At 39.8% G+C, this 65,646-nt stretch overlaps 2 protein-coding genes across 3 annotated transcripts; one reads left to right on the top strand and one right to left on the bottom strand.

Annotated features, from left to right (window-relative positions):
* Positions 1–13,178: 13,178 nt before the first annotated feature.
* On the bottom strand, positions 13,179–32,566 carry rpl7 (ribosomal protein L7). 2 transcript variants are annotated; one of them, XM_039754453.1, is made up of 7 exons: positions 32,553–32,566; positions 31,255–31,357; positions 30,909–31,075; positions 29,510–29,647; positions 14,754–14,863; positions 14,154–14,364; positions 13,179–13,611 (listed from the first exon to the last, which is right to left on the bottom strand). In XM_039754453.1, the coding sequence occupies exons 1-6, from the start codon at positions 32,564–32,566 to the stop codon at positions 14,156–14,158; spliced, it is 741 nt and encodes a 246-aa protein (XP_039610387.1). In that variant the 3' UTR covers positions 13,179–13,611; positions 14,154–14,155. The 2 variants fall into 2 exon arrangements, with proteins under 2 accessions (XP_039610387.1, XP_039610386.1); XM_039754452.1 differs by having other exon boundaries at positions 13,183–13,614.
* A 310-nt stretch (positions 32,567–32,876) lies between these two features.
* Positions 32,877–59,068, top strand: rdh10a (retinol dehydrogenase 10a). Its single transcript, XM_039754437.1, has 6 exons — positions 32,877–33,904; positions 39,072–39,298; positions 51,758–51,856; positions 53,804–53,949; positions 54,771–54,902; positions 57,257–59,068. The coding sequence occupies exons 1-6, from the start codon at positions 33,625–33,627 to the stop codon at positions 57,378–57,380; spliced, it is 1,008 nt and encodes a 335-aa protein (XP_039610371.1). The 5' UTR covers positions 32,877–33,624; the 3' UTR covers positions 57,381–59,068.
* The last annotated feature ends 6,578 nt before the right edge of the window (positions 59,069–65,646 follow it).

Here is a 65,646-nt window from a genome sequence, read left to right as displayed (position 1 = left end):
TCAATCGGCATTGATAACAACAGTGAAAAACGATGCTTTCGAAACTTTCCAAGGATGATTGGCATTACAAGCGTTTACTGTTCCGAAGGGCTTGAATTGCCGTCTTTTAGCGACATCTACAGATACACTGAAGCAATGGCAGCCGTTATTTAGTTTTCGAAATCTAGAAAGCAAACGACACGAGCGTCAGGTTAACTTGATGTTTAAGCCAAGCAGCAGGGGCACTAAGAAAATAAAAAAGGATCGCGTAATATCAGCGCCAGGCAACAAACGACTCAGCCGAACGAAGGCTTTCAGGTCATAGTTTTATATTGTCAGGAGCAATTGGTCTGTAGGAACACACGATCGGGCTTATTAGATAGATAGATACTTTAGTAATCCCCAAGGGGAAATTCACATACTCCAGCAGCAGCATACTGATAAAAAAACAAAATTAATTAAATAAAAATACAGTGCAAGTTAAAAAATGCAAGGTGGAGAGTGCGAGGCAGGTATAACAGTCAATATCAATGTACTGATAATGTTAACGTTTATCCCCCAACCCGAGGAACGATCTCCTCAGTCTGTCAGTGGAGCAGGACGGTGACAGCAGTCTGTCGCTGAAGCTGCTCCTCTGTCTTTAGATGATCCTGTTCAGTGGATGCAGTGGATTCTCCATGATTGACAGGAGCTGCTCAGTGCCCGTCACTCTGCCACGGATGTCAAACTGTCCAACTCCGTGTCCACAATAGAGCCTGCCTTCCTCACCAGTTTTTCCAGGAGTGAGGCGTCCCTCTTCTTTATGCTGCCTCCCCAGCACACCACCCCGTAGAAGAGGGCGCTCACCACAACCGTCTGATAGAACATCTGCAGCATCTTATTGCAGATGTTGAAGGACTCCAGCCTTCTAAGGAAGTATAGCCGGCTCTGACCTTTCTTACACAGAGCATCAGTATTGGCAGTCTAGTACAATTTATCATCCAGCTGCGCTCCCAGGTATTTAAAGGTCTGCACCCTCTGCAGGGCCGGATTAAGGTGGGTGCTATTGATGCTGCAGCATTAGGCCCATTCCTGAAATACGCCCAGATGAAAACAGACGAAAATTGTCCAGAAGCTGAACGGTTTCCTTTGCTATATTAACCTCAAAATAATTCTTAGAATGTAATTTGGAGTCTGACTTTCGGACGCCTAGACACAGCGTTACTTATTATACAGTTACTATTGTTCTTTGCGCTGTGACGTAACTATAACGTCGTTGTGTTTATTGTTAACCGAAGATTTCAAGTTAATGCTATTAATTTTAGGTTAAACAGTTTACTTAGTAATTTAGCTGCGTTTTTGCAATATCTTGGGGATTCTTGCCACTTTATTATTGTACGGTAAGTGCCACGTAGTATATTTTTTTGCCTTAGTTGTAAAAATCGATGGTAATTTAAATGGTTATCTGTAAAGATAAAACTAAAAGCCGGCCCGCGGGCCCGGCGTGAATGTTTAGAATTTTTAAAATCCTCGACAGGATTCTGGTCTATTATGAAATTTAAATCGTGGAGAATTTGAACTGGCTGAACTGAGACACTTTGACCCAATGTCTCTGCAAATTCATTTTTTCTTACTCTGTTTCGTAAGAGAATTGCGAAATTTTGTGTATTTCATTGTTAGGTTTTCTGCATTAAGTGCACTTTTCAGACAATTGCTATTGAATGTTGACGTTACATAGTTTGATTTTAATCTCGAGTTGTTACGATACTACGTCGTTATTATTATTATTAATGTTCAATAAATGCTGGCTGGTTGCGTCGCAAGCAATTAAGGCTCCTTGGTCGGTCTGAGTGCGCATGTACGGTGAGTGTCGAATGCACCAATGGCGAGAAAATACTGTATAGGCCTTTTTTACGCTGCAGCATCAGGCCCAGTTTCATCTTAATCCAGCCCTGACCCTCTGCACACAGTCAGTCGCCTCTGATGATCACGGGGTCCACGGGGACTGGTCCCCCTAAAATCCACCACCAGTTCCTTGGTTTTGCTGGTGTTCAGGTGTAAGTGGTTTGAGTCGCACCATTTAACAAAGTCCTTGATTAGGTTCCTATAGTCCTCCTCCTGCCCACTCCTGATGCAGCCCACCATAGCAGTGTCGTCAGTGAACGTTTGCACGTGGCAGGACTCCGAGTTGTATTTTCGACCACTGAGACCTTAGAATAGGACATGAAATAAAAGCCAGCGAAGGAGCTTAAAACAACAGTGACGGCAGTGTGTCAGGGGCTTTTTTTATTAATTTATTGTGTTTTTTCTCTTTTCTTCATCGTGTAAAGCACTTTGAGCTCCATTGTTTGTATGAAAATGTGCTATATAAGTAAATGTTGTTGTTGTTGGAGCGGGCCGATGTCTACCGGTGCCTCCAGTTTTTAGCGGTTGTGCGCCGGCGGTGTATTCGAGTGCTCCGGTATTCAGACGATTTGTTCTGCCTTGTCGTGATACGCTACACAAGCCCATATTTACACGTTTAAAGGGCAAAACGTCGACACTCACGTGAGGTTTTTATGGTGATACTCGCCAGCAGCCAACGTTTTTTTCTAAGGTTTCACAAAGCCGTCGTATGCGGCGCACAATCACAAAAGTACTGGACAAAAAAAACGGATTCAAATGGGAAAGGCATTGGATTGAGGCGTTGGATACCTTTGCTCCTAAATGGCTTAAACACCAGTTAGTAGAGTCTTTTTAATTCATTTCATTTATTTATTATTATAACTTATTTATAGACTGTTGTTTTAGACTGAATGTAACTTGCGCATGCGCAGAACTGCTATGGCGCCCATTTTGATGGGTCGCATGAGGCCGGGTGTTCAATCGAACCAGACAACCTATGGAGGTGTGCTCCGAAGCTGTTCCCTGTCATGTTACTCTACTCGGAGAGTCGTCAAAAAACAAAAGTCCTACTCCTTGTATTGCGCAGACTTGGATAAGAAATGCAATTCTGAAGAGAAGATCCTGAGCTGCTTGGTGATCCTCCCTGCTTGTGGTTTGTCATTCAGGGAGGGCTGTGGAGTGACATGTGGACACCATTGTCCACCCGTTTATTAGCAGAACCCAAACCAGCGGCATTATGCGTAAGGAAGGAGCTGGCACTGGATGTTGTGCCAGCAGATAAGCCGAAGGCATTGGGATTACAAAACAGAGCGGGCACAGAAGACCCCAGGGTAACATGTGCCCACTCTTAACACAATAGGATTTGAACTTAAGAGTGCTAGTCATTAGTAGCCAGTCTGCCCTTGACTGTGCCCTTTACAGCACTGGTGCCCGCTGCTTACTGGCCATGTTTAGAATCCCAGGACCCAATAATGTAAGGAGTCGATTTCCATAAAGAAGGGAGCTTTTAATGTCAGGCCCTGCAGTGACACCTCATGGACAATGTCAGCAGTGCAGCCTTAGTCTCCCCAGATTTCCAAGACGCCATTTTTTAATCAAACCTCTTGTGACATTACAGGGCCATAGAAGACCATTCCACTGCCGAGCTCCTTTGCTCCCTCGCACACACGTCAGCAGAGTCATCCGAGGACAATATGATGGTGGGGACGTTTAGTCGCCCGAAGAAAGGCCAGGTAGACAGGTAGGGAACATGCAGAGACCACCCAGACAGTGCCAAGCATTTGAACCCAGGACTCTGCAGCCGTGATGCGGCATCAGCGTTGCTCATCTGGTGCCCCCCTCAGATGCACATCCTAACCGCTCAAATCACTGGACTTGGAGTCTGAGGGCCACGTGAGTGACTGGCAGTGGGCACAGCAACAATAAACAACTTGACCCCCGGCGTAATCATTACAACTGCTATGACTGGGAGTCCCAAAAGTGCAGAAGTAACCCCATCTAGTAATGAGGGCGCATTTTACTGGAGCTCTGAAAGAGCACAAAAGGCACAAAGGAGCTGAGCAGAGCCCACCATGGAAACCATCCATCCATTATCCAACCCACTATATCCTAACTACAGGGTCACGGGGGTCTGCTGGAGCCAACACAGGGTGCAAGGCAGGAAACAAACCCCGGGCAGGGTGCCAGCCCACCGCAGGGCACACACACCCACACATCAAGCACACACTAGGGACAATTTAGGATCGCCAGCGCACCTGACCTGCATGTCTTTGGACTGAGGGAGGAAACCCACGCAGACACGGGGAGAACATGCAAACTCCTCACAGGGAAGACCCAGGGTCTCCTAACTGCGAGGCAGCAGCGCTACCCACTGCGCCACTGTGCCACCCACCATCACAACCAAAGAAAGGTAAGAAAACAAAACAGAGCAGGTGGTCAAAAATTCAGGAAAGAATAACAAAAAAAACCCCAAAAATACTCACCGACTCCCTAAGGCCTTCACAATGAACCACTGGGAACTGTTGGAGATCTGCTGGGCACAGAGTGGTTCTTGGTGGTGATATTCAGCTGGTCCCGCATAAACCCACCAAACACACGGAACGTAACATAGACATAGAAAACAAATCAGACAGCAAACCAGCTCAACGGCTCAAAATCAAACAAAAGGAGACGCCAGGCTGAGATACAACAGCACACCGGTGATGAACAGTCGCTAGTAACTTCAACAATGAACTCAATCACATCAAAACTGAAACAAAGAGATTCATCACGGGCACGACGAGCAGGACAGCAGATTACACCGCGTATCGCACGTGACACAGTGCGGCCATCACTTGCTGCCAACAGCCGGAGCCGACACGTTCTCTTTGCACTTGGCTGCAGTTTTCTTTAGTCCATCAAATAATTGTGGAGCAAGAAGGGCTCGTCATAACACAAAAAAATCAGGCGCACTTTTGAAATATTTGTTGCTTGAACCGATGGTCCTTATCCTTCTGCTGACTGGACGTTCTCGTGTTCCAATCCTGTCCTTTATGTTGAGGAGCGACACGACCCTTTAGTCAGCATGCGTGACGAGAACTGTAAATAAAAAGGGATGGAGGGCCTCACACAGCACCACCTATCAGGCTGTGCTGGAACTGCACTGGGCTTATGGCAGCTTAAAATGGGAAGCTCACGGACCTGGGGCCTCATGTATAACGCCGTGCGTAGAACTCGCACTATAACATGACGTGAGCACAAAAGCCGAAATGTGCTTACACACAGAAAAATCCAGATGCAGGAATCTGTGCGTACTTCAACTTCCACGTTCTTCCGCTCCATAAATCCCGATGAGTGTGAAAAGTAACAAACATGCACGCACCTGCTGTCCCGCCCCGTCTCCTCCCAGAATTACGCCTCTTTGAATATGCAAATCAATACAAATAGCTCTTAAGCTCAGCTTTCTGTGAAAAGACAATGGGAAAATCACGGGGGAAAATAGAAGAATTTCAGTGAATACCAAGTGGAGGCAAAGAAAAACGTACTAATTGTTGGTTTAAACAGTGGGATAAACAAGAAAAGGAAGTTGATCGAGTGACATTGAGTGTCGGAGAAACTTGAAAGCTCACGTTCACAAAGTCGCACAGTGCCCGATATAAAAAAGAAGTTGGCAGTTACCGTGAAGAGGCGAGTTGTAGCCCACTGTCTGAGTGTCATAAGAAAGCTTATTAGGGTACAGAGAAAAAAAAGGCACACAGTGGGGAAAAAGCACGAAATGTCAACTTCAATCTCGAAATTTCCACTTTAATCACATAGTTTATTTTGTCATTAAAGTAGAACATCATAAACTTCATCTTAAAATTGTTTAATTTACTAGTTTCTCAAATCCCATCGTAACTAAAGTAGCACGTTTAATGCTTTGTTTTGTATTTATCTTCAATGTGTCTATGTGTGTGAATCACTACGTATGTGCTTCTTAAACGAGCTTTCTCTTCCTCCAACAGGACGCTGAATCCATTACATTCGTGATATTACAGCTCTCTGAATAATTAAAATACTGAGATGTATACGTGATATCATTTTCATGATGATAGGAGTTAAAGCACGTTATTAAACATGGGAACACGGTGCGTAACTGTGTGCGACCTTCGATGAAATAATTTATTGTAGCAGTACTGTCTCTTTCAAACGTACGAACCTCCAATTCCTGTCCTTACTTTTTTCCCCAAATCCCCAATCGCCACACAATCAGCTCTGTAATAGACGTTAAGCCATCTGTAAGCTTACGACGATTCTTCAAAACTTTTAAGGGACATTGAAATATCTTCATAGTATGTGTTTAAATATTCTATCCATCTATCCTTCCAGTGTCGCGCCAGCCTCAGCAAATATACAGAGCAAGGCAGGAACAATACGTGAACATGCAAGCGCTGCGGCACCGTATCCTCACATGTTTAATTATTAACAATACAGATTATTTAAATGAAGTTAAAGTTTTATCTGTATAATATAATCAGCATATTTTGCTGCATTTCATCTTACAAATGATATCGTCATAATATGTAAATACGCGCTTTATAAAGTGGCGCAGGTTGTGAGATATTATAACTGTAGTGCAAGTTTACAGTGGGGTGATTGTACTTATAAGTACAAACAGTTCTACAAGGAGCAATTGATTGAGTGCATTTAAAGTTCTTGGGATGAAACTGTTTCTGAACCGCAAGGTCTGTACAGGAAAGGCTTTAAAACGTTTTGCAGTGGCTGAGACAGCGTGTCCTTGAAGCTGTATACCGATAATTCTCTTTCCGATCAGCTGCTGCTGTGACTCACACTCAGATACAGTGATATTAATACTCCGAGTGGTGCAGTGAGAGTAATATGGAAAAAGATGATCCGCTGTGGCAACTCCTAACGGGAGCAGCTGAAAGAAGGTGCAGTGAGAGTAACAACGCTAAAACAGTTATGGTATTTGGTATACTATGGCTGTTCCCTGGACCATTATATTGTTACGAGTTAATTACAATCAGATGTGTTACACTAATAAACAATATGCGGTTAGTTTCAGTGTATTTATAAAGCCGTGTCAGGAAAATAAGGAGTAATCACACAAGAACAGTACCATTGCTTTGACGCTGGGTGCCGCCAGTCTGCAAAACTGAGTGCAGAACTTGCGTACGACAAGGCATGAGGTACCGTGGAAAAGTGCGTGGCTTTACGCCAAGTGTAGGTTTTATACATCGCGATTTGAACGTGGAAAAGTTCTTACGTAACATTTCTGTGCGTACGCACCGTTCATACATGAGGCCCCAGAAGGCACAGCCTGATAGGGGCTGCTGTGTAGGACACCACATCCCTTTTTATTTACAATTTCTGTACCCCAATATTTACTTTAATTTTACATCAACTTGCTTATTTTGATTTACTTTATTATTTCTCAAGATGTTACTATCAATCTTGTTGACAAGAGTTACATTTTAAAGACAACAAAATGAAAGCAATGGGATGAAAGCGCTTAGTAATGTCACTGGTGGTCACTTGGAATCAGAAGACTTTCCGTGATGTTGGCTGTCCGCTTCATGGATAATAAACACAAGCGCAGTATAAAACAATTGTGTTGTGACTTTCTTTGTCACTTGTCCTCTGTTGTGGTCCTGCCTGTCCCACGACATTAGACCTCATCACTCTGATCATTAGTGGTGCTGGTCGCCACCTGCTGGACACAAACCTGTTTTTTAATGGAAAGAGATGCTCATTGGCCACTGAATGGAGAAATATGGTGGCTGTCACACCTCTATGAGCTTGTTGGCCATCCCAAAAATTTCCTTCTGGGGACAAAAAAATAGATATTCCAAAAACCAAGGGCATTAATATGGAGTTAGCTGCCATTTATGGCCATACCATCCTCCTCCACTCTTCTTCCCACAAGATTCTTGAGGGCTCTCTAGGAATCTGGAGCACTCGAGAGGTCAGGCGCTGATGTTCGGCTCACAGTTGCCATTCCGGTTTATCCCAAAGGTGTGGGCTCTCCCTTTGCAGGCCATTCGAGTTCCTCCATGTCTTTATACACCTGGCTTTATGCACAGTCATGGTGGTGTCACTGTCACCATAAAGTTGGGAGTGCACAGTTTAAAATGTCATTGTATGCTGTAGTATTAAGAGTACCCTTCACTGAAACCACGAGGCCTAATCGAAACCCTGAAAAGCAGCCCCCAGACCATGATCACTCATCCACCAGCCTTTACAGTAGGCACCGTGCAGTCCAGAGGGTAGCCTTCTCCTGGCATCTGTAACACCCCAGACTGATCCATCACAATGGCAGATAGTGAAGCGTCTTTTATCTCTACAGGAGACGCTTTCCACTGCTCTGGAGTTGCCTTACAGCACTCCGGCTGATTCTTGGCATTGCACATCGTGATCTTAGGCTTGTGTGCCATGGAAACCCATCTTATTAAGTTGATGCTATGCTGATGTGGCTTCCAGAGGAAGTTAGCAGTGCTGTTCATGAGTGATGCCACACAGGATGGGCGATTTTTATGTCCTTCGGCAGTCGACACTATAACTTTGTGTGGTCTCCCACCTCATGGATGAGTTGTTGTTGCTCCTTCAACTTACTTCAGAATAACAGCACATCTAGCAGAGCAAAAAGTTCACATACCGCGTTGTGACAAAGGGGACATCCAGTGACATGTTTAAAGTCATGGGGCTCTTCAATAGAAGCCACTCTGCTGGCAGTGTTTGCCAATGGAGATCGCATGGCTAGGTTCTTGATTTTATGCACCAGAACTCCATTTTTTGGAGAGGTGTCCACATCCTTCTGGCCACTTAGTGTAATATAAAAGACTCGCTGCTGCCCTCTAGTGGTTTAGGGTCCTTCTATTGACTGTGCCCTCCACTCCCCTGCAGTACTGATTTATATGGCATTCACGGATATCATATGAACCAGCATCCTTGAATTAGAAATCTACTGCTAGTTCACTCGGGCTCCTTTTGCATAATATGGCATTTTGTTTAAATATCTGAGGCCAGTAATCATGACAAATATTCACTTTATGATTAATGTAAAAAATATCAAATAAAAACATTAGTCAGGAACATGTGAGCCGACTTTTTAAATACCATCTTTACAAATCAGTGGCCCACTTTCAAACTGCCGTTTTATGTGTGTGTTGGAGTACGGAGGGCTCTGCTCTGCCAGGCCAAATGACAGAGGAGGAACTGGAGACATGGCATTACTGAAGAAAGGGCACCACTAGGGTGGGCAATGCTTGTAAAATGCATCAAGCCCCATTTATACTTAAATGTGTCAAAGACCAAAACTCATTTCTGCTTGATCAGTGCGGCACTATTACTATTAGTCAGTAGGTTGCAGAATGATGTACGATGTCACATACCTTACAATAGCGCAGCGGAGGACGTAAACAATTCACAGGATTGTTCAGTAAAAGTTGGTTACAGCAAGTCAGAGCACTAAAGGAAGACGACTTGTGACAGTCACTTTTGGCTTAAAGAGGAAAGGACAGACGACGAATTCTTACTGCTTTGTTTTGTCCAGTGCTGTTTGCAATTTCCTTCCATGCATTTACTACGTGTGCATCTTGGTGGTTTTGGGAAAAGGAATCCTACAGGTGCCTACATTGCCTTACTTTTGGCACCAACCTCTCCTTGAAATTCTCCACTTTGTATACATGGCAAAGGTAACATCGGGAGAAACGACGTGCACAGTGAAGATCCATCCAGCCCAACTCTGCATATGATATCATTTTTGTCACACAACCCTAGCTAGACGTGCCAAAAACAAACCTGGCTTCAGGAAGACTATGGAGGACACCTGGGATTACCCCAAGATGCTACAGCAGGGGTGTCCAATGCGTCCATCACAAAGGTGGTGCAGGTAGATCGCGTTGCATTCAAAAAACTTTTTTTTTTTTTAAAACGTTAGTCTATCATATATCCTCCCTATGGCATTTGCCACTTGATTGACATGGCCAGTCCGAGATCTCTTTTCTTCTTCTTTTCTGGTCATCCCACACGCACGAGCTACTGCAAAACTCTGGCCATCTAAGTGATCTAGTTAGCCTTCCAATTTATATCGACTAAAGAAGGGATTTAAAAATTTGTTTGGGGAGGATATGGGCTTTATGTGGAATTGGAAGAGGATTTTTTTTTTCTCACAATGTCACTATCACAGTGCGTTTGTCTGATCTGTCAATCTATCATTAACATTCCAAAGAAGGAAAATGTGAAAAGGCCCTTTCGAACTGCTCATAAAAACTACAAAACTGACTTCCTTCTGAAAAGCGATCTGAGAACTAGAAAAGAGAGGAAACTAAAATCGCAGTTAATCGGACAGCCGTCATTTTTCACCCGGCTGTATTCAAAAGCTCCTTGACTGCGCTATTCGGCTCGACTTATTTATGCGAGTCAGCCTTTTCCCACATGACGATTATTAGATCCAAATACTGTAGTGACCATAAATGTATTAGCTGAAAAAGTGTGGGCACCCCTGATCTAGAGGGTCACTGACTCAACATCCGCTACAGAAAGAGGACCCTCTTTATAGACAGGTGAGCGAGGCCAGGGCAGGAGTAGAAAGATCTCCAGCCAAAGCAACGTCTGTACATGGCCACAGGCTGACGACAAGGACTGGGCAACCATTTTAAAAGAACATTCAGCTGAGCACGGCCTTGGAGAGGAGGTGGTTAAGGCAACTTAAGACTTGAGAGTACAAGAACACTATGGGTGCTATTAGAAGCCATGAACAGACGTCCTTCCACCCTGGCCATGGGTTGTAATTCTCACACCCTGTCAGCCTGGATGGGATTTTATTTTGGCCTTTCTGTCTCCCAAACACACAATAGCAAAAACTAGGGAGTGATTCCAAACATTTAGTCCCAGGCTTTAAAAAAATTCAAAATGGGCGTTTCTCCATAAACAATTAAGAGGCTTCAACCTACAAAGGCACAAAACAATCCAAATAACTAACCAAAGCTCATAAAGGAACCCACTACAATCCTCAGTGACACCCGAGAGAACCTGATCCACGGGAACTTTGTGAAACCTGTAGTCCATGAAAACACGGCAGGTTTATTCAGCCATCACTACAATGTAAATAATGGTAATTAAATAAATAATGGTAAATAACTGATTCACATAACCAGCCATTTTTGCATAAACTCCCGTGTGTCACACGTCAGTGGCTTGTACGCCTGCTCACCACGGTGACAGCTTAGGGCTCTCACTTTCTTGGCTCCCATTACTCTCTCCAGATTCAGTTGACTACAGAATTTCAATAGCATTTTCAGTTGGCTCTACCTGCCAACAATAAGACCATTAACAAGTCCGAGCTCCAAACCCAATCTTCTCCATTACACTGGGCACCAGGGCTTCCAACAGTTCTTTCAGTCATCCTCTGTGGCAGACCCTCACTAAACTCACAGTCTCGAACGCAGGTTTCTGCCATAGCAATAAGTGCTCACCACCCCTGCCCATCAGTTGCTTCCTAGGAATTTCAAACAGGCAGACAAACTCCTTTATCACGTCAAGCTGCCAAGCCCAGGTGATGTATTGCTGGCTGCTCTTCTGCAGCGTTATTTTTCTTAGTATACATTCTTATAATCATTCCCTGATGTTACTCAATAAAGCAGGCTGATGCAAGTTACATGTCTGTATTTTTTAGGATTAGTCGGTGATATTTCTTCTCTACATTCCGCCCAAGAAACAATATTTACCTAATTTAAGCAGACTAAAGTATGTGTTCTTAATAATGAAATCAGTGAAACAGGGTTTAGGTTCAGACTCTCCCAAGATCCCAAAAGGGATTTAGCAAGTCTGGAAAACGGACGGATGATTGAAACCCCCATTAATCAAACCCATGTGTGTAGTTCAGGGAAGCCCAACAGAAACCCCTCCACAAGTGTGAAAGTGAATTTACACATTGCAGCCTTTCTGTCAGCCGGTAACTGCTGTTCTCTTTGACCAGCGTGTCACCAGTACAAGAATCACCCGAGGCCTTGTCTTTCGGTTTCACATCTTCACCGAGGCACTAGCAGTGAACCTGGCATGTCTCAAGTCAGAAGTGAATGAAATCCAATGGCCTGCTGCTACCCACTGAGGGAGGCCTAGTGACAGACAAGCGTAACAGAGGTTGAGAGAGAGGATCCCATGCAGTTAGACATCCTGAATGGCCAATGGACTGATGGAGTTCTCTTTGTTAAGCTGGACAGGCACTCGCTCAAAGACTCCAGGTTCACAGCTAGACACTGAGAATGTGAAGCAGAGAAGACCCACAATGACTCCTGAGGTCACAGGCAACCTCCCACCCAAATCCTAACCCGGCCTGATCTCCCTTATGAGACGGGGAGCACAGCCGCCATATTTCCTCCAGTGACCTAGGATGGCCTCCTATCTGTAAATTGCATGGAGATGTGTGTGTACAGTAACCTGTGGGCGTCATCTGAATGTCAGATGCAAGAGTTCACAGGACAAGAAAGGACTTGATGTTAAAGTACAGCATACAAGTATTTAGCATTTCAAAATCATAGAATATGTATTGATATAGGGGTCGTTATATTTGACAGCACTGCCAGCCATTTCGTAAGACGTTGAACACTTGCCACTCGCATCCCTCAAACAGTTCAACTAACAACAAAAAACAAAAACTAGCCAACAGTCAACCAAGGTAACAAATTCACTCAGATCATCAGTTTTTATGATCTGCTAACTCCGGGTCTGGGTGCAAAATACAGCAGCAGATGGGTCTTTTATCCAAATCTCAGTACACTCCTGATTTTACTTCATTACAGCACTTCTTTCAAGCCTTGGCTTCAATTTTAACAGCTTTTGATTCATTTTTAGTTTAAGGGTTTGTCAGATTCTGCATTTGTCCTTCCACTCAGTTTTCTTCATCTCACTTAAATTACAACATACTCAACACAATTCTTGGGTAAAAAAGGAATAAAATGCGATTGGAAAACCATTTCTGACAAGTTTTATTTTAGGTCATGCACAGTCTCGATCAGTAGCTGGCTGCATCTGTGCAGGCCACTGTTTCCCCTTTCTGCGCAGGTTACACTACATGAAGGTTTGCACTGCAAAGGGTCTTTGAATTAGAAACTGGTCATCATCAATGGGCAAACTTGAAATGAACTGAACAAGTATCTACCATTATACAGTGAATTTAAACGAATATAATCAGCTAACCAATTACTTTTGGTAAAAGTGGAGAAATTTTCTGAATATGGCATTTACTTTCTCCATTAAAATAAGCCATTTTTATGATTAGAAAAAAAAAAATTAGAATCAAGTATTCTGCATAGAACGTAAATATTTGTGAATGCGAACAGACTGCATGCTTGATGGGAATTTAATCATTTCCTTGGGGAACAATTTTATTTGTTGCATTAATTTATCAGATTTCTTAGTTCACAATATTGTAAAACTGAAATGCAAGTTTTTCTGAACACCCCCCGATTTGAGTATAAAATAAAAAAATCTGATTTTTAAAGGAAGCACAGAAAATATGATGTACAATAACCGAGCAATCAGGACACCTGACATAGCAAAACAGTCTGGGCTTTATATGTGCTTCCTTGAAAACACCCGCTTCTAACTTCTTGGTTGTTTCATAAACTAACACTATTGCTCTAATTATCTTCACATCATGATATCATTCATTTTGTACAAATATTTCTTTCAAATTGGTTACAAAACAAGAACAGTACTAGGCATAACAATACACATTTTTTTAACTGTTTTATTTAGAAATGAGAGATCATACATCCCAAGGGATAGCTGCTGGGGAAAAAAAAAAGAAAAGGGAAATTAAATTGATAGTAAGAGTAAAACTAAAATTATCTCATCAGTAAGTAATGCAACACAGTAGCCATTAAATTTTGTTTATTTTGTGCTACCAGCAACAAGTATTTGTAACAACCTTACCCAAAACTGCATTAAAGCAAACATTATCCTTCCCTGAAATTCAGAACATTTCCTTTCTCAATTAATTATCTTTTTAAAATGTTTTTCTTAATTTTAAATTAAATGTAATGAAGTTTACAGAAGATGCCTAAAGGAAAAACTATAACTGGCCAACATTTAAATTTGCAAATATTAAGATCATTTTTATAACCATTCTGGATCCCTAAACTGTTTCATTGCACTTGCTAATGCGTAAAAAAATTATTTACTTTGACGCTTACAAAGACTCCTAGAAAGAAATGAGTGATTTGTAGATAACAAGGAACCTAGCAGCTTGCCTACAAACATGTCACAAATCAATACTTTAATGAACTGGTAACAGGCCAAATTAAATCACATCAATCCTTTCGTTTTACCATTAGTTCATCCTCCTGATGAGTCTATTTATCTGATCCTCCCGGTTTCCTGCATCACCACCTTCAACAAAGTGGGTGGTTTTCTTATTCATTCCACCACGAGGTGAAGAAAGCTTGAAAGGCCACAGGAAGTTATTTGCAGCCTTGAAGTTCTTTCCAACTGTGTAAATTTCATGAACAAGATCTTCAATGCACTCAATTCCACATAAACCTGTAAAAAGATGATGCATAAGACCATGTACATTACTGCATCACATGCAAGCACAAGATGAGTGGTTCAAAACTATATTTCAAGCCTGTATGGTTTGCAAAATGCACATTACAACATTGAGAAGTTTTGAAAATCTGAATCCCTCTTTAAGTAAGCTTACTGAAATCATGTAATAGTGTGCTGTTCAATTATTTTCCAACACAACAGAATAACTTGAACTTTATTTTGTATAAACCTCAACAGAAACCAAAAGATTAAATGAATATTTTAAAATGAACCTTGCAACATATGGTATACTATGAAAGCAACATATACTTGTTGGTGTAACTATGACAAGAAGTTTGATTTCTAGTATTTTCATAATGTAGTAGCAAAAACAAAACTCTTACCCAATGATTTTTCAATCAGGGCATTGTCTGTAAGAGCAATTCTTTGTTTCCTGATCTTTCCATATCCACGCTTGTAGATAAGCTCACGAACAGACTTCAAGTTGGGATAGCTGCAAGAACAGAACACATTCTCAAGCCATCAATTTAGCTGATCACAAAAAATGAAAAAAATCAAGGAGGCAACACTATCAACACAAATAGTACTTGTTTGGCTATAGGCCCTTTATCCAATATTACATTTGGCTGAATACCTAATATATAAATGTCAAGAACCTACAACCGAAAGGAGAAAAAGAAAAATTCAGAAGACGACAAACACTTTTTCACAGCACTGAATATGTGGAGCTAGTAATTTAAAACATTCCTGCAGCAGTGGTGCATCTACTGTCTTTGAGCCTGCAGGTAAAACAGCAACAAGTACTCAATCTTCAGATAAACCTCCCACCTGAACCTCTGGTCACAAACATTTATAAAGAGCTTTTCTGATATAGAGTAAAACGTCAATGAAAATACATTTCAGAAAATAATAAATCAGTGGAATTAAAACTCAAACATACCTAGTTTTGTTAAACTTGACTTGCTCGTATGGAATGTTATTAAAAAATCAATAAAATGCACAAAACAAACACACACCACCCTCAGAAATGTGTGTAAAAAGGTGCGCTTTCAACTAAGTCTTAAAATTGAGACACCAACTTAGCATATAATGGTACAGGTACAGAATTTGAACAGAGACCGGGTGCTGCAGAACTGTGCAGTAGGACAGAAAACAGTCCAGTTAAGTAATCTAGAAACAAACCACTCAAGACCAATGTTCAACTAAGGTCCCTTGCTAACCAATTCTAGAAAAAGTGAAGCCAAATAGATTTATTTACTGCACCTACTGATCTTACTATGAAATAAATGAATTGATCAATTTTCAGAATTACAAAAAAAGATGTTACACACATTTGTGAATTACATAATACAATCAGACAAATAAGCAATAAAAACCTCACTGTGCATCACAGACAATTTCTTTTGATATCTATTCAAACAATGCTTATGTGCATTGGTGACTGTTTCAAAACATATCACTGAAGCACTGCATCGTAACAGCAGCGGACACTTGGAGATACCTTTCCTACTGTGATTATGTTGATGTTTTGATATTTACATGTTTTAGTTACACACAAAAATATTTTTTTGTTGTTGAAAAAAACTGAATGCTTTTAAGCTTACTTTTCTGGATCAGGAAAATAACGCCAAAGAGGATACCAGCTGGTTCTATTGCAAACTGGCTTTTTGCATTTTCCCCACTTTCACTTACCACAAACTGATACTGCCACACCCCCATGTACCCATTTCAAAAAGGAATTCAAGCCTTGTATGCAATGGCTACAAAAACATGCAGTGAGGCAAACATCTGCCAGCTTTCTGCAACAAATTACTTACTACAAATTATAAGCAAAATTTCTTAACATAGTTCATTTTACCTTTGTCTACCCTTAGGGATTGCAACGGCCATCATAGAGGACCAAGTTTATATAAAAAAATCAACAGTAATAACTCTGCACAGAATTCTGAAGTGTACACTGAAAATCAAATCCATCCATCCATTTTCTAAGCTGCCTTGACCGGAAGCTGAAGCCTATCCCAGCAAGCACAGGGTAAAAGGCTGGAACAACCACTAGACAGCATGCCATTACATCATATTGTCAATACACAGACCAATTTAGCATGCCAATCCACCTAACCCTCATGATATTGGACTGGAAAAAACAGAAAACCCATATAGATATAAGGAGAACATGTAAACTACATACAGGGAGGACGATGATCAAAACATTCTTTATAAGTCAGTGTACAGGAATATCACTAAGAAGCTCTCTCCCAGGGTGTTTTATTTATTTATAAACACAGCCTACAAAATGGTCCCAGTTAAGATCACGTTAGCCTATTTTTACTGAACATAAAAGCTTATGAACTACACTCTCAACTGCAACTTTAAAATTTCATAAAATTCATAAATTGGCAATAATGGATACAATGAGGCTATTAGAAATAAACTGGATACATTAGGATTAAAAGTCAAAAACGGAGGTAAAAAGCTTAGGGGTAATTGTTGATTGTAATCTGAATTTTAAATCGCATATTAATCAGATCACTAGGACAGCATTTTTTCACTTAAGAAACATAAGTTAGACCTCTTATATCATTGAAAGATGCTGAGAAATTAGTTCACGCGTTTGTTTTCAGTTGACTAGATTACTGTAACGCAGTACTACCCAAAAAAGACATAAATCATTTGCAACAAGTGCAGAATGCAGCTGCTAGAATCCCAACTAGGAAAAGAAAATCCGAACACATTACTCCAGTTTTAATGTCACTACACTGGTTACCTGTGTCATTCATGATTGACTTTAAAATTCTGCTTTTGGTTTATAAAGCCTTAAATAATCTCGCTCCATCTTATATATCGGAATGTCTGACACCTTATATTCCAAAGCGTAACCTCAGATCCTCAAATGAGTGTCTCCTTAGAATTCCAAGAACAAACCTTAAAAGAAGTGGTGAGGCGGGCGGCCTTCTGCTGCTATGTACCTAAAATCTAAAATAGCCTGCCAATAGGAATTCGCCAGGCTGATACAGTAGAGCACTTTAAAACACTGCTGAAAACATATTACTTTAACATGGCCTTTTTATAACTTCAATTTAACTTAATCCTGATACTCTGTATGTTCAATTTCCTCATAATAATTACTCATGGTGGCTCTAAAATCCGTACTGACCCCTACTCTCTCTTCTGTTTCTTTTTCCGGTTTCTTTGTGGTGGTGGTCTGCACCTCCACCACCTACTCAAAGCATCATGATTCTCCAACAATGGTGGATGAATTAAAAGCCAGAAGTCTACGTGACCATCATCTTCAAGTCCTTCCGTGAGAACCCTAAATCCAAAGAGGACTGTTTCATTTATGTTAGGTAGAAAGTCCAGAGGGGGCTGGGCGGTCTCATGGTCTGGAATCCCTACAGATTTTATTTTTTTCTCCAGCCGTCCGGAGTTTTTTTTGTTTATTCTGTCCACCCTGGCCATTGGACCTTACTCTTATTCTATGTTAATTAATGTTGACTTATTTTGTTTTCTTATTGTGCCTTTTATTTTTCTATTCTTCATTATGTAAAGCACTTGAGCTACTGTTTGTATGAAAATGTGCTATACAAATAAATTTAACAGTGCAAGGTTCTTTAATGTACACTAACAAAACAATATATAAAAAGGATATACAGAAATTAAATAATAACCATGTCTTACAAAAGCAGAAAACCAATCATACAGATCAGTAAGTACTATATTAAACTGTTGGGTAACATCTGCAAGGAATGAATGAAATTAAGATGATTGTTTACAAAGGATTCAGACAACACTGTTCTCAGGCATTTTCAATCTTCATATTTTCAAAGAAATTGCAATGTACAAAGCCCCCCTGTAAATACTAAAAAAAATGTAAAAAAAAAAAAAATGTAAAAAGCATTTCTTTTTTAGGCATGAAAAATGAAATTAAATCTCATTTTTGCACTGTAAAACATAAAACACTAAAAGTATATAAGTGTAGTAAAGTATAATTATGATAAAAAATAATATGAACAGCACACTGCACATGTGCAAGTGATGTGTCACTTTTGGATTCCCAGAATCACTTTCACTGCCGATGATAGACACCATTGAGGCTAGGAGAAGACGTGTCTACATTGTTTTCTACAGAACAGTCGGCCTGATGCTTAACCAAGACATGCCTACACCGTTGTTGATGCTTTTAGCACTGATTTTACACACCAAGGGCTATTCGGTCTAGTGCTTGGAGATTAATATGAATGGTAAAAATTGAAACAGACAACTATCTTAGGCAGCCTTGGCGTCATGAAATGACAGAGTCAAAAATGACAACCAGCATAAACTACAGCACTGAAAAATTTACAGTTCGACAGTTCACTGAAACAAGTGCAAGGAATGTAATTTTCACTCCATTATGTGATTCACCAGTTTTCACTCCACTATATGATGATTTACCAAAAAGGTTTATACAAATATGGTGTCTAAATCCTAGTTATAACATACTTTTGAAACTGTGAACATAGTAGCAGCCGTTTGTCAGGTTTACTGAGTAAGGAAGACTCAGTAACTTCCACTATAGTATAGTCCGAAAACAGAAAAAAATGACAGTGCATGAAGTCTTTTGAAAATCACTACCCTTGTTTACACACGTATCACTGTTAATGTCCATGCATGTAGAACAGGCACAAGAGGTTCAAGAGAGATCTTTGTTAATGGAGGACTGTATTATTAAAAAAGACAGGTACATAAATTTCCATATAGAGGAACATTTTGGTATGAAATGTGAAAGAAAAAAAAAACCAAAACACTTGCCCCAAATAATAAGCAGGTTTTACAAGTTCCCCTCAAGCCACAGAACGTGAAGTATTTAACTGAATTTTTACTGCAAAAACCATGCCTACATTTTTAAGATTATGCATGCAATTAAACAATCACCTGGACACAACAAGAAACTAAACTGTGCAAATCAGGAATGTAGCAATTTGGGCCAAGATATTTTCAAATGATCTAGTAAATTGGACAAGACAATTCTCAATTTTTCCCCAACTCTGGCCAGTAGGTATTTTATATAAGGTCTGCTTCAGGTGGAATGTTCACTGCACAGTTGGCAGTATTTTCACTGCAGAGAGATTTTGTAATAAACTGGTCAATATCTGTCTGAAACTTTGCTAATAAAAGGAGGTTAAGTGAAAGACCTAGGTGTATTAATAAAATTTCAATACATAATAATGATTATTAAGATGAAAATTCTCACCCAACATTACCCAATTCTCTACTGTTTGCTCTCCAATGCTACATAAAACACCTAGTAAATTCATCACTAACATTACATCAACCACTTTAGCATTTTTTTTTTTTGAGAAAGAAAAAACATGTAAAAAGGGTTGCATTTTTGGCCTGAAAAAATGACATCTTACTAAATCTTATCTTTCTACTGTAAAACATGCAAAACACAAACTACAAAGTCAGAAATTTTAAAATTATAATGATAAAAATATAATAATATGAAATGAACATTGATGATGCTAATACCACATATACTGTCAAGAATATGTCTTGTGTGGTATATCTCAGAACGGGAATACTGCTTTAGCCATTTACAAAACACTTTTCAGCAAAACATTTAATCTCAATAACAATTCTTTCAATTACATCACCATCAGGAAATATGTTCAAGTAAGTGGATCTTGGCTGTCAACGTTCACTTTTATTCCCAGTGGCTGCCCCACAAAACCAAAATAATGTGGTGCTTGTTTATTTGAAGTAGGGTCAACAGAAACCAAAACATGAGCATCACTTTCAGACTCATCAGAATCACTTTTAGTTTCACTGTCCATTTTAATTTCACTGCCTGAAGACAGACTCACCTTTGCCCAAGTAATGCTCGGGGACTAATGCTATTATCATTTTTATAGCATCTTCGAGTCTAACGCTTACGCAACATGCTTCTATACAGCTGCCCGAAAGACACCCAAGACTAATGTTTTTACCACTGTTTTCACAGCCCAAGTTGACGCTCAGGTCTAATGCTAAGGAGGTTAAGTGTCAACCAGCATTTGCAGTGTGTGTGTGTATGCAGTATGCACCAAAGTCACATTATAAGTACTGCAGAGATGCACTAATCTGAGATTTTTGAGGTCGGTAAATGGGAAATCAGCTGGCCTTAATCCAATTCCTGATTTTATGCCACTCCCATTCTAATGTGACACATGAACAATTCAACTGCAGCCTGTAAACATTAGCATTCTGTTAATTTCATTTTTATATATCATGACAAACACAACCAAGCAGGGAAGAACTACTCAGGTACACGTTCAGGGAAAAAAATCACTGCAAGCCTTTATTCTGGTTTAGTGCCTGAGTGGAGTGCACCTGACTCACCAATCCTTCTGCTACCACACAACTTGCTCACCTGCTTCACTGTTAAGGCCACAAAGGATGCCAAATCTGTCTCTCTTTGAAACTGCTCAACCCATTTTAACTTCTCTATGCAGTTCGTATTCCGCTACACTGTCACGGCCTTCACTCAAACACTCTCGCTCATCTCCCCAATTGTCCTTGCACGTGCTGCGCTGCCCCTCGTCATCATCCTCACACGTGTCACTCTTGCACACCAAGTTGTTCTGCTTTGTGCGACTGTATCTTGCAATTGAAGCTCCAGAAGTGACGTGGCATATAGACTATTTTAGAGACTCAGTTGCAGGAGTTAAGAGGCTTTGGTCTTATTTGTTGGCTCTGCTTTGGAAGCAGTTTTTATTTAATGACAAGACGACTTATTGACAGTTCTGTAGACTGTCGCGTTCAATTTCAATCAGAGCTTTGATGTAACACCAAGTAAAAATCAGTCAATCCATGGAGCGGTTAACCTCAAAAACAACAATGGGCCCACATCAACACTCCAATGTCACTTCTAAAATGTACACAGTTTGCATTACTTCATGGGGTAATGAGAAACATTAAGTGCACACATTATAACGCTACGAATATATACAGTCCCTGACAAAAGTCTTGTCGCTTCTCTGTTTTGTAGAAACTCCTGCTATTGACCTGACTTTTAATTAATCAACTGGTATTAAAAATAGCTCATATGAAAAGCTAAAGCCCTCCCAAATGATGTTTAATGCACTAAAATAAATTAGTTTGACTGAAAAAAGATTTATCATTTAATCAAGACAGAAAAGTCATATTTGGGCAAGACAAAAGTTTTGTTGCCTATACAGAAAATGAACAACTTTACTGCAAATCCAAAAATATGTCAGCAAATTAAGTAGTGGTGCTGTGAAATCCAAATTTAATATCTTGTATGACTTCCATGAGCTTGAAGGACAGCATCCATGTGGTTTGGCAAGGATTCATACAATTTATTGATGAAGTCATCAGGAATAGCAAAGAAAACAGTCTTGCATGCCTCCCAGAGTTCATCAATATTCTTTGGCTTCGTCTTCCATGCTTCCTCTTTCATCCTATCCCACATATGCTCAATGATGTTCATGTCTGGTGACTGGGCTGGCCAATCCTGGAGCATCTTGATCTTCTTCGCTTTAAGGAACTTCGATGTGGAGATGGAAGTATGCAATGGAGCACCATCCTGCTGCAGAATTTGGCCTTTTTTATGGTTGGGAATATAAGAGGTAGCTAAGATTTCTTGGTATTTTAGACTATTGATGTTGCCTTCCACCCTGCAGATCCCTTGCATACCCCCAGACCAGGATTTTGCCTCCACCAAACTTCACTGTTTTCTGGGTAAATCTCGGCTCAATGTGGGTTCCAGTAGGTCTCCTGCAATATTTGCGGTGACTGTGGTGTAATTCAACAGAAGATACATCTGAACAATCCACCTTCTGCCACTTTTCCAGCGTCCAACCTTTTAAGCAGGCTGTGGGCCTTGGCAAAAGCAACACAGTTTTTCAATTGTCTTTTGTTTAGTGCTGGCTTATGGGCACCGATTCGACCATGGAGGTCATTTCGAGCCAGAATCCGACAAACTGTTCTGGTTGACACAGGGACTTCAGGTGACCAGGTCTTGTGGATCTCTGCTGCAGTGGAAAATGGGCTGGCCTTGGATTTTCGAGCCAACAAACGGTCCTCTCGAGCAGTTGTCTTGCGGGGTCTTCCTGACCTGGGCTTGTCAAAAACGTCTCCAGTCTCTTCAAATCTTTTTTCCTTTTTTAATCCTCTGAACTTGAGGCTGAGACACATTGAAGGAGTTTGCCACATCAGCAGTGGATTTGGTCTTCAGCCTCTTGATAATCAACACTTTAGTCTCAGGGTGAATCTTAGGCATGTTTGCAGAGGTCTAGTTGCAGTTAATGTGAAGGTCTAGTGTACTGGGGTTCTTTTTATACACACCCGAGACCTAATTGATCCATTATTAGTCACAGGTGAAGCTCATATGACAAGGCGACAACACTCATGTCTTGCCAAAAATTGACTCAATGGGCTTTACCAAGCTGTGAATATTAGAATACTTTTTGTCAGTTTCGTTTTGCACTGAAACATTATTACAAAAGCTGATGGGATTGAAATGACCCATTTCTTGTAACAAAATCTTGATTAGAAATATATTTTAGCGGCACTTCAGGTCAATTTGTACACAAGCGTTAAGACTTTTGTCAGGGACTGTATATTGTGGATCCAAGGGCTGATTTAAATTACAGGAGCAGAGACATTCTACTATTGAAAATACTTGGTATTTTATAGTAAATATAGAAGAAAAGAGAGAGAGAGAAGCAGGGAGGCAGAGAAGCATGCTGGGAGAGAGAAGTGCTGGCTAGGAAGATCACGGATTCTCTGCAGCGTTTGACGCAGATGGCAGCTCTTTAGCAAACATTCTAAACAATTAAGACACATTTACGCCAAATTTATTTACTGACAACGCAATTAATCCGGTAAGTATAACTCACTCAACCTGGAGGTAAGTGAAGAAAATTTACAAAATTATATTGATCAAGTTTTTGAGTCTGTTGTCATGGGGCCTAAGAAAGCAGCAGCTAACACGGAAACACCTGCTACCAAGAGAAGCCGTCCTCAGGATTCCCCTGAGGCGACCTCATCTCCCCGCAAGGATATATTAGAATTATTAGATTCTATAGATAAAGGGCTTTTGGGATTTGAGGGACGACTCCACCTGCTCGAAATTCTACACCAGGAGTTCCAGAACCTCCGACAATCTCTGGAATTCAGCCAGGATCAGGTGGAGCGGCTTGCTGCTGAAAACGCGTCTCTGCGGGAGACTGTGGCTTCCCTGACAGAGGGATTGACATGGATCTCCCAGGACAACAAGACCCTGAAGTAGACGGTTTTGGATCTTCAGGCCCGCAGCATGAGACAATGTGGTTTTCGCAGGCCTGCCGGAGCAGACGGGAGGACAACCGGAGGATTGCGAAGAAACAATCAAGTATTTTCTCCAGACCCACATGAAGATACCCGAAGAAACGGTAAAAAACATCACCTTTCACCGGGTACATCGCCTTGGAGCCAAGAGAGCAGACAGCAGAAGATCTCGTCCCATCGTGGCCAAATTTGAGCATTTTAAACAAAAGGATTTTGTTAAGAGCCACGGGAAAGAGCTCAAAGGGAAAAATTTCAGCGTGAATGATCAATTTCCTAAAGAAATTTTGGATCGCCGCAGAGTTCTGTTCCCAATGCGTAAAAAATTCATCCAAGAAGGGAGCCGCGCTGTCATTTCTGTGGACAAGCTCTACGTCAACAACAGGCTGTACAAGGAGCGAGGAGTGACAGACTGGCTTTATTAGCCCAACATCAGGTCACAAGTTTATTATTCTTATCGGGATTCACTGGGTATGAGCATGTCAGGATATATAAAAAAAAAAAAGCTGCTATATCCGTGTTTAGATGATGGGATCACCTGTTCTCTCACCACCCCACACCTCTAACACCTTTTCTTTTTACTTTTTTTTTTCTTTTCTTAACCTTTATCACTCTTTCCTTTCCTTCTTTTACCTGCTTCTGGAACTTTACATCCGCATGACACAATCATGGTTTTGGTGTGGGACAGATTTTATTTTTATGTGTTAAACAATGGACTTTGTATATGGGCTAGAATGAGAGAGATATATATATTTTTTTTTTTACATTTTTTTTTTCCTTTGTTCCCTTCTTATTAATTTTGGTCTTGGCAATTACTTTTCTTGTAAATTCATGTTTGGACAATTCTGTAATAAAAGAATTACAAAAAGAAAAATATTCTTGAAACTCATTAATCCCATTCAGAATCTCAAATTACAGTAATTTTGCAGATATGAACCACTGCATAAAACCCTAAAATATCCTCCACTTTCTTTTACACTTATGACCAACACAAACTAATTTGGATGCAATTAAATACATAGAAGCTGTCACTAATACAGAGGGCATACTACAGAAAAGTACAGTACAGACTTGTCAACATTTTCAATCATTTTAGGTGCATGGTTCACTGAATGTACTGTACAGCTACCAAAAACTGCAGGATGTTTAAGCCAAAGCTTGATATACTGTATGTATCCATGGTTCAAACTTTAAATCACAAAACAGAAATAGGCTAAAGTACATTAATATTGCTTGACATGCAAATCTGAAATATAATTTTGTGCAAATTCTGACTTGTATACAAACCTTTGTGAAAATCCTCAGGAACTAAACTTGCTTGTAACCCAGAATCTGAACCTATTTTTCCAATTACTATAAAGATATCAATGACTAAATTTAGCATCCAGGCATGTTATGATATACTACTAAATTGTTTGTATCGGTCTGTAAATCCAACAGTGAAAACAACCACTGAAGTCTATAAAAGCTAATGCCTAAAACAACACACAAAGTCTGACTTGTATGTTACTGTTAAAATTAACATTTATTAAAATGTCACTAAAATAGTTTTGTTATTTAAGTAAATGAGTTTTACACAACATTAGTTCACTATTATACAACAATAACCACACCTAAACCATTGACTAGGCTAAATAAAACTAATCCTGATTATGTTTTTCAATATTCGAGACTGAAAAAGCAGATAGTGTTGCTGAAGTTAACACATGCTACCATCGAAAGGTGGCAAAAAAAAAAAACACAACAAAATAACCTCACACACAGAGGGACGACCCCCCACAAGCCCAAATGAAGGTCAAGCATTGCGGTTTCAGAATGTATGATTGGTGAAGGAACTATGTTCTGAGAAGTATATCACAAACTTGCAAACTCCTATTATGTTTTGACAAAATACGTCAAGAAAAACATTCAAATTGAATAAGTACAAGAATATACAGTACTTCCAAACATTACAAAGGCAACGGAGAATGCAAGTCCAGATGGCTACTAACAAATAGAAAGTTATGAAAAGCTGGTAACCAATTAGTACAGTTTTACTACTCTTATGCATTAAAAGTAAGAACTTTGATCCACTGTCTACCGTTTTCAAATAACTCAATTTACTGAAAAACACAAATGTGTAAGTGAAGGCCAGACCTTGTTCTTTAGAAAATATCTGGAAAAGGAATTAAGACTGTGAGCCAAAATTATAGCACACAAAAATAATTGCAAAATTTAAAAACATCTTTACATTTTTTTTTTCCTAAAGACAACACCATCATTATTTATAATTTTCCTTGTAGTGGTATAACTTCAGGAATATTTCAAATGATATATATGTCCTGGGGAGTGAAAACAATACATGGCAAACTTGATCTAAGAGTTAAAAGTTTCCAAATATTTGTTCAAAACCAACTTAATCCTGCCAATTATAAAAACAGTTAAAACTCCTTACATTTCAAAATAAAGTTTTATGAACCAGATGAAGATCTGTGCAAAACACACACAGTACATATAAACACAAATATAAACACAAATATAATTACACAAGTTAAATTGGTTTTATTATGAGCTTTGAAAAATGATCACACACAAAATAAAAAGTTAAAGACTAACTGAAGTCAGAGCATCAGCAACTAACCATATAATATGAAAAAAAGTCTCAAGGTTCCATTCACATCACTATAATATTGAAAGAAAGCAGGAACTCACTATACTATACACTCCTTAACCCACACCATTCCTAGATAAAACAACCAAGCGAATTTACATCAAATCCACTACTTTTTAATACACTCCATTAAAATATTCAAAGCTTCCTGGCATGTTTAATGTCTTTCTTTTCTTACAGACAGCATTATTCTCAAAATGCTGCTACTAATGTGTGAAGATGTGCCTTTTATCTGCTTGGCTCACTGACATTTTTGCAAACACAGACACATACTTCCTGCATCAGGTTTCTTTTAATATCTTGTGATCAGAAAGTGGCATAAAGACAAGCCAAACCTTGCTTAAAAAGGCAAATCCGGCAGACTTTACAGATTCAACTATAGGATAAATAATGGTGATAAAATAGGTAACAGGCAAAGGCAGACCTTAAAGCACTCATATTAAATTGCTATCTCATCATTCACTGCGCATCGGAAATGACTGGCAGGGTTTGAGTGCTGAAACACTCCTTCAAAAAAAACTACTCAAAATAAATGTCTATATACAAATAAAAGCAAAAATAAAACAAGTTTACAATCACATAGAAACTGAAAAAAGTGACTAGTTACATGCTGCCATGAGTTGACTGGAGAAGGGTAATAATCGTTTGGGAAATGAAGTTCCTTAACAACTTCCTTATATTTGTTATTGACAAAAAAGCAAAATATAACAAGCAATCTGAAAAGAAGTGGCAATGTAAAAACCTCTGAATCTGAAATCCATGTTTCATATATTTTAATGCCATAACATACTAAAGTGTTTAATCAAATAATCACTGACACCTCAAGCAAACAGCAGTACCAATAAGGATTCTTAAACACACACAAAAGACTTATTTAAAAGGGGATAAAATATCCTTCAGCAACAGCATCTAATATTTAAGTACCTTACAAATGACTTAATCTGGTTCTGCAGGAATCAATATTGCATATTAACTTTATCAATAGCAAGTGAGCAGGAGAGATTATAAATACTTTGCACCTTGCATAAGTTGCATCTTATCTGAAAAAAACATTTAGAGTATGCCAAATAAGTGCCAACTGGATGATGCACAGTATTCACTATTTAGGTATTGTACAGTTAGTTCAAAGTATATATTTCATCAGTCAATCATTTAAATCTAGTTTTTACCAAGTGTAAAAAAAGTTTACAATGAATTTGTTACATCTATATTTGCATACAATACTAGATATACATTATGTACTGCCAGAACAAGTTCATTAATTCTGTCTTTGATACACCACCTACCACAACTCTTAGATTCTGAATCTCAGATTACTGGAAACAAAACTTTTTTTTTTTTTTTTTTTAAATAACAATTTCACATAGAAGGTACTAACTGTGAACAGTTTAGTAAGAAAAACCAAAGAATAGAAGCACTTTGGACCACTACGTTTGAACACTTGAATGCAGTGAGCAGTCAATATTATAAAAAATAGTTAAGAAACCTGCAGAAAACAGTAATCAAAGTAATACCTTGTTTTTTTAGTGTACACATTTAATCTGAAGCCTTGTCCAACAAATGTATACTTTCTTGATAGTGGCAGTTCCGCATTGTTAAATCTATAGGATTCTGGGCTTTGCTTTTAAGACATGTTTATGCAACAAAACTACATTTGTGATGATCTTTTTTACAGATGGCAGTGCAAATAAACATTCTTCTAAATAACTACCTCCAAACGAGTACACAGATCTTCTGAAATTACTTTGATCACAGAAAGATATCTAACATAACAAGCATTTCTCATTATGTTGTCCAAGCATAAGAAATATTCCAAAAGACAGTATGAGCAAATAAACTTAAGCTTTCCACATTATTCCTGTTTAATGCTAACACTACATCTTGAGTGAAAACAAAATGGATAAAATTTCAGTAAATCAATGAATCATTACTTCATATGACACAGTCAATATTATTTCATAGCACTTATGTAGGAAAAAGGTATTTAAGAAAATGGCTTCTCAAGTACACTGATGCACATCAGCCTGGCTCAGGACTTTGACCTGAATATGATGTAAATGTACCATTCTAGATTTGGTTAAAAACTTGAATTATAAATCACACCATTTAGAAAAAAATGCAATATGTTGAATGTGGGATTACCATTGTACCTCCAACTATGGAAAAGCATTAAAAAGCAACTTTCTACATAAAGGGCAACTATAGAGATGTTAAACAATGCAGTTATCATACATGTAATAGGTTTTTGTTTAGTGTATACAAAATACTGTTTTTCATCCATTGTGTATGGATGCAGTTAAAGATATAAAAACTGTATTCAAAAATAGAATTTTCCTCAATCATTCCAGAAGATTTCATTTGGTCTCCTGAAAAATTAAGTTGTAACCTCAAATCAAAATTTACCTTTATATACAGCCACCAGTTTTATTTGCACAAGTACTACTAAAATGTACACAATAGGCACACAATGCCATAAGAAAAAAATAAAAACTCTCTCATGTAAAAGCAGCTTTAACATAGTCTCCACTTGTTTGTAAACTAATAAAATATCACACAATATTTGGCTGACTTGTGCATTAAATATAGCCTTAAACGTTTTCTAAGAACAATCACTAAAGGTACTAAAATGACCATGGTTACAACTCTTCACCATACTGTGTCCTTTACACAACATTAACTTAAGTTTCTTCTACCTCTAAAATCTCATGCTATGGTTAACAAAAAAAATGAATATACTATATCATGCTTCTGCATAGCATGAAACTCGCCACTAAAGTACTGATAAACTAAGCCACATTATACTGTAATGAGCTATACTAATGTGCACATATTAATTCACAGTCTCAGATTTACACATGTACACTAAATGCTATTAAAAAACTCTGGAAAAATCATGCATCATCATCAGAGGCTCACTTAAAATCTTCATAGGTGCTGTACACAATTAAGTGTAGCTAAAACTTCCAAGTTACCAGTTTAACACTGTTCAGGCTAACTAAATGTTTCACGTTTTGAGTTAATTTACAATCTACCAGTGCCACAATACAATTGTACAATACACTATAAGGGCCACTTTGTATTAAGGCACCGTGTAAAGAAAAGTAAACTGAAGAGTTTGTACTAGCAATCCTTAATTTTATTACAACTTATACTACTTACAATATTATGCAAGGCACAACTTACCCCCATGCGATATAGGGCTCAGCGATCCTCAGCATGTTGATTGAAGCTTTATTCAGCTTCACAAATACACCGTTGAAGATCTGGCGGAGACGGAGAAGCTGCAGCACTTTTCGGACCTTAGGGCTAACACCATTGATACTACATAAAAAAAAAAAAACAGAATGAAAGATTGACCACTACAACATTTGAATATCCTCACCAACAGCAATAGACTAATATTTCATTCTGCAAAGAGTAACTAAGACTCAACTACAAAACTGCTCCTTTGAACAAAAGAAAAATATTACTGGGGTGGCATGGTGTGCAAAGACCTAAACATGTAAACCTTTGAATTCAAGACCTAATCAACCAGACTAAAATTTTCCATGTCCAAACCTATTTTAACCCAGTTTACCCTCTCTATTCCCAAAACAATACTTTAAAATGCAAGCATTAAACTGACCAAGTATGAGATGAGGAGAGTTCCCTGCAACAAATTGGTACACTGTCTACAGTTAGTTTCTGTGTTGTCTTAGGCAGCAGTCATATACAATTATGAATCAAATCAAGTGGGCTCGAGAATTTTCACTGAATCTACAGCATGTCTGAAAGCTTGTCAGAGAATTGTACAGAGCTTTAAAATGTTAATTCAGGAAAGCAGACCTACTTAACCAATGACAGTGCTTATCAAATAGGGGTTTGGGTTTGAAAAGTCTAGGAGCCAAAAGTGATAGTCTTGAGGAATATAAATATCGCTATTCCTTAGGTTGGAACAAGCTATCCTTTAATCTCCTTTCTTGGGAGTGTCCCTTTTTCCTCCCTGTGGTTCCCTCACTTTTTCATGAGAAAAGTGTCCTTTAGTTTTTCAGTTCCTTAAAAGCAGAGGTTAATCTCAGCATAAAAGTAAATCAATGTGTTTAAAGCCCTTTTAGGACAGGATTACTTTTACACCAGGAGGTACCCAAGGCTGATTCACAGTCCCTAAGAATTGTTATACTTTTGTTTTCCTTAATTCCTTAAGTTTAAACTTTATGGCTTGGGGGGGCATTTGAAGAAAAGGTTTTAAAGCACAGATTTACGTCAATTAACTGGCCAATGGTACTCATTTCAGGACCCATACCTATAATGTGAACAACCCAATGTAATCAAAGAGAATACTTTTTCTAATTACAGAATCCAAAGACAACTCCATTATACAATCTGGAAGACAATAATGGGTTACCACAACAAGAAAAAGCAAAACCTTTATACTGTATTCAGAAGACACTAGAGTACAAACTTCTTAATATTAAAACTGTTTTGTACAAATCCTACCCATGGTGAAGGATGAAATGGTTTTCACTGGTATAACCTCTTTGAACATTTTGTCATCATGCACCTGAATATAAAGCTTAACACATGTTTTCACCCAAAAGCTTACCCTCGAATCCGAATCACAAAGGCTAATTTTGGTTCAGCTGGCACATAGAAATTTCCAACTTTGCGAGCCATTCTGCCCATTCGGATCTCACTCCTGTACATCTGTTTGTAGAGCTTATGGTAATATTGCGCCTTTTTGTAAATAACAACTCTCTTTGCTTTGCGAGCCTAAAAATAAAGTCAAAGAATAATCACTAAACATTTACAATTAATCCAGTTGCACAAACATACATTAGTAAAAGAACTCACTGGGATTATTGTGATTCTACTGTATACAGATAAAAAAACTGAATTTCATACAAAATCTAATAAAGATCATAAACCAAAGTTCCTTGTCCAAATCTTACCCTTTTCTCTACCAACATTTTCTTGACGCGCTTAGCCTTCGCTGCAGCAAAGGCCTGTCGCCTCTTCAGCAGGGTTTCGGGCACCGATGGCACTTTCTTTTCTCTGAAACAACAGAGCCAGAAAGGTGGCTTTATTATAATTAGCAAATGGTTAAAGTGAACTCCCAGTTAAGTGTTTTAAGAACTGTGTGTATTCCAAGAAAATGTTGCTACACAATAATGGAGCCCTTTTTTTAATCTTTATTAGGATATAAATAAAATTAAAGTGAAAGGACAACCCACAAATAAACTGCCAAGGGAACTTCTGAGGACAATATAGAAAAACATTAAAACGTTAACAAACACTAATTTACAAATACAAAGTTTTTAATTTACAAACACACAAAGTTTTAAAGCTTTAGTTATTGAAGTTTAAATGGTTTTAATGTACAACTACTTTATTGTTGAATATAAAAACAACGATTTCTGATAGGTAACATTAGATTTACGAATATGAAATTGTTAATAAGATTCATTAGACAATATTCTTTCTCTTTACATCTTTTAAACTTGAACCCAGCATGATATCCTTAAAACAGAGAAATGTTGAGTAACTTTTTCTTTTTGACAAAAGTAGAAAAGAAAAAAAAAGTCCAAAATATTTTAGTGTAGGAACAGATTCAAAATGTACGTAAATCGGGTACCGTGCAGCTACTACAAAAGTAACAACTTGGTTCAGATATTTTTTCAAGTATTAATGTTATCGAGGTAATTTGCACCGTTTGTGTGCGTATAAGGTTTATCATCAATTACGTCGCTCACACTGGAGTCCTCTATATGTAAATTCAAAAATTACATTATCCAATTTCAGATTTGAGGTTTTGTCTCCCACTTTATGTCACTACCGAACTACAAATTCTTTATCTTAAAGCGTACGGAATGTAATCTTGAGTACGATAAGGCCTCAACAGTAGCAATTCAACTACCTTATAACCAATAGTTTTTGCAGACGGCAAAAATTAACGCTTACGCGACGTGAGCAAAAATGTTAATGTCCCTTCGCAAATGTCCACGCAGAAGGCTAAACATTTGTGGTTGTTAATATGTTACAACGTACACACGCCGACAAAATTACACTGAGTGCGCGCGCATTAATAGTCAATGCATTTTTTTGGGCACTAAAATCAATCCACTCATAAATATCTGCACCAGTCAAATGTATTTAATGTCTACTGTCTTAGTAAAAGGGGACATGCTGAAAAAGTGTGTATTTAAAAGGGATGAATATGGATTTTACAGAGCTCTTTAACAACACTTACTCTATCCCCGCCATGATCTTCACCGGAAAAGAGGACAACACGCATGCGCAAAGGGCCCTTAAAGGAGCGGGGGTCCATAAGTGACAACTGGAGATTGCGTGCTGTCAATATGCCTGAACAAAATATATTTCTAAAATGTCAAGGAATAAACTTTACATGTATAACATATTATCATGTATTTAATATGTATATTAAATTGCATACGTACACGGGAAATGAGCAAGTGTCTGAAAATAGTGCGCATGCGCTATATGTCATTGCCTTCTACAAGTACAGTACAACGAAGCGGCTTCTTCGTTTCTCTGAACTTTTATTGCGTATTTAATTATCGACAGTACTACAGTTACATCATTGAAGTGACTCAAAATTCAAATGTCATTTTGTTTCAAAGCACCACTTTCGTTCCGTACGGCAGCCCACGTAAAATGTTTTCGTTGGTTACCGGCGCTGAGCCGGTCGGGCCAGTTGGGTTTAAATAGCAGGCGATCGTCGTGCAATCTGCTCAGTTTTGGCAGCGGCGCTAAGTCGAGGGGGGACTCGAATAGCAGGGAAGGGGTTGGCTAAGCAGTGGAGCTTGTTAGACAGGAGGGGTACGCGAGAACGGGGCGCTGGGCACTTAACGCTGTCTGATCACAGTACGCCTTAGGGGTTGCTTGGCTATCTAACGAAAACTACAAGTTTTATTGACTCTCTGAGAAACTCGGACACTTTTATGAATATTTAACAGTACGACCCATTCTTTTTTTAAGAATTAATAACCGTATTTGGTTTAATTTACAGTTTCTAGACTTGACTAGGCAAGACTATTTTATATGTTGAAGACGCTTCGTTTTTGTACTCTCCGAGTCCTTTTGACTTTTTTTTCTGTTTTTTATTATAAGCCAAAGTGTGAGCCGGTTAAAGAAGCTGAACGTTTAATTCGTTCTTAGTCTTCTGGTGCATAGACTGCCAATTTTATGATCACTGGGCTTCAGTAATTACCATTAGCTACTACTGATTCCCTTTTATTGTAGCTTATTTATTTAAGAAAAATATTTATTTGTGCGTACTCGCTGCCAAAGCGCTGCTCATCATGAATATTGTTGCCGAGTTTTTCGTGGTCGCCTTCAAGGTGCTCTGGGCGTTTGTACTTTCCGCTCTCAAGTGGTTCGTGCGACCCAAAGAGAAGAGTGTGGCCGGCCAGGTGTGCCTCATCACCGGTGCGGGCAGCGGCCTCGGGCGCCTGTTTGCCAAGGAGTTCGCGCGGCGGCGAGCAATTCTGGTCCTGTGGGACATCAACAGCCAGGGCAACGAAGAGACTGCCGAGATGGTGCGCCAGATCTACAAGGAGTTGGGCAGCCAGCAAACGGACGGTAAAGTGCGGGGAGTCGATTGGATCGGGGGTGGAGGGTGATGTATGAAAATCTTCAGGAAAACGGGTGAAGAATAACTTAACCCAATTAGGGACAGAATATTACTTCTTTGGCTGACGCTTTTATCCAGTGCGACATACGTTTACTTTTTTTTTTCTTTTTTTTCTTTAAATGGTGCACAGGCAGGTAAAGTGACTTGCTCGTGGTCTCAAAGTGGCAGTAATTGGATTTGAACCCACTACTTCAAGGATTTGTAGTCCAAAGCCTTAATCACTGCACCACACTGCATGTGTTGAAATTGCAAATTATGAATCTTTTTTTTTAATAGGTGGCCGAATCGCATTGCTACTGGCATGGTACCCATTCCTCGACGGGACGCCAGTGATTCTGGGGCTTCACCTACGATCATGTCATCGATAATACTGAATCTTTGGAATTCGTAGTGCTGGATAGCATCGCACGCACGTCTTGTTTTTTTTTTCTCTCCTATTGCATATAAACACAGATCTTGTCGCACAGTGACACCGGCTGCTGCGCTCCAGTCGCGCGCATCCCTTTGCGTGGATCACACGTTAACGCGGTCGGTCCTTTTTGTGTTGTCGTTTGTCACTAATGACATCGAGCGCAATATACGTCAGCCCCCTACTTCTGAAAGATTATTTTATTTTTCCGTGTATTGAAGACCACCGATTGGCGTTTGGCTCTGAATGAGCCTCGTGATGAAAAACCGTCTCTGCCGATGTTTCAGCATCCTTCTCGGCAATTTAAGCATTTTGACTTCAACTCCCAAAAAATGAACAGATCGCAACCTCACATACTAAAAAAGGGTAAACGCGGTACACACGTATTCATCCATCCATCCATCCATCCATCCATTAACCAACCTGCTATATCCTATAAGATCACGGGGGTCTGCTGGAGCCAACACAGGGCGCAAGGCAGGCAACAAACCCCGGGCAGGGCGCCAGCCCACCGCAGACAGACAGATATTTTTAAATTGTATTAATAAGGAGATCCTAAAGCTTGGGCATCCCTGCATAAACTGCTGGACTCCCCATCAACAACCCTCAGGACTGAAATGTCTGCCTTACAGAGTTGAAAGTGAAGGGGGGGTTAATTAGGACGCATCCTTCTGTCGTCCTCAATCGCTTACAAAGGTGTTTGTAATGTCCCGGAGTGACTGGAAGCAGTGAACAAGCTGTCTGTTTGGCAAGCTCAGCTGGACAAATTTCAGAGTATAGTCCGGAGCCAATTTTTTTTATGGGTATTGGATATGTTTGCTGTATGATGTTTAGGTGCTGCCTTCGCTCTGTCCAGTTTTGTGTGCCTGCTGGTCACTAGTATTGGCTCACAAATATTCCTTACTGCCCGAATTCTGGAAGCTTGGGATTCTGATGCTAGTCTGTGTGTGTATACTGTGGGTCACGGGAAATGCATGTGCTGTTTTTTAACCCCCATCTCCTCCTAACAATCTTTGTTCCCATATGGGAGCAGTGTAATACTGCAATGAAATATACCTCTAATGTAACTTGATTGGAGCAGAAGAAAAAAGCATCAATAAATACCCCCTATCATCAATTCATAGACTGATAAACCATTTGATTATATTTGTAAATGCGTTCACACAAATGAGTGGATGCTTGTTCATGTTTTTTTCCTCTCTGTTCCAGTTGAGTTTCATTACAGGTACACATTATTGTGTTGTATTGTAATAATAGACGGCTCCCATGTTCGTTTTGTTTTCAGTAAATGCATATTTTGAAAGTCTTGATAGCATTGTATAGGTTGTCTTCTGGCTGTCTGGTCTCTCCTCCCTGACTGTCTCGATTTCCTGCCATTCACCTGAGTTGGCTAGCTGTTTGGTTTTGTCAGACTAAGGGTTTAAGGTAGCCATGGTGGTAGTCTCGTAGGAAGGCTGCTGATGATTTACCCAGCAGCTGTATGCTAGCCGTGTGGCTCAGGGTACGATCTAAAGGTGTGCTGATTGATGAGGTGAAGTGCATGATACCTTTTGAAGGAGGTGGAGAATTGTGCTTCTTATGCTATAGATAGAAAACAACTTTGAAACTGTGGCTCAATGTCACGATGATGCAGTAGGAATGTTTGCTGCGCTTACTCATTGGTCGTACCAGAACACATCTATTGGCCGTATGTATGTTGGCAGTTCCTTTTGGCCAACCATTTTCCAACTACCTTGTCCAGTTCAGGATGGCAGTGCTGAGCCATGAGTGCAATAGACATCTACTGCAAGGCAGGCAAAATACAGCATGTGGTAAATGAGAATGCTCTTAGTCAGAATGGTATCGCCGCACTCCACCTAGCCCCTTGCCAGAAAAGATCTAGCAATGAATACGGGAACAATCTCTACTATTGGATGATCCTGTAAAAGTGAATCATCATTTGAGTGCATCTATAAATGTAGCAACTTTCACTCCTTATTCTTGTAGAGTTGGAAGCGGTTCAATGGTACGGAGTTGAAAGTGAGGAACTCTGTCTGAGGGGAATACATTGTGTAAGATGGTATGTTTAGAAGCATGAATACAGTATAAGCCGTTTAATGTTCAGTTGTTCACCTTTAACAAATAACAGAAATGAGACCTTTTCATTATGACTCTGCTGTGCACTTCGTGATGACCTGATTGGGTGGGGTGGTTGTGCATGATGACTAACTTGGTGGCTCTTCGCTTACACAACTTAATCGCTCTTTGTATGGAGTTGACATGTTCTCTTCTCAAATCTGTGGCTTTGCTATAATAACTCTGGTTTTACTCTACTTCTCAAAGATTTGTGTGTGTGTTAGGTTGAGTTGTGACTCCAAGGTTGATATGTATTCAAGCCCTTTTCATAATGACCTCCTGCGGAGTGGTGGCTCTGAGGCTAGGGATCTGCACTGGCAATCGAAAGACTGCCGGTTCGAATCCCGTAAATGCCAAAAGGGACTCGGATCTGTTGGGCCCTTGAGCAAGGCCCTTAACCTGCAATTGCTGAGCGCTTTGAGTAGTGAGAAAAGCGCTATATAAATGCAAAGTATTATCATTATTATTACCCAGTGATCCTAGTACTCTTGCGACTCTCTTGAAATAAGCAGGTTTGGGGAAAATGTGTAAAAGGTGTCATCCAATGAGGATTTTGCACGTTATGCTGGAGTGTGACAATCTTATCTGCTTTCACTTAGAGCTGACTTCTGCAAATGTATAAATAAATAAATTCACCTGATGTTTTTACGTACAAATGTACTGTAGGTAAAATAATCGATTCATTCTGTATGCACACTTAATCCACAGCAGGACCATGAGGATGCTGGAGCTGATCACAGCAAGCATCAGACACAAGGCAGGAACAATCTTTGGACAGGGTGCCGATCCATCACGTGGTGAACACACGCACACATTGGGTGCCAGCTTAACAGTCCTAATTCACCTGACCTGCATGTCTTTGAAGTGTGGGTGTTAAAAAGTCATTTTAAAAATTTGATCCTGCATGTGAAAGTGCACTTAACTAAATAATAATAATAATAATTCTTTGCAGGGCTGAATGTTTCTACAAAGGAGGGAAAAGAGTTAAAGCAGCAACTTGGGGTTTGCAGTCAAACACCTTTGACTACAGCCTGCTGTCTACATAAATGGAAAAGGCAACACTGGCTAAAAGCCCCAGAGCACAGTAGGGTAAAGTTGAGCATTATAAAGTTCATAAATGGTTAATCTAGACACTGACTGGCATGGTAGTGCTGCTGCCTCACAGCAAGGAGACCAAGGTTCAATATCTGGGTACCTCCTATGGGGAGTTTAGAGGCTCTGCCCATGTGAGTATTCTTCCAGAGTCCAAAGACGAGCACATGAGGTGGGTTGGCGATGCTAAATTGACCCCTGCTTGTGTGTGTGTGTGTGTGTGTGTGTATTAATCCTGTAATGGTCTGGCACCTTGTCCATGTCTGGTTCCTGCCTTGCAAGGAAGCTTGCTGGGCTCCAGCTGCCCCTTGACACTGCTCTGGATAAGCCAGTTAAAAAAAAAAAAAAAAAAATGGACGATTGGCTTGCTCCCAAGAAGCTATGCCAGTGTTCTGACTGGAAAGCTTTTGCACTTTGAAAAGGCTCCTCCCAACCCAGCATGTCACCCCTGCCCCATTCACTCCTCTTCTATCAAGCCCCACTCCCCCAAAAACACACACAGAATATTCCAGTTTTCATCCCAAAGATGTACAAGTTGGGTCATTTTGCTGACTAAGTGGCCCAGTGTAATTGCGCTCTGCTATGGAATCTCACTCCATCCAGGGTTCGTTGATATACAACCTGAAATGGATTAAGACTAGAAAGTAATTATTTATCTTCTTTGTAAATTACTAGCAATTTTTCAATTTGACTCGTGCATCCAGGACTTCAGTCCTTAGTCCCCCTGCTTGAATGTGAATGTAATGGTGTCCTGTGCAGTTCATACAACTTTCCAAGTGCATACTGGGACGGTTTGACTTGTTGTATACAAAATGCAGACGTACACATTTACCGATGACCTGCCTGAGTTGTGTTCAAGCTAAAGGAACAGGGCATCCTAACCAGTCGTCTTGTAACGTCAATGGAATGTGTTCCTCTGTGCACTCATACAAATGGATGCATTCTACAAATACGGAATGGTACACACATAAATTTAAAACTGATGGTCTGAGTAAATGTGTAGTCTTAAATGGAGGATCTGTAAGGTCTTTTGGAAGTTGGGTCAAAAATTCTTATTTACAGAATAGTTGGACCTTTGTCCAGATTTTCTGATGCAATGACATCAAATTCTACTCTAAGGTTTAATGTTTGAATCCTTTAGTACAGCAAGTAAGCCCCCTTTTTTTTTTAAACTGCAAATTTAAAAATCTGAGCTTCATGTATCTACTTGCAGTGTGTAGTTGTGTAATACAATTATGAATGAAGTATACAGTAGTTGAGTGTATTTATATAATGCATTTCAAAGTACTTGCTTTAAAATCTAGTAACAGGTTATTAAACAATTGAAGGGCACAAAACAAGATATAGTTGATACTATAAGGTAGATAATTGCAGTGCAGTTTCCACAATGTGAGCATTTGTGGAAATAAAATGTTTAAATATTGACAAATTTGAAAATGCAGATTTTTACTGTATGTAAATCATTTAACCATTCCTGTTTTTTTCCCCACATCCCACAGGTGCTATGGAAGAGGTTACAACTTTCCAACCCCAAGTTTATACCTATGTATGTGATGTGGGAAAGCGTGATAATGTTTACCAGACTGCTGAAAAAGTACGCCGAGAAGTGGGAGATATCGATGTCCTCGTCAACAACGCTGGTGTTGTATCCGGCCACCACCTGCTAGAGTGTCCTGACGAGCTCATAGAGAGGACCATGATGGTGAACTGTCATGCTCACTTTTGGGTAAGATCTCGATCCCTTCACACTTCTTACAACACATTAAAACTTTATCTGGTGTGGCTTTGGGTCCTATCAAAGGACTTGGTTTAATAACCATTTGGTGGTTTTTATTAAAAAACATTAGTGCATCTGAGACTGCATTCATATCAACAAAGACTCCTTTCTAATATGTGTGTGTAATTTCTGCTTTAGTGCATACACCCTAAAAAGGCCCCACATCACCATCTGACAAGTTTCCTAAGTTTGAGTCTTTAGCTATCGGAAAGATTACCTAAGCATGCTTTTTGATTTTTCTTTTAATGGGTCAAACTACATAGTGGGCTGACAGGCTGCACAGTGGCAAATTCTCCTGTCTTTTATAACTTCATATTTTGGGTTCAGTGCTGGGCACTGTATATGGTGAATGCATGCCACCCCCTGTTTTGTTTGTGACTTGTATGGGTTTCTTCTCGTATCTCGGATACAGAGGGTCAGTTCTCTGACCCCATGTGGTCTCTGTTTGAGGAAATGTACCTGGCATTGGACTGGCCTCATCTTGAAGACTGGTAATGACAATCTGTGAAAAGGGCAAAACTGAATGAATTTGCCATGCTGGGTGGCATTTCTGTCTTCATTAGGGTATTGTGTTTAAATGAATTAATAAAATGTTTAAAATTCCGTAATTGTTGGTGGTGGTGTGGGGTTTTTTTTTTGTTTTTTTTGTTTTTTCTCTTTAACATTCTGAATATTTTTTCTTTTTTTTTTTTTTTTATCCGTCTCTCAAAGAAATTAGTGAAGAAAATCTTGAAAGGCAACATGTCAGTCATTTTTGATTGTATTCAAATGGCACTGTAGAGTGACATTGTGTGCTGGTTCTTGCAGGCTTTTTTATATTTTGTTTGTAGGTTATTGCTTATGATCCCCTGAACATAGACTTGAACCCAAACACTGTGTAGGATTATTGGATGAAACCTACACATGACATCCAGTCACCTAAAGTAAAGACTGAACTGAGGCCCATACATCTCAAACATTATAAAAGGATTACATTTAGCAGACCAGAGTCCTAATCGTTTCTAATCCTCTGTAAACTTCACTGTGCTTTTAAGTTGCTTTTGTGTGATGAATTCTCTATCGTGCTGGTTTATATTGTACAATAAAATCCCTCTGGCTGTCCCTATCCTAGTGAAGAGCTGATTGACTTCTTCATTTCTCTTTGCTTCCACTTTACTAAACAGTTGGCTTTGGAAATTATTAGGATTGTTTCTTCTGACACTTTTGTCCACTGCAATATTCAACATTTTAACATGTTTGCATTTCAACCCTCAGACCAGCCCCTAAGTTTTATAAACGGATCAAGAAGCACAATTGAAAGCCTTTTTAAAAAAATTAAAAAAATAATGCAAACATTTTGTAAAACCCAATTCTGAATATGAAAGCAATTACCAAGTAACAAAGTTCAAGGCAGCACATTGGGGCCCATTAATGTTCGGCATGACTTTTGTTTCAGGATCACTAGACAAATGGGAAGCTGAAGAGTTATGATGGGCTTACATTTCTGTTCTTATCATTGACTTGTTCTTTCCACTTTTCATTCCTTGAGAATGCTGGGCTCCGTTCTGTGCCAGGAGTTAAACAGTACAAGTTACTCCAATGTTGTTGTAAGTTTTGTATTTATGATGCAATAAAATGTGGTCTTAACTCCTTTCAACTAGAACATCTGCCTCACTGTACATTTAGTCTTGTTACTAAGCATTACTGCATGTTTAAACTATGACTGTAACATTTCTTAAGCCTTGCTTTTTATTTAGTAAAGCCAGAATTCATTCCTACCTGTGCTGCCTAAAATCTTATTGCAAATATCATGCATGTAAGGTGGCTTACTAATTTAAGCAATACCCCTTAACGTGGAGGTGGTCAGTGTTGCATGTGTTTTTTTTTCAGGAAGCCAAGAGGTGGCATTTTCTAAATTTTAATGTAACTGGAGTAATGTGAAATCCCTTTTTACAGCTTGTGAAATGTCCATTTCATGCCAGCTCCACTGATTTCTTGTGCATACGGCATTGTTCTCAACCACTAAACACCATCTGTTAGCAACTGGACGGAATTCTTAAGTACTGAGCATTGCATGACATTAGTTGAACAGTACTGGGACAAGCACCGCGATATCATTTTATAATTCTGTGTTTTCAGGATAATCCTACTAGTGCTTCTAGACGGTCTCTTAAGCAATTGCCCACTCATTTACGACATGAAGAGAGAGAATGAGTGCTCCTGATCTTTTGGAGAAAGTTTGCTCCTCTCGTAAATAACCCATTTAGCTTGGTGATTGTCCATGTCATATTCCTTGTGTACAAGAACACATTTCTTTGAGCTGCAAACTATTTGCATGTGCTGCACAAGTCATTCTGCTAGGCTCCTAGTCCTGTTTTGAACCAATATGTGCATTAAAAAAAGCTAGGGTCTAGTACAGGCGACAATGTCATGGGCAGGTTTTCTTAAACCCAGATTAAGGTCAAAGGCCTTTAAGGTTATATTTAAAAATGTTCAGGTATTGTATGTGTTTTTAAATTTAAAACCAGCTAAACATTTAATACAGGGGTCTCCTACTCCAGTCCTGGAGCACTACTCTCCATTCTCACCATTTCCTTTCATTTAAGTGACCAGTTTTGTTAATAATCTTTATATTTACATAGTGCTTATCTTGCTACTCCATGTGCTTCAGTGAGTGGGGAGCCACTTCACCTGCCACTAATGTGTGGCATCCACCTGGATGATGCAATGGCAGTAATTTTTACACCAGTATGCTCACCACACATTAGCTGTTAGGTGGTGAGAGAGCATCAAGGAGAGAACGAGGATGACAGACCGCCACAATGACCAGGCCATGGAGGGCAGTTTAGTCTGAACATAAGGATGCACCCTCCTCTTTTATGAAGGACGTCTGGAGATCTTTTATGATGACAGAGAGTCAGGACCTCGATTTTAAAAGCTCTTCTGAAGGATGTTGCCATTTTTACAACACAGTGTCCCCGTCACTGCCCTGGGGAATTGGGATCCACATTCAGACCACAGGGTAAGTGCTCTCTGGTGGCCTCACCAATGCCTCTCCCAACAGCAGCCCATGCGTTTTCCTAGATGGTCTCCCATGCAACTACTGGCTGGGCCTGAACATGCTTAGCTTCAGCTGAATGACTTGTTCTGAAGTGCGCGTGATATGGCTGCTAATATTTTCTGCCAATTTACTCTTTTGCCTTTAATTTTAGTTGACTTGCTAGTTAAGACACACAACCTTTTATTTTTTTTTCAAAATTAGCAGCCAAACCATAAGATCCAAAACAAGGCAACGAATGACCAACAACCTTTGTCCATCATGCAATATCTGAAAATAACAACAAAAAAAAGTGACGTTCTCAGTAATGTTTGATTTGCTCAAGTCCACAAAATATTTCAGTGGTGTTCTTTAGACCAAAGAAATTCAACAGCTTTGGAAATATCTGCTGTGGTAGAATGGGAGCACCAGCAAGCCATGGGATTAAATAATGAATTTCATGAACAAGAATCAGCTTTGAATTAAGAAGAGGTTAGAGGCCTCAACTTAGCTGTTCACTTCACATCTCATTTCTGTTTAGGTGCTGTTTGAGGTTAAAGAAGCAATTTTGAGGACTGAATCATAAACATGGCACTTAAAATGAATGGGAAAGAAGTAATTTAAGAGAAAGCGGTCACTGATTAAGAAAAGGGTTAGAATGAAAAGCTGCAGCCACAGCTGTGCTCCATGACTGAAGCTGGAGACCCCTGGTTTAATAGTAAAGTGTCACCTGTGCATTCCTTTTAATGCTTAAAATAGTTCTAGTCTTTACTGTTCTGGACCATTTAAACATGGGAACATACATTGTTGGTTTAGAATCTGTTCTTCCCAGTGTGTTAGGTTGCTACCCTTCCCTTGCATTGATTTGCCACTGACAATTCATTTCTACACCCTAACCCGATGGTGTCGCTGGTTTCAGTTGAACGACTAAGCTGGAAATGTTCAAGACTCCATCTGCTGCAAAGTGTTGTGGCTGTAGACAAAAGGCCAAACGTGTTCATGTAAAGAAAATCAAATCAAGTCCATGGGTAGACACTGGTGAAGAAGTATTTAAAAAGTAAGGAGTTTCTCAGATTTTAAAATGGAAGAATGATAAAGATCACCACATGCCATCAAATGTTACAGATTAAAGCATATCGTATGTCTAAGTGATGAAATGCAAATTGCAATTTGTGATTATGGCTCATAGCTGAGCCAAAATCTAGACTGACGCCCACTTTGTTTTAGTTTTAATAACATTTAAATGGTACTTTTTTGGCAATGAGAAAAGAACAGAGTGAAACGGGAAGTAATTTAGTTAGGATCAGGATGCAAACTCTGCCAGGGTTAAAGAAAGTGCATTTTGAGAATATTTGGAAAGCACTGCTGCAAAATGCCACTGTGGCAATTTGTGGCGAATTACATTCCCCATGTATAATAATAAAGACCCATAGATAATCGTAAACTTTAACCTGTAGATCTACAATATTTGTTTAAAGTGTCCATTTTTGACATATCTGCCAAGTCTTCAGTCGATTACTATTACTTAATAATAGTTTAGCATCTAATTTTTCATAAGTAAAAAAAAAAAAAAAGCCCTAATAATAATTGTAATGCCAATTACAAACCGTGTACGTTTGTGTTCGGGATAGTGCTCATCCTATTCCTTAGGTGTTAACATTAAAATCGCAGTAATAAAAAGAAATTGGTAAGTAGCAGCATGAGCACTCACAGTGACTTGGCTGACTTGGAGTTACTGCTTGTTACCTTCTAGTGCCTTTTATTTTAATAAACAAAATCTGCAATTTTATGTATGTACTGCAGAACAACAACATTTTACAGTACATTATCAAATAAGACACATTCACGTTTGACTCCACAGCAAGCCTGAGCGTAACACTTCGACGTTGGGTTTGGCCAGTATGCAGCACTTGTCTTTCTGTCCGTCTTTCGATCCATTATGTTAATCAGCTTAGTTACATACATGCCTGCTGCAAGCTTCTTAAAATATTAGTAAAGCCGAGAGCCAAGGAACTGAAGGAAATGTCCGTCATCTTCAGCAGGCACTTGTTCACTCAGGCTCAGTTTTGGGTTGGAAATTAACTGAACGTGCACATGGCTGAGGTGTGAAAGACACCCCACACAGGCAAGGCAAGAAAATGGCCAGCGAGCAGGCTGGGATCTGAACCCTGATCTCGGGACTTGCAGGGAGTTTGCGCTAATAATCTGTTAAAAAGCAGAGTGTTGCCTATGAAAGGCCCGTACTAGAGAATCAAAGTGAAAAGCTACAAAACTTATCTGAGAGTGCCAAAAAATCCGCACAAGCCAAAATCCCCCATGTTGTATACACCCCCGGCTCTCTTTTTTTTTTTTTTTTTTCTTTCCCTAATCCGCTTTTCCTGGAATTTGTGCAGAACTGATTCACTAAAGTTCTTGACAAGGAGGCATTTTGAACGGAGTATTTCTGGAAAGTTTTGATAATTTTGATTTGGGATTACCGCATTCTGGTAATCTGATTTGTGTCATCCACCTAAGTAGGCTTTACAATATTTTCTTCCCCACACAGGGCTTTTCAAAAGAAAAAACCTTAATTTTAAAAGTGAATTTCTTTATTAGATTTGGACACTCCTTATAAGGTACTTCCTTTTGCTGTAAACTCATATCAGTTTTGTTAAATCAGATGTACTCAAATATGAAGTATGGTGTGGATGTTTGTTTTTTGTTGTTGTTTTTCTTTATTTTCTTTTATTCCATTCTCACTATAACCTTTACTCTTGGTTTGGCCTGCTAAAGTTTGGTACAGCTTTTTAGTGAAACAACTTTGAATTGTTATGTAAAATCTTGAAAACTGTTTACACTCCCTCATTCTCCACTCTACAGGACTTTTGGGCCTTGTAATTACCACCTGCTGTGTAGACAAGTTAATTGAAGCTTAATTAATGTCACATCCTCCTTTGGGACATGCCATTTGTGTTGTCCTATTCTTGCTTTCACCTCACCTCTAATTAAATTTGTGTCAACTTCTGCACAGTGAATGGCCTCTGCCAAACCTGTTTATGTAAGCTTTGCCTTGTTGCAATGGGGGCTTAGAAAATGCTTTTTTAGTTTTGCTTTCTCTAGTGGTGGACCATTATTTCAACGGAAATGATTGATTATACAATTAAAGGCGTGGGCCTAATGAAATATAATGAATATAAAGGGAAATGTTCACAGAAGAGTCTTTGGCTGTTGCATAGGTTGATGCAATGCTTCTGAAATGTCTGTTCCATATAATTGTTAGACTAAACCCAAGACAAGTAAAGCCGTCATGAGGGCAGCACAGATGCAGTGGCTTTGCTTTCTGCTCAAACAAACAGTCATTGGAAGCTTGGGCAAAATTAAAAATCCCTAACTTTCTCTAACCCAATGAATCCAGTTCACAGTGTGTGGGTTCAGAGCTTCTCCTAGCTGCACTAAGAAGGAGGCAGGAAACCGTTTGGAATCTCAAACCATCCTATAATATACACCTGTGAGGAAAACTTGCACTGGCATGGGGAGAACTTGAAAAGTTCACATAGATATGAGGGTGTGGGATCCGGGGTGAAAATGTTAGGTTCGCAGGTAACCAGCACTGGCCTCTGTGCGGCCAACGATAAAATTACATTTACCTTTTTATTCAGCTCTCACTTGTGCACTTTGTTTTCCTCTCAAATTCCCAATGACGCGTGTGTTGGCCCAGTTGATGAATTTCAACTGACCAGTGTGAATGACCGTGTGGGTGTACAGGGATCATTTCTCCTTTACTGCCTGGGTCGACTCAGAGTTTATATGAAGTGGTCTGGACAATGGAATGAATTGTCAATCTTTGGGCCTATGACCCCAAAAAGGAGGGCAGTAAGAGAAAATGTCTCAAACTCCTCACATTTTGTTTATCAAACAATCCTTCATTCTCAAACTCCTGCTAATCATCTATGTTTTGAAGTCCCATTTTAAAGGATTAATGGTTTACACTCTTGTTTCATAAATTAGCAGATTAGCGTAATCGGTTTGTAGTCATAAGACAAATAGTACAGTGTTTTGTACAAAAGAAGGATTGTCATTTGTTGTGTGTGTTCAATGGAAGTTAAGGTGTAAAAATCATATTACTTAGATTGTCCTCCATACCTTCTTTCCAACAATGAAAAGAACATCAGAAGTGTGCTTTTCTAACTTTGAAAGGCATATGATGTGACTCGCAGTAGACTGACTGGCAGAAGTTTACCTCAAAATGAAAATACTTTGGATGAGACACTAGCAGACTGAGATGTTAGGCAGGGCAGCTGTGTACGGAATATAGGAAAGAAAAACGTTAGATGAGAACAGACCATTCAGCCCAACAAAGCTAGCCAGTCCTATCTACCGAATTGAACTCCACATCATGTCGAGTTTTAAATGTTCCTAAGTTCTTACTCTCCACCTCATCACTTGGAAATTTACTTCACATGTCTATGGTGTTCTGTGTGATGAAGAAAAATGTCCTATTGTTTGTGTGTAATTTACCTTTAAGTTTCTGAATAAGTCCCTGTGTTCTTGTTGAACTCATTTTAAAGTCCTAGACTTGATCCACTGAGGTAATGCCTTTAATAATTTTTAATTTTAAAATTTGAATCGTGTCATCTTCTAATCTCTTGTTTACGTAAATTGAAAACATTCAACTCCTGTAATCTAATAGCTCATACCTCTCGGCCCCAGAATTAACCTTGTTGCTCTCCTCTGGTGCTCTAGTGCTGCTATAATATAATATAATATAATATAATATAATATTCTATCTATCTCTATCTATCTCTATCTATCTATCCATCCTTCCTCATGATTTCTGTAACCTCACATCTTTTATATTTCTTAATGGCTTCTGAACACTGTCTGGCAGTTGATATTGTCGAGTCCACTACAACTCCTAAATTCTTCTCCTTTTAAGTTTCAGCCCGCCCATTGTGTATTCAGCACTAACATTTTTACTTCCAACGTGTGACACTTTACATTTACTTACATTGAATTTCATCTGTCACAAATCTGCTCAAGACTGCTTGCTGTCCAAGTTCCTCTGTAATGATTCAACAGGTTTGAGATTATCTACCAGTCTGCCTAGCTTAGTAAGAACGAGATGTGGATCGATTGTTCAGGAGCTATGTCTGTAGGAAGAAGACAGTTGATAGACTGATGGGATTTATGGCACTATTCATTTTTATCTCATTAGTGTAGATGTATGAGATTGTAGGAGGGGGTGTGTGTTGGTGTCAGCGTCCTGAAGTTACCCACGATAGACCGTCAGTACACCATCTAGGTGCATTTCTCTTGCCTTATGCCTGTCTAGTCTCTGTTTTATCCTGATGCGATATTTGTGGGGTATGTGTGTATGTATAAAAATATTTAATCTGGGCACTGGAGCAGAGAATTCATTAAATTGAAAGTTCATATCATTTGAAACCTAATATGTAGTGTGGGTGTTTTTTATTTCTGAATTTCACATTAAGTGGATTTAAGGAACAGTAACAGATTGTTCTATGGTAAATACAATAAATTGTAGAATGCTGATTCCAGATTGTTTTCCTTTTCTTAGATAAGAAAGAGAGTAAAGGCTATTTTTTAATATTTTGATTTCCTTTAACAGGAACTTAACAAATTGTCATGTTGTATCTGAACATACTTTTCCTCAATGTTTGTAAAAGCTCAAAATAGTTTTAGGGTGGCATGCAAAGTTACTGTATTTAGATAGGTTAATGGTGTGCGTGTGTTTTTTAAAAGGTCTCGCAAGTTAAGCACAAAACATAAATTGCCGGTGGTCAGCGAGTCTTGAATATGGTTTAGTATTTAGTTCATAACCTGACTAAGCATAAAGGAGAGTTCTGCGAAAAAGTGTCTTTTAAATCTTGAAATCTACGTAGCCTTTAACCCTATCGGTAGGATACACGATGCGCTGTCCTTTGACTTTGAGGTTCATGCAGCTGTGTGGTGTGTGTTTTTGGAAATATAATTTTGCTAATCTGGTATTATTGAATCAACATTTGGGGCCTTAATCAAATCCATCTCAACAATAAATTCTGTCATAAAGAATGTATGCTTGTTGGAGTTCATTTTTGGCATGGATGGGAAATTTTGATCTTCATCGGCACAGAGTGTTTAGAGAAGGTATGAAACTGATTATATGATTTTTTTTTTTTTTCTTTACAAACCTGCTTGGTAGTTATGAAATTGATGTCATCTGCTTCTTGGATATTTTAAGATAAATGCGTGTTTATGTTTGGCATGGCTACACCTTTTCGTTGCAGAATTTCTTTCTACAATAACTTGTGCTGCTATCGTTTCCTTTGTTTAAATTTAGTACGCTCTTCTGCAGAGCCAACTGCCGACCTGTCTAGAAAGGTTACACTTTGTCATTTCCAGAGCACTTCAGGTCATGCTTTTTATTTGTGACCTTAAACCAGCAGCAGAGGACTAGCAGACGTCTATTTGTGTTGGTTTTGTTTGGTATTTGTGTTTTTATTTCAGCTGAGAAAAAAAGGCAGGTCTGAAAGGATTTGTATTTCTGCAACAGAATACACTTAGTTTTGTTTTGTGTTTTTTTTTTTTTAATTTAAGGTACTGACTAATATGAAGCCGCTTGGTGACCCATTTACGTTACAATTAGTTTCTTGTCAAAAGACCTGCTTGATGAGATGCCAAGTGACAGGGAACAGGGATCTAAGGCCAACGCTCGGCATTCCAGACTTGCAGAGGATAAAGGGAGCGGCCAGGCAGAAGAGGGTCTTTTATTTTTTTTTTTTGAACAATTTAATTCATCATGTGCACCTGTATTTCCTTTCTCTGTGCATGGTGGCTTGATGTTGTTTACAAGATAAAGTTTTAATTTAATTGAGTTGTATTTGTAAAAAAAAAAAAAAGGTTTCATCTGCTTCTGACCTATGGATACTCCTCATATTCTTCACTTTTCCATTGTATCTACAAAAAAGATTTGTTACAAAGTGATACTGTGAACTTGTGAGGTTCAGTTGGCACTAGCTGCCGTTTTTCTACTTCTTGATTGTTATTCCGGAGAAGTAGTGTAGATGGACACCCTTGTCTCCGTGCTAATGAAGGGGGACTAATTAATAGCCATCTGTTGGCCCCTAAATGGTGTTTTCACATGTTCCTGCTAAATGTACATTTACACTAATTTAGTGTGACACTGCAGCTGCGATGAGCTTTGTGCTCCAAAACCCACTCGAGTCTGTCTCAATTAAGAAACGCAACAGGCACAGAACCCGGCAATGGAAAAGGAAGCTCTTGTCTGTTGGAAGTTAATTTAGCGTAAGCAAAAGCGTTGAGAACCAATTACAAAGGCTATGAAGTAAGACAAACTCTTGTTTGGTTTCACACATTTTGTGTGCAGGAGGTCATTCAGGCCGTGCTGACACACACTAGTCCTGTCATGAGAAGCATTGGCATTGGTCATTTTTGTGTGTGGTTCCCCTCTGCCCCTAAATCCCTACGGATTTCCTTGTGTGTGTGTGGTGTTCCCTTTAAATTGGAGCAGATAAAGCTCCATCTTTGCATGGCAGAGTTCACATGCATTATTACACTGGCTATTAGAAGTGATCTTGTACTTGTGTTTCCATCCTGTTTGTTCTGGCGCTGCTCACTTGGTAGTCAATGAAGCCTTTTGCACGCTGGGTGGTCATTACACTTGGCTCAGGTCTTGTCTATGTATTGGTTGCCCTCGGGGTTTTGGCTTTGGTACCATATGCTTCTCAAGTTTACTTTAGCAAGTTTGTTAATTACACGTGTGATGTGTTTTTTCTTTTCTGTTTTTTTCTTGGTAGTTTCCGTGTTTTTGAATGGCTTTGTTTTTATATCCCATAGTTTAATTTTTCCTGGCTTTTGCTTGGTTAGGCTGTTGATTTGTAAAGTTGCCTTATAGAAAACTGTTGTGATTTTAAAAGTGTGTTACCTGTTTCTGTGCTAACAGTGTGTGTGTGTTTGAATTTTATTATTCAAACAAATTTATATTTCTAGCAGTTTGTGGTAATGCTGTTAGCCAGTATCAGAAGTGGTGTCGGTATAACAGAAACAAAGCTTCACAGTTAACAATCTCAGACTTTTTTTTTTTTAATTGTGTCGTTTGCTTTGTAATGTTGTGTAGGAAAGCCACCAATGTGATTTTAAACCGTTAATTGTAACGTGTGTGTGTGTGGTGTGTGTGTGTGTTTCTACCTTGTGTACAAACTATACATGTAGACAGAATGGTTTATAACCTTGATTTTTATCCCATGAGGATATTCATTTTCTGGACATTTACTCCAGCATGTCTTTATTATAAAAATCAGAGTTTCAGTAAATGGAGCTTGGTGAAGATGTTGGAGAAAATGGACTTTGCGCATACTTGTATAATACTGCAATAAAGCTCAGTAGTTGGTATGGATTCCTCTTTAGTTGTATAAAATTTGGAGCCAAATGAATACGATACCTAAAAGGTTTTAATACAATATTGAAAAGTATTGGCAGTTCTGAAAAAGCATTCTGTGTACACCACACGTAGGAGAAACTAAGTATTTATTACTTAGAGAAAGTTGCAGCTTGATTGTGTGCGACTGATCTTTCAATTTAGCTCTTTCTGTAATGTGCTTTTTGTGTGGATAAATAAGAATATTTCCCAAGTTTATTTTATGAGTTTAGCAGCGAGTACAGAATGAGAGTGCAGAATCTGAATGTCTACAGATAAGGCAGGGTGCTAATGAACAGTTAATGACTATGTACTCTTTGGGGTGTCTTATAGTTTGAGGTTACTAAATTTAAGTTTAGAGTTGGCCTTGATACCCTTTTTCAGAAATCTCACATTATGCATTTACAATTTGAAATGAACCTGGTTATAGATTTGCTTGGTCTTTATATAATCCCTTTCTCCTAAAAATACAACGTCTACAAGCACAAGTGTCGCTCTCTGTTTAGGTGGCAACAGGAAAACCCGAGACAATGGCATTTTCTCACTGTTCTTTAACTGTGTATTCTTCTAAAATGGCTTTTGTGTATTTGTTACCTGTAATCTAATTTGTTCAAAAAAATCAAAGGGCTGTTCTAGACGGCTGGCATTATTGTTAGAGTGCTTAGCGGGCTGCTTCACACCTTTTTAAGGACTGCGGTTCAGTTCCCAGCCCAGGTAGTGCAGCTCTAATGAGCATGTTGGCCTGACTGGAGTCTCCATTAACCAGCCGGTGTGCCTTTGTGGTGGACAACGGGCCTCCTTGAAGGCTGTGGCTGCAGTAGACGGGCTCGCTTACGGTTAATAGAATAGAAGTTCACTTGAACAGAATTATCTGTTGTAGCTCTAATCAGACTTTTTAGATCTTATTTTTAAATTGTTGCTCTAATCAGACTTTTTAGATCTTATTTCTAAATCTCTTTTCTGATTGGTTTTTCAGACTACCAAAGCTTTTCTTCCCAAGATGCTGGAGATCAATCACGGCCACATTGTGACAGTTGCAAGTTCTCTTGGGTTGTTCAGCACCGCTGGAGTGGAGGTCAGTATTCTTTATTGTTTGACCGCTCTGTGACAGTTTATTTTATTTATTTTTTAAACCTTTCCACATACCTGACAGTTTGGCGATCAGCTACATGCTGCTTTCCTATGTGGTATGGAGTTCATTTCCAATTCGCCATATCCATTTTGAGTTTAAAAAAAGCAAATCTGAGTTTTGTTCATGGATGTGCTTCAGTAACAATTTTTGTGCCGGACCTGTTTAAACAATCGTGGCCCTCAAAGTGAACAGTCAGTGGGTACAAAGAGGAAATCGGCTTTCCATTGAGTCTTTGTTCCTCCCTTGTGCCGATTTTAGCTCCCGAACCCTGCATAGCAGATGGATGGATGGATGAAACAGTTTTGGAGGATTTTTGGCTCAAAGTGGTCAGGAAGAAAAACTTCCATTAGTCCTATAAAGTGATGAAGGATCTGACCCACACAATGATCCTGTTGTCATTAGTGGACAGTTCTGATGGCCCAAGGGTGCCAAAATTACAAAGCAGCAAATGTAATTTTGCCATAATTTTCTTTCAATGATTTTATTGCTTTCTTTAATCACAGCAGCAGCAAGTATAAGACGTAATTGTTTCATCCATTTTGGGAGCTTTTTTTTTTTTTTTTATTTTTTTAATAAAAGTAAATCCAGTTGCCCACTCAGATTAATGAAATTGAAACACAATTGAGGAGACATATTAGAGCACACAGAGCTCTCGTGTTAGTTTCCCCTGTCACATTACATGACTTTTCGTAGTGATTTTCAGTTACAAAAGCATAGAGAGTCCGAGGAAGTCAGTGCCACACTCCTGTGTCAGTTTGTCTTGTAGTCTGGCATACCCCGAGACGCACCCCCTTCACAGTCCGTCACAGCGGCAGGTTTATGTGCTTGTGAGTGCCGGCCACAAATGAGCACTCGCTTGCTCGATCGCTCACTCAGACGTACAAGGCACATAATGAAGGTGCAGGCAGAAGAAAGACGTATGTGTCTGATGTTTTATGTACCGCAACAGAATCTGCGGCTAAACTCCTCTTACCCGTGAGCCTTCTGTCAGGTGGCATGAGCTCACAACACTCTGGAAATGTGAAACTGTGCTAGAAAGCCATCATGGAGTTGTCTAATTTGTCATGTCCTGCGATTTCTAGTCACATTTAATTCTAGTAGCGAGATCTGTGATTGCAGTCATCATTTTTGACATCATAATAATAATAATAATAATAATGCATTTTCTTTCTATAGTGCCTTTCCAATGCATAGGGTGCTTCTCCTCTGACTAGAGGTCATTGGCGTTTCTAGGCCGAGTGGCTTACTTGTATCCTGAAAACGAAGAGCTCATTTAATTGCAACTAACGCTAGCGAGTGACTTGGACCGTAATATTAATGGGCTTTGGCCAGCAGTCCTCTTCAGTGTGGTCCTGGCGTGTTCTCCCAGAGCTCTCACAGGTTTCATCCCAGGACGCCACCTGCAGATGAGAGGCCTGCTGTTTGAGTTGTCTGTGCAGCCCACTGTGGACTGCTGTGCCTTCCAGTAGACCCGTCCTGGATAACGTGGGCCTAGCAAGCGTTTTTGATTTGGTTTCAAATGTTTCCATTCCTTTTAATGAAGGACTGGCTTTTTTTTTAGCAAACTGTAAATGTGCACATGTAGTAACCTCATTCTGCGTTCAACTGTAAATCGGCTTTTCACTTTGGTGCAATTTGAATCTTTTTGTCTCTTAATGTGTATTCAGCATGCATCTGTGTTTGCCAAGGCTTCCTTTCACATTGGAGGAAGGTTCAGATTATCAGGAATTGTTTGATGTGGTTCACAGAAGTAATCTTCAAAAGAGAATGAAAAGCTTATGAAACGTTAGATCTTGTAATGATGGAACAACTGATCCCCCACTCCCCTTTAGGGAGTGTAAGAGCACTACAAAAGTTTGTTTTTTTTTTTTTTTTTTTAATTTGTTTCAGGATTACTGTGCAAGTAAATTTGGTGCAGTCGGCTTCCATGAATCTTTAAGTCACGAGCTGAAAGCTGCAGATAAGGATGGCATCAAAATGACACTTGTTTGCCCGTACCTTGTAGACACTGGCATGTTTCGAGGCTGCAGAATCCGGTAAGAAATGACCCTAAAATGATTAAACTTCTAAATTGTGTGGCTTGGGTGTGGTGACGAATGGCAAAGATTTTATTTGATACAATTTATGAGGATTGAAATGCTGTTATCATTGCTGCTAAAATTCAAGTCCATTCATCTGTAACAGTTAAATTGTGGTCTAACCTTGGCTGTCCTCTAGTTGGGGCCGACATGGATGTGTTCATTTACGCAGCTGCTTGGTCACTCGCATCCACAAGCTGATCCATTTTTACCCCTAAGGTTTTGATTTTTGTACTGGAGTGACTTTGAATATTTTGCAGGTAATGCCTAACATCTATGATAACTTTTCACGTATACAAGTCTGACTCCTCCAACCCAAAAGACATCAAGTGCCAGTGTAGGAGTAAAATGAAATACACTTTAAACTAAAAGTTTTCACTCCCTCACACACCTTACATGCACATCATAATTGGTTGTTTCTCTGCCAGCTTGGAGGCTTTAACACAAAGCCCCTCTGCTCCACTCCCTTCTGCTGACAAATTGGCAAAGCACTGATGGGAAGTTGAGTCCCCTGTAATTGACACCTTTACCTGATAGATCTCTGGCATGCCACACAATTAATTCACATTACAGTACTCGCCGCATTTAATTTCATTCCAGGGTAACGAAAACACAGTAATAATACTTCTTTGTAATTTAAAACGTGCTGGGTTTCCTATCATTTTCTTTTATAGATTCCAAACATCTTGTGCGATCTTTCTTTCATGAGTTGCCTAATGACAAATTACTTATTAAAGTTACTTCAAATTTAAAACATTTTTTTCTGGCTTTGTCTACAGCAAAGAAATTGAACCATTTCTTCCTCCCCTGAAACCAGAGTATTGTGTCAAACAAGCTATGAATGCAATCCTCACTGATCAACCGATGATCTGCACGCCTCGCCTCATGTACATGGTTAACTTCATGAAAAGGTAAGGTGCTCGGCCGATAACCCATCCTAAAGTAAAGGCCCCAAAACTAGAAAAAAAAAAAACAAAAGTGCCGGAGAACACAATGTTGGATTAGGATTTGTCATTCAGTGACTCTGTAGGACCGGCCTGAATATTTTTACAAGGCAGTTTTCCTGCTGCTCATGTATGGATTTATTGTTGCGTTTGCTTCCTCTGGGGATGTTTTTAAAAGTTCCCCTTGTCTACTTTTCATGATGATCATTGCAAAGCTCGCAGGGTGCTTACACCAGACATTATTCCCAGCTTCTAGGGGATTTCCATGCCCTCTCAGGCCAGAGATGAGAGAATGTCTACCTCTGATATGCCCCTGTTGAGCCATGCCTGCCTACACGTCTCCCATGGGAAGTGCCCAGGGGATACCCAGAGCAGATGTCTAGACCACTTTAATGGGCGCCATTTTGATCTGGAGGAGCGGCAGCACCATTGAAACTTGAGGCTGTCTTCTTCTTAGTATCCATGGTAGTAGTGCTGTGTTAAAGGAATACTCCAGCCAAAAATGAGCTACTGTATATAGGGGTGGGCAAAAGTAGGTTTACAGTTGTTTGTGTGGAAAAAGACATGCGGGTTGTTATGATGATGATTACAATAGCTTTATTAACTCAAAAGAATGTCAGTGGCACAGCACAATATATATATCTATATATGTGTATATATATGTGTGTATGTGTGTATGTGTGGACAGGTTCCATGCCCGGCCAGTATGCCCCTTCAACACTAGATCCGGGGGAGCAGCCATGGGATGCACTCTACATCCCCCGGAACGCTTGGTGGCAGCCATCCTGGGTTACATCAGGGTCACAGGTGTGGAACTTAAGGACTCAGACCTGGAGGAGCTGCATGGCTTAACAAGCCTCTGTGGGCTGGAATGCAGTCACACCCGGAAATGCAGCCTAATTCGGCCAATTACCACCTGTTGCACTTCCAGGAGGGCCACAAAAAGAACCTGCAGACCACTCACTAAAGGGCCGGAGGAGGAGGAGAAGAAGAAGAAGAGAGCTTTTGGTGTGGTTTCAGTGCTTGGGACTATGTTGTGGTTGGAGGGATTACAGGGAAGACGAGCCCTCCATCTGAAGAGAAATAAGTCTTTCATTTTATATGTGCATCCGTGTCCATCTGTGTTGGGTCAGGTGCCTATGTAGTGCCTTTTATTACAATATATAGATGTGTGCGTGTGTATATATAGGTGTTGTACCGTGTTACCCATTATGAATGTAGAGAAAAACCAAGCAAAATGACACCTTTTTATTAGCTAACTAATAAAAGGTGTCATTTTGCTTGGCTTTTCTCTCTATCTATAGATATACAGTAGATAGATTGATACAGTATAGATAGATATATAGAGATATAGATGTAGGTAGGTAGATGGATATAGAGATAATGTTATTTACTTACCCAGTGGAGGCTCTAGTGATGGCTGAGAATTTTTACTCTCATGTTTTCATGCAGAATGGAGAAAACGTTACTGGTAGAATGGACATCAGTGATGATCAGTCTGGACAACAACACACAAAAAAAATTATTGTTATGTCACATAAGCCACATGTCAAGTTAACCAGTTACCTTCTGTTAGTCCCTTGGGTTCATAGCAGGAGTTTTTAGTGGCAGTCTGTGTAAATGTACGTACGGGTCAATCGACTTTCTGCTTGTTGAAGCATCTCGGTTATGCTGACAACCGAGGCGTCTTCTCTTCCTGAGGATGTTTTAACTTTTAATCTTTAGTTTTAGGGATCTCTCAGTGCACGCTTTATTTTTATTAGACGAAGCACAATGTTGGCCAATAAATAAGCTGGGCTGGAATCCTGACCAATGACTGAGGGGGCGGCGGGTCTTCAATTCAAATACCCAGTTGCGTTTTGGTTAACGAGACCATTTTCCAGAGGTTGGTTTATTTAACAATAAGTTGATAGAAATGCACCTTCATGGGATGTTGTGAGCATACGACTGACTTGCCACGAGTAACTTTTGATTTTGTTTGCTGTTGGTCACCACTGAAGCTTATTCTATCAAACTTTTATCTCCATTTTGCATCAAAACATGAGATTAAAAAACATTCTCTGCCATCGCTGCAAACAACATGGGGTAAATAACTAACATACAAGTATAATCCTCGTTGGAGTATTCCTTTGATAATGTTTTCTTATTTACTTGTCTCACAAGTGGCCTGTTCTTCTTTTACCCTAATATGTTACCTGATCTTCTTAAAGTCGCTTAATCCAGTTGTGTGTCACAGAGTGTTTCTCACCTTCTTCTTTTTTGAAAGAAATGTAATTGTAACCCGATTGTCTTTTTTTTTTTCTTCTTTCTTTCTTTTTCAGCATCCTTCCCTTTGAGGCTGTGGTGTGCATGTATCGGTTTTTGGGAGCAGACAAATGCATGTACCCTTTTATTGCACAAAGAAAGCAAGCAATGAACAACAATGAAGCTAAAAATGGAATCTAAGTCTGCTAGTGTGTTTGGAGGGCAGACTCCTTCATGGCGAGGGGACACAAACCACTGAAGGTTCTTGTTTTTGAAGACTGAATGAATGAATGAAGACTGGTGCACTTGCATTGACGAGATGCAAAGGTTTTACCATATTGTTCTCCTGGAACAAAAAGAAAGCTGTGTACTACACTTTGTTTTTTTCCCCCCTTTGCTGAAACTTATCTTGTTTATATACTGTAAACATTCTAGAAGTTGACAAAGAATAGTTTTAAAGAATATGCAAAATTATTCAAGAAATATGTTATTTACTTAATGTAGTCACCAGCAGCATTTAATGTTTTATGTGTGGTAATATACAGTATGTTACTGTATGAAATGTCTATGAAATGGTGAATCTTGTCACTTTTTTGTTTTTTTCCTTTGTAGACATGCACTGTAATTTTGAGGCCCTGCTCTACTGCCAATGGTGCCCACCTCCCATGCTGAGCATTTCATTATGCATTATTGTAGCTCTCTTGAAGCATTGATTGAGTTTTTTTTTTTTTTTTAATGAAAGCATTAAGTTTGCTATTTTATTAAACACAACTGGAATTCAGTGGAGGAATCCCCGTAGAGCCGAGACTTCGGACTGCCGCCATGTAGGAGTTAAGAGTTTGGTTTCTGTGACAGGAGATTCTGCTCCGGTTAACGTGGAACGCAGTCCTCCCCGAACCTACGCGGACCCGTCGCACGAGCTGCGGCAGCTGTAGTGCACTCGGATAAAATTCCCCTTACAGAAAAGTGCCTTTAACTTTAGTTTTCGATTTTTAAATTGCGGGCTGATTACAAGTGTGTGAATATCCTGCTGCTAAGCTATTGGTATTGACTTGGTCACAGGTCCACTGGTGACATTAAATGGCAGAGCCCTGTTTTCAAGTAATTCTACCCGTAGGCTGTTTATTTTCTTCTCTGTGTTCTGTGAATTTTCTCCTGACATTTTCTGTGCGGTGCCAAATTCAGAGAGCGTGGTGCCTTTTGAGGGCCGTTCTGCTTCTTTCACTGGCTTGTCTTCTGACTCTCATGAGGAGGAGTGCGGTATTTGGCAAAACCGGCAGAAGCTGTGAAAGAAAAATGAAGGAAGCCCAAGTGCAAATCCGTTAGCCCTTCAGTATTGGCAGCCATCCTACACCTCTGCTAATGTGCCTTTCCAAACGTGTGGGGAGTCCAGTGGGAGCAAATGCCACTTCTAGGAGGTTTTCTCCGCTCTACCAGGCTTGTGCCAAGCTTGTGTAGGGGAGTGTCTGAAAACGCCATCCAGGAGGAGTTATGTGATGGTTGATATTGAAGCAATCCCAAAATATTCAAATACAAAATAAAGTAAACTAGACGATTGACGTTAAAATGTGCTGTCTGGGGCGCGCACGCTGCTTACTGGGGGTCTGCTCCAGATATCGAGTGTCACTTGAGCTTTGATTGAAGGATCACCGGTGATGAACAAATAATATGAATCTTGTAAAGGGTGAAAAATGTAAGCTTGTGCTTATTGAAAATGTGAAATTATTTTTATTTTTCATGTGTTGGAACACTTTGAACCACTGTGGGTATCTTGGAAAAAGGCGGTTAGTGACATTCCAAGTTTTTATTCTAAGGGGGGGGGATCTTCCTAATTTTTGAGTTTCTCTCCTGTAAAACGTGAGTTTTGTTTTCTTCACTGACAGTCAAGAGCCTAAAATTTTTCTACCTCTGCCATTTTGTATGCCATTTATGTACTTTACATACACTATATGCCTCCTTTTTATAATTTCACTTTTGTAGAATTGCTCATTAGCAATATGTGGTTTGTTAATTAAAATGTTTTAGTGAATATCTAACTTAAATTAATAAATTGATTTTAGATAAAAACACACTTGTCCTTTTTTGTTCACAATGTACTCTTGTCTAGCCCCAAATCACACAAGGAGTGCCACAGTGGGCTTCAACAGGCCCTGTTTGTTGTCGGCCGCCCAGCCTTGACTCCCTAGGAAGTCGAGAAAAAAAACTTCCCCCCAAAAAAAAAAGAAAAGCCCTCATAGGGAAGAAAACCAGGAGATTGGGAAAGGCCGTTCAGAAAGAGGGACCCCCTTACCAGGTACGTTGGGTGTGCAACGGGGGAAATACACCAGACGGAGGAGGACACCAGTAACCCTCTTCACAGAGCGGCATGGCCACCTCAGGAATACAACACAATAGTATTACACTGAAACTCAAGGCTGTACTTTATAAGGATGTGCTTTCATAAGTCTTATCTATGAAGTATCAGAGGCCGTCTGCACTTCCCGCTCCTGCTGTTTCATATTTTGTTACAACAGCTTGGCCTTTTTTTTTTTTTTTTTTAGGAAAGTACCAAAAGTGGGACTTCCAGGCATCTTTTAATTATTAATCTAATCTCTCCTGCTGTACTTTTGTTTTGTCAACAGTGGTACTTACGACAAGTAGGTCAGGGAGTACAAAGATTAACTGCGGCTTTCTTTCGTTTTAATGACTGACTTGACGATTATTGGGATGAGGACTTTTCTTTTTTTCCCCTTCTGCAATAGTCCATAATGCAGTGAAATTCATGCGACTCTGGTGCCATCATAAAGAGGAGCGTATTAAAAAGCACCCTTTCATTTGCTACTGTTTCTGTTTCTCTTTGAAATGTGTAGCCTGGCAGTGCAGCGGCTAACCCTGCTGCCTCTCCGCCCCAGTGTCCACGTGCAGTTTGCTCATTCGCTCCCTTTTTGGGGGGTTTCTGCTGGATTAGTGCGGTTTTTGCTGCCAGGCTGGTTTAGCAATTCCTTTTTAGTCGCCACCACAAGACGCTCCTTGAGATGCAGCACACTTGCCTCCGTGTCTCTGCCTTCATTTCCTGTACTCCTCTATTTTGTTACTCTGGCTAGAGCCTCTTGAGTTTTATTTCTGGATTTCTTCCACAGTACGTCTTTATGTTGGAAACAAGAAGAAGACACCGGGAGTAAGATCTGATGAATGTCCGGGGTACGAAGCAACAAACACATGGTCAAAAAGAACCTTTGATAATGCAATGTGCGCAGGTGCTTGCCACCATTTTGGGTGGGCCACTGCCTCCAATGTGTGTTCCTGAAGCGTCTGTTCACTGTAATGTTACCGATTAACACTCTTTATAACAACACGAACACCATCATCTCCTAAAAATCCAACATTGGTGTCTTTGAAGAGTGAAAAAAATCCCATGCATGATTGTAGAATAAATGGCAGTGGTGTGCCCTTGACCAAACCGTACACCCAGGATACCTTGCAGGACATCTGAGAACTGCTCCTGGGCTTAAATGTGTTTGTTTTAAAAGGCCCCGTTAGAACAATTTTGATGAGAACGGACCCTTCAACCCAGAAAAATGCCAAGGCTCAGGTGTCCATGGGGTAGTTCAGCCTTGTATTTTTAATAAATTTGCAAATATTCCTAAAACCCTGATTTTGCTTTGTCATTCTGGGGTATTGGATGCTGCTTGATGCCAAAAAGGATTAACTTAACATAATAACCAAATGTTAAAATGTGAAGGGGTCTGAATACTTTCTGTAACTATCGGCCTTTGATTTCTCCAGAATTGAAACCCCGTCGTTCATCAATGACTTAATGAAGAAACTGTTGGCGATGTCGTTACTGAGGGGGTTCGGTGATGGTAATGGCGCCTTTAATGGTCTCGAGCGGATTGAAAACTCGCCTCCCAGGCACAGCGGACTCGTCTCACAGCAGAATGTACCTATGAAGTGTATGTAGAAAAAGGGAGTCGTGCCACCGTTTCAATTACTTTCACCTTCGAACACCGGTTTTGGAGCCATTTGTTAAGATGAGGCCGACATTTAGTGACGTAGCCAAGTGCGTCATACTTGTAGTGATGGCGGCTCAGAACGTGCGGACCAGCAGCAGCACAGCACGTTTGTGTACGGAGGCTGGTGTGGCGTGATATTCAATCACAGGGGCGTTGGATGAGCCTACAGAAACTGCTTTAAAACTGGAGCTGTTACAGCTGTGCTGACCGAATTTGATACAAAAACAGTAAGCGACAAAAGCAGACATGTTTATGTGTGTTGTAGTGTTAAACACTTTTACTGTTAAACAGACAGTAACACAGAAATGAAAGGCCACAATTAGTATAAAAAATCACGCTAATTTAAAGTTCTGTTAGCATACAAATTGAGAGGTGGCCACCTGCTCTGGGTCAAAGGTGACAGCGCCTACCTGAACGTAACTGCGCACCATGCCAGTCCACCGCAGGGCAGGTTTAGTCGTACTGGGCCAGTTTAGGAAACCCAAACCGATAAGACCCAAGCTGGGATCTGGACCTTGGACTTTGTGTGTCCCCAAAATGTCAATTTAGACAACTCAGATGTTATATGGGTGAGTAGGAGAAGAGCCAAGATAAGGAAATGATACACGACCGGATCTACGTACAGCCAGTGCCAGGTTATTTTGTACCCTAGGCAAAGCTTATTAGTGCGCCAACTGGTTGGTAACTAACCTGCGAGTCTGGGTTTCCCCCCCTTATGATCTGCGCCTTAGGCGGATACCTAATTCGTCAAAATGGTGATATAGTATCCATCTTGTGGCCTACCTTTGTCAGCTTCTGTACTTGACCTCAGCTTTAATTTTGAAAGGTTTCGCTCAAGAGAACGATTACTTTTACTCCGTTTTAAACCACTTGTACAGCAATGTGGCCTACTAAAAAAGACAATTATGAGCTGCAAAAGTCAAACTGCTGTCTTTGTCCACAAGCTGCGTTAGTAGTGCTGGCTTTCCATGGATTACCTACAGTGGGATATGCAGAGGGATGTACCTGATGGAAGGGCTTGTCGGAGATAACAGAAGGTGTTCTTGGTGAGGGTATCACTCGGTATCGGGAGACCGAATCTCCCAGAGCAGCATTCTCGTTGTTGTCTGGTTTTATTACGAAGCACCAGGCAGACGGGCTGCTAAAACACAAGACGTCCCTCAATAGCGTCTGCCTGAAAATGAGTTTCTGAGCACTTGTAGTTGTCTCAGCTGTAAGAGAAGAAAAACAAATATGGTTTAGGAAATCGAGGAAAGCTGCCAGAAAGCACATTTTTGTGAACGCTCTGACCATAAATCACGCTGTACTGATCATAAACACGTTTTACTCCAACAACCTTGCTCATTTTAATGCCAATCTCTATAATTCCCCCATCTGCACATCTCCAGAAGAATCCTTTCAGTTAAACAGTGTATCACGTATTTGAGGACACCGATGGAAAGTAAGGAAGTTGAAGAGGTTCTTCACACAAAGAGTCACCATAACCTGAAACGAACAACCAAGTCCCAAAGTTAAATCACTGGACAAGTTTTAGAAAGTACATGAATGGGACGTTGGGACGACTGTTGGCTAACAACCACAACAACATTTAGTTATACAACACATTTCCATGCAGAAAATTAGCTCACGTGCTTCACAAGAAGTCAAGGAGAAAGTTACAAGAAAAGAAAAACAAATAAGACTGTTAGGCAATAATATTAATGAATAAGTAACAAAGAAAAAAGAAATGAATCTATACGATCTTGAAAATCAGATATACTGTATGTCAGGTAGAACAGTGGAGTCTTTGTTTAGTCATATATGTGAGTTTGGTGATAAGGTCAGATGGTTAGGAGGACAGAAAAAACCAAAAACCTCTGAGGTGCCGCCAATCGAAAGGTTGCCAGTTCGATTCCCAAAAACACCAGAAGTGACTCTACTCTGTTGGCCCCTTGAGCCAGACCCTTAACCTGCAATTGCTTCATCCTGACGTTAATCTGCACCCAGGTCCTCCAACCTGCAGGGGAAACTTAGGGCTTGGCAACTCACACTGTTCTAGATTAGTGCTGAGGTGGTTCCTCTCGCTAGGCTGAAGAAAACAAAATCTGCAGGGGTTCCAAGGCCAAAAGACCACCTAGCCTGCAATGGGCATTCTACCTAACATAAAAGTTCTTAAATCAGTCCTCTTGATGTCAGGCTTCACATGATAGGATTTGATGATCTTGTGGGCAGCTGAGGCAGTGGTCTTCACTCCATCAACTCAGTGGGCTACATGGTGCCTTGATGAGGTGGTGGAGGTGCAGATGACCACCACAGAAGAACTGGAGAAGACAGCAGAGAATAGAAGAGTTTAGTAAAGATTGTGGATCCCTGAAGAAATGAAAATTCTACACCTTTCTATTGTATCAGGAATACAAATAAAATGAAGCTACGAAAAAGCCTTTTTAAAATGATGGGAGTTTTTAAAAAATGTTCCACAGTATTAGCCTGGTGGATTTCTGGCGGTAACATATTCCAGATTTAAGGAGTACAACCACAAAATGACCACACGAGCCTGACAGATTGTTTTTACTTTCTTATATACTGTACATAGTATAGAGAAAGCATAGGAATCGTGAAAAAATTTGACCTTGAGATTTTCATGCACCTTAACGTTTTAAACCTTCCCGAGTCCGAAAATCCATCCATCCATCTATTATCCAACCCGCTATATCTTAACTACAGGGTCACGGGGGTCTGCTGGAGCCAATCCCAGCCAACACAGGGCACAAGGCAGGAAACAAACCCCGGGCAGGGCGCCCAGCCCACCGCAGACTACCAAGATCTCTGGCCCAAATAAACACAACTATTATTACTGAATATATTAAATTAAATAAGGAAATTATTCCAAATAAATCCAAAACTACCAAAAAATTCAAAAAGAACCATAATCTCAAAAAAAAAGAAAACAAAAGCAATCACAGAAAGATGACTCTAAGATCCTAAGATCAAAACCAGAAACCAGAGCCAAATTTAAAAAACGTAAGCGTTTCTCGAGAGTCATGCTATTGAATCATTTTGGGAGTTTTCTTTGTCCAGTAATCTAATTCTGCTATTAGAGTTATGAAATATTGTGTGGTTCAGTTCTGAACATTTACTTTGAATCCATTCAGACACCATTTTGCTTTGGTCACTCGCTGCTGGGTCACCTTGCTTGTTTGCCAGGGTGGATTCCGGAGGTTGTGATCCTGATATTCTTCACCCAGCTGCTTAAAAGGGTTGCCTTTTCCTCATTTGAGTTTTTGGATATCAAAACTTTTTTGTTGATTGTTCTTTTTTTTCAAACACTCAGTTCTCCAAAACCTTCTTCTCGTTTTTCAGCTCAGGCTTCTACTTTGCCTTTGATTATTTGGCTCTCCTTTTGGAATTTGGCTGCGCTGTGACAAATCTCTGGGTTTTTCGACTTTTTTCATTTTTTTTTACTGCATCATTTTATCCCAGTTATATTTCAAACAGCCTTGACAGTCATCTAGCATACTATTACCAAAATATCAAAATAAAAATGCTCAGAGACCAAAAAAATCAAGTGAAAAAGATGAAAAAAACAAAATGGGAGTTGATCAACAAAAGCAGACGGAAAGCTAAGGCTCAGCAGAGAACCGCGGCAAGCAGGAGGAATACATACTGTACGTTGTGATAAAGGCGCTATATAGCGTCCGACCCGGCACAGACCGGCCCAACACAGTCCCAAAAACACAAGCAAAGACACACAGCACACTTCTTCTTCTACCACCACTCCTCCTCCCACCCGACTCTGGCCACTGAGTGGTGGTTAATGGCTCCTTTTATAGTTCACCAGGAAGTGCTCCTGGTGCTTGATCCCCGAGTTCCGGCTGCACTTCCAGGTGTGATGAATATGTTGCCCATACGGACTCAGGAGTCCCAAACACAGCGTGGTGCCTGCGTGACCAAACAGGGCTGCACCAAACTCCAATTCCCAGGATGCCCTGTGGGAACCCGAGGCACTGCTCCACCCCAGGGAGACGGCCATCTAGCGTCCAGGGGGAGGTATTGCAGTGTCCAGGGCTGCTCCCCCTGAATATAGTGTGCAGGGGCGTCCCGACTGGGTATGGATGCCAGCCACCTGTCACAACGTCTATTTAGGCCCTAAGGGAGAACCGGAGTAACAGTACAAATATTATATTAATGAAAACATGACAGACAAGGGAATGGGGAAAATTACAACACTTACAAAAAGCATAACAAAACAGTCACAAAGACACAATCCTAGCACTACCATTTTTCAATGTACTGAAAATTCATAACCATTTCTTTTAGAAAAAGAGTAGCATCCATTTTCAGGGTCCAGCTGATGATCTCCAGACACTTTTCAAATCGCCATCTTTCGAGAACAAACGTGAAGTTCTGCACACTTTAAAGAAATCTCTACAGCGAATCAGACTTACACTGAGAAAAAGAATTATTGGTATCCATGATAAACCTGATGGAATGTCGGC

Source organism: Polypterus senegalus, chromosome 5, assembly GCF_016835505.1.
Source record: "Polypterus senegalus isolate Bchr_013 chromosome 5, ASM1683550v1, whole genome shotgun sequence".
NCBI lineage: Eukaryota > Metazoa > Chordata > Cladistia > Polypteriformes > Polypteridae > Polypterus > Polypterus senegalus.
This window is presented reverse-complemented; position numbering and strand designations above follow the sequence as displayed.

Bases quoted from the DNA above. Each gene is read 5' to 3' on its own strand.
- rpl7 (XM_039754453.1), bottom strand. The intron at 29,648-30,908 runs GTAAGCTTTTGG...TTTTTTATGTAG, and splicing joins TTTGTGATTCGGATTCGAGG to TATCAATGGTGTTAGCCCTA. The intron at 14,864-29,509 runs GTAAGTTGTGCC...CTGTTCTTGCAG, and splicing joins GAGCCCTATATCGCATGGGG to CTATCCCAACTTGAAGTCTG.
- rdh10a (XM_039754437.1), top strand. From the start codon at position 33,625: ATGAATATTGTTGCCGAGTTTTTCGTGGTCGCCTTCAAGGTGCTCTGG. The intron at 53,950-54,770 runs GTAAGAAATGAC...CTTTGTCTACAG, and splicing joins TTTCGAGGCTGCAGAATCCG to CAAAGAAATTGAACCATTTC. The intron at 54,903-57,256 runs GTAAGGTGCTCG...TTTCTTTTTCAG, and splicing joins ATGGTTAACTTCATGAAAAG to CATCCTTCCCTTTGAGGCTG.